The sequence below is a fragment of the Coenobita brevimanus genome, chromosome 63, assembly GCF_032717465.1.
Source record: "Coenobita brevimanus isolate Jiangsu-jjx chromosome 63, ASM3271746v2, whole genome shotgun sequence".
NCBI lineage: Eukaryota > Metazoa > Arthropoda > Malacostraca > Decapoda > Coenobitidae > Coenobita > Coenobita brevimanus.
In genome coordinates this window covers 41087457-41149956 of record NC_137016.1, presented here as the reverse complement: position 1 = coordinate 41149956, position 62500 = coordinate 41087457, and the positions used below count along the sequence as shown (strand labels likewise).

General features: G+C 41.5%; 2 protein-coding genes and 1 long non-coding RNA gene across 3 annotated transcripts; 1 reads left to right on the top strand and 2 right to left on the bottom strand.

Moving 5' to 3' along the window:
- Positions 1-14622: 14622 nt before the first annotated feature.
- Tace (ADAM 17-like protease Tace) lies at positions 14623-37826 on the bottom strand. Its single transcript, XM_080275874.1, has 13 exons — positions 37756-37826; positions 34542-34695; positions 34213-34313; positions 33556-33677; positions 32774-32903; positions 32089-32291; positions 24997-25191; positions 22897-23035; positions 22245-22480; positions 20660-20813; positions 16708-16995; positions 15665-15780; positions 14623-15102 (listed from the first exon to the last, which is right to left on the bottom strand). The coding sequence occupies exons 1-13, from the start codon at positions 37820-37822 to the stop codon at positions 14623-14625; spliced, it is 2385 nt and encodes a 794-aa protein (XP_080132000.1). The 5' UTR covers positions 37823-37826.
- Positions 22854-32220, top strand: LOC145404352 (uncharacterized). Its single transcript, XR_013898172.1, has 3 exons — positions 22854-23056; positions 26421-26503; positions 32114-32220. It is a non-coding gene; the product is annotated as an uncharacterized LOC145404352 (long non-coding RNA).
- Positions 37827-44076: 6250 nt separating the features above from the next.
- On the bottom strand, positions 44077-57195 carry LOC145404445 (A disintegrin and metalloproteinase with thrombospondin motifs 5-like). The gene is made up of 12 exons (XM_080275963.1): positions 57103-57195; positions 54106-54196; positions 52390-52552; positions 51921-52032; positions 51550-51727; positions 50688-50908; positions 49303-49464; positions 47726-47913; positions 47269-47409; positions 46413-46572; positions 46050-46145; positions 44077-44928 (listed from the first exon to the last, which is right to left on the bottom strand). The coding sequence occupies exons 1-12, from the start codon at positions 57193-57195 to the stop codon at positions 44077-44079; spliced, it is 2457 nt and encodes an 818-aa protein (XP_080132089.1).
- Positions 57196-62500: the final 5305 nt, after the last annotated feature.

The window sequence follows — 62500 nt, the reverse complement described above, 5'->3', positions numbered from 1 at the left end:
CTTATAAATTCCAACTTCAACTCGCTCACTTTTTTTTTTTTTCCCTCTCCCACCCTTTCACGTCATATTTTTTTCTCCTTTATTTCACTCTTAACAAGGATCAAATTTTAACTTTCGTTCGTTTTTTTTTTCTCTCACCCTTACTTTACACGACAAATTTCTCTCTCTCCTTACTCCACCAGTTAACTTTAAACTTGATTAACTCCCCCCTCCCATCTCTCTCTCTCCAGTTCCCGCCAAACTTACGACAGCAATTACACTCCACGAATAGCCTTTGGAGGCCGAATTTACAATGAACCTAAACATCTTCCACTCTGCGACTTATCTTTCAGTGTATAACTACCTCCAGACGATTTTCTTCAGCTTAGGGGTGACTTTTGGAACTGAAGGGATTAGATTTAGCCTTCATTACCCGCCTAAAAAGCCTAAATCCTTTCCCTAAGCTCAATAAAAAGCACCAATGTAGTAGTAATAATAATAACAGGTCGTATGGCGTCAGTTTATTTCTGCCATTAACTGTGAATGGCTAAGGAAAAAGTCAATTTTCACTTGGCACGATAACAATTTTGAATAACAATAAGGTACCTTATCCTACGCGGAAATCGGACTTCACTTTCACTTCTGTGACTGATAGCCTACTTAGGAGATTTCATCCAATGTGAAAGTATTAGCACTATGGGACACCTGGTTGATGAAAGTTAAAATCCCATATGAACTTTTTCAACATCAGACCCTCAAAAATAATACCCGTTTCCCTGTCTTTGGAACGGGACTTTAAACCGTATGATAGTCAAACGTTATCAGATTGACTGACTATAAGCTGCCTCCTTCATATGACGACTCTCCTATGCACAAATTTGCGTCAAAATGATCACGAGTTACTTATTCTAAAGATTTATTCAGAAATCGAGGCATGATGTCACACATTTGAAACGCCCGCCAACCTGGAGCCAGCCGGCGGCCGCCATATTAGGTCCAAACAATGCCTTTTGGAGCTGAAACTCTCATACTTCTTCCATTTTGCCAGTTCCCTCCGCATATGGATGTACTCTAAGTGACGCGAGAGATTCTATAACCTCCTATGAGTGAGTTTTGAAGTTGTATGCATCCGTATGTCAAATAGAAATCTGTTAAATAAGGATGTAAGGGCTACTGTGTTGTTGCAGTCTTGAAAATGCTCACTGTTGGTGTGCTGCTGCTTCAGTTTTGTTATATTACCACAGCAGGTTGGTGGAGAGTTACTGGTAAACATTAAGGGATAGTAAGAGATCTGTGACGATCCGTAAAAATTTGTGGAATATACCCTCTCTCTTTCTTTTTTGAGAGAGAGAGAGAGAGAGAGAGAAACCTAGTGTAACCAACTACATCTTAAACCACACCTTCCAATACACTTCTCTTGCAATGAACCGTATTATCACGTGGATGGGAGATCTCACGGCACTTATGTAAACCTTAATTTGGTATATTGCCTCCATTTCTCAGTACTCCAAGAGGCATGATTCAGTTACACAAGTGCCGGATATTTATACTTCACCTATACTGCACTGGACTACGCCTGTTATGGGAATCACACCACAGCTAATGTAACACGTAAGCAAATACACTGGTGCCACAAAATACAAACAGCATAACAGAGTGCTGGCTTACAAAATAAACGCCATAACTCACGTGCTACAGAACCAATGACAAATGTTCTTATTCACCATTTGCGACCTTCAGCGACACCAAATTTATGCAATGACAACAATGAAATAATTACCATAATATAAATTGCTAAAGAGCATCAACTGACACAACCGAAAAGGAATGGTCTATAAATACCCTCAACCATCAGCTACAAAATTATGGTTTGAAAATAAAGGCCATATACACCACTGGAAATATATATATATATATATATATATATATATATATATATATATATATATATATATAAACTGGATGAAAATGAAACTCGCATAGTCGAATGTTCGTTGACAAACACCATTATACCTTCCCTTGTCATTTACTTTGAATATTACCCCTTAATCTTATCTTCCAAGTTATCTCTATCTTCTGAATTCCAGCAAAGGTTAAACTGATGATTACTTAAGACTATACTAAGGTGAAATATAAAGTAAATCGCAAAGGTGCAGGAATTGCAATCTCCTAACCGACATGGCTGAACCTAAACACGGTACGTACGGAGGTGACGCCAAGAATCGCGTATGGCAAGTTTCAACAAACTACGACTCTCGCTTCTCAATTTCCCTCCATTGTCATTATTACATGAAATCTTAGTAACAGAGAAACATCTGAGAGGGCTGCGACTGATGATTTGATAGGTATAAAGCTACAGTAATTAAGTAAACAAACGGAGAGAAAATTTGGTTACCTGCATTGAGTATGCTCTTCATTTACTCTCACCCTTGCCTTATTTCTGGCCATCCTGTTCTCTGAAATTTTGAGATTATATTTTTCACCTTCCATGTCTGCAACTTTACGTGATGAGCGTAGTAGGGGTAGAAATTTGAGCACGCGGAAGCACTTCGTCGTCACTAGCAAGGTATAAACACCGGAGGTGCAGGTGAAAACAAATGAAATGCGCAACGCACCGCGTTTTCTTTCAGACGATAGAATTATCAGCCATTCAGCCAGTAGTTCGCTTTCCACTTGCAGTCGTATTTAATCATTATCACATATGGGATGTAACACCAGTCTATAATCTGCACTTATATCATCAGTGCTGTACACGGATAATCTAGCTATCAATTACAGACGCTCCCAAACAAATGGCCGATGATTACGCGGGTATTTTGAAATGCTGTAATGCTTGTATTTCCGTACAATTTGCAGTCCAACAATTTGTAAGTAGTGTAGATACTTCCTGTTTCTCTGGTATGGGAAAGTACAGTATTATTCAAGTGACAATGATTCATTTTTTTTTTTTTTTCATGTAGCCTCCTGCTTCTTCATCATTTTCATATCGCACAATGGACGCCATTATGTAACTACAGATTTGTAGATACTGTACTGCGTCTAAACACACATACACACACTGTGATGACTCATGGTCTTTGTCTCAACTATCCTGGAAATATTATAGGTGCCAATACTGTACCTGCCGTCGACTTTAGAATTTCACGAATGTTACTTACCTGTCATAATTTTTGTCAATTCAGGGCAGAAAATCCAGAAACTCCCACATTTTCAGTATTATTTATCACATATCACATCAGTTTTACTTTTGTCTGTGAACTTTACATCCCAGCATATTAAAGAAACTATACTGTATATATCTTCACTTGTACTGATATATTTACTGTTCATCTCTTACTGCCCGATTATGCAAACATCCCTTGACTCCTGCACTTTCCAATCTCTCTAAAGGAGGAGGATGGACTGCAGGAGGGCAACATAACCCTGCTGTCCACTGGGTTCACATTCCAGAACAGGCTGCGGCAACAACTATACAGTACTACTCAAACATCCCACGCAGCCCCAAGAGCAATTATTTCCATATTTTACCAAGGAACTGGCAAGAGACAATATAAAAATGACAACAAATAATAATGTACAGTAAGCTCTCTTTCCTCGTTATCCTTATCACTATTAGGATGTATAGAAACTGTAGGAATGTGACCTGAAATTCATTGGTAGGTTTCCTGTAAAATGCTCTTTGTGACACGTACAGAAAATGGAATGGGGTATTGGTGCTTACATTGGAAGGTCTGTGAGATCTGGAAAGTCAGGCAGTGTAATCAGTGATTTACCAAAAGCAGTACCATCTGAATCTGGGTATAATAATTTTTAGTTCATTCTTGCTGCTATCAGACCTTTTCATTCAGCGTAGAAAGGTTCATGGTACTGAAGAAATTAATGAAACATCTCCAGTCAGATAAATCTATCTTAAGCTGAATAAAATACTATAGACATGGCAAATAATATAAACTGAAAAAATTACCTCCCAGAGCTCAGCAAGTCAGTAATCAATTTTCGTAACAAGAACATGGTATTCCTCAGTGAATATTAAAGACAGTGGCCTTGAGAGAAAAATCAGAATGAATGAATGATATACAGTACTTCACTTCAACTCTAATACTAAATGATCAAGGGGGTAATTAAAAGTTAAACAGGCTTGTGCAACTGATCACTAACATAAACTCATTCACTAAGTGCAATTCTTACCCATTAGTGATATAATATAAGGTGGTGGCACGTCACAAAAACCATCACTAATAACCTTCACTATTTCTGTATCCTTCACATTTTATTTTTCCTACTTCCAGATCATTTTATTCTGCTTAGGAAAGATTTCAAATTGAACATGTTCTATACCTCCATTAACCCCTTCAGTGATGGAGAGGGGGATGCCTTTAAGTGGTAGCACTGATATAACTGGGCGGCTCTACTGCCCAGTTATTCAAATGTCCCTCAATTCCTCCCTATTCACCCAAAGGAGGATGGTGGGCTGCAAGATGAGGCCAACTTAGTCTGTGGTCCACTGGGTTTATGCTTCAAATAAACTTAAGGCAAGAACAACAACAATTAACTCTTTCATTACCAGATACCTCCTTTAAGCTGTATGAAATCATCTTTGATGGCCAGAAAATCTAAAAAGTTGTCCTCTACCAACATGGATAATCCTGCATATTATTTCTGATACAGTGATCAGTACTGCCTTAAATGATTTCCAGAGCTCAAATTACTGGTTATCTGCAAACAATGAACACCATAAAATTTAATAATCAAATAATACAGTACAGCCAATCCTTGTTGTAAACCATGGATATGTTCCTAACTATCACAAATATTCTTTTTTTTAAATATTATAATACGAGGGAAATCAGCATTATACACAGCAATTAAATTTTAAATGAACCACCATCATCATCATACCTCCTTTCCCACACCAAGGTTGGGTAAAGTAAAGTCCAGAGAGTCAGAAAAAAAAAAAAAAATCTATATATATACAATGAGATACGATCAAAAGTTGGCCCAACTAAATGAGCCACAACTAAAAAATAAATAAATACAAAATAATACAACTACCATAACAATACGATAGGAAAAACTCCGTGTGTGTGTGTGTGTGTGTGTGTAAGAATCCGATACGCACCCATATAAAAAAGAAACAAACTATCCTACTATAATACTGTGATACAAGTGGTCATGGTTACACAAGGAGACTTCAGCTATGCAAAACTGTACAGCACTGTATGGGGTGCTGAAGGAGTAATTACGATACCCTGAAATAATATTCTAGGAAATACATCATCATCATCATTCTCAACCTCTTTTCCCATCCTATGATGGAATCAGGTAGAGCCTAAAGAGAGGAAAAAAAATAAAGAGCGAATAAAATGAGGGGAAATAAAATAAATGAAAGATAAATACAAATATATGAGTGAAAATAAATAAGACAAAATAAATGAGAGAGAGAGAGAGAGACTAACCAAAGTCTGGAACAACCCCGAATGAATGTCAGTGAAATAGCATAAGCATGAATTTATCTAAAGTACCCATTCACTAGATATGGATAAACAGGTTTCAACAAATAAATAAATGAATAAATAAATATGTTCAGTACAGTATCATTATTTCACAGAATAAATGCCACAGTAAATGTCCAATACCTTATAAATCACCAAAACAATCAGGTTTTGGTATTGTGCTTAGTTCACATCTGATGGAGTAAAACTTATCAGCATAGTGGAAAAATTAATCATTATCTAAAAATTACCCTCCTCCTCCTCCTCATCATCATCATCATCACCACCACTGTCATCATCGTCGTTGTCATCATCATCCTCATTGTCATCGTCAGTCTTCACTGTCATCCAATTCTGATTTGCCCACCCCATCATGATGCAAACTTCCAGTCACTATTAATCAATCTCTCACTCTCTTCCACCAGACTCCAAACAGTGTGACAATTGAGAAGCTTTACACACATCACCTTATTATAATTCACAAGACTAAATGGAACTGCAGTATAGCTATATAATTAGTACTTATAATCGTAGCTGCCTGTCATTTCTCTTCCAATCACATCACCATAAGAGAGACAACACAAAAGGCTATATTGAGGAAGCTTACTGCCATCTTGTTTCACATTACACCTTATTATTCACTTGTATATTAATTAGTGCTTGTTAATATAATAATGCAGTTTTAGACAAATATCTCCCTGCTTTTAGAGCCCTTTTAACTTTAACCTGGCCCATTTTTGTCCTCGGGCAGCTTATTTCATGTAGCTTAGTTACAGAATAAGACAATACTATGATTCTACATCCTTTACATAGTACTTCTTCGAGACCAGCACCATATTCTAGTGTTTATTTTTATGACTCGGTATTTACGATAGAGAGATGGATATTTCAGTTGAAGCTGCGAGAGAAAGAGAATGACAATTTAGGCCAAGTTATAGTAATGAAGAGATGGCAATTTCAGGACAAGTTAAAGCAAAAAAGGTACACTGTAGTGGCAAAGGCTCTGTCCCTAATTGCACCACTGTCTTTCCTGGTGTCAATCAGTGGGATCAAATGCTTAATCAGTGGGATTGAATGATTAACTGCTGTAAGCAAGCTGCACTTTAATCCACTACAGTATCATTACCCTCATCTAACAACGATCCTCATCTCCTTTCAGCTCACTTGATGGTCAAGTGTAACGGTTGTCAGACTGAAGGGAAAACATGCCTACTAACCAAGGAGATTCATTCCTACTTCACAACAAAGCCTCATCGAAATTCACCCAACCACGTCTTTGAATATAACTCGAGACTGGCCCAGTTCCCTCAGATGAAATTAAACTGATTATAGGCCAAGGTGGCTAAGTATTAAAAATATAGGGTAGTTATAGTTCATACTGATAACATACAGAGGAACAGTAACATGTAAACGATATGATACGGAAGAGGTGTCACAAAGGCCTGTATTGTCAGTTAAGGAAGCTCCCTAACACATCATCCTTAATGATTTATTTCCCAAACCAGCCATTAACATCCTCATTTTTGCTTCTTATACCTTTTCAATATCGACATGGATTGCATGAATAGCACACAAGAAAATAGTATTGGGGTAGAATCAGAAATAATATGGTGAGGAAATGGTGTTAGTAAGCTTCCTAACTGCACCAGAATACCGGCCAATCTCCCAACCTCACAAAACTACAGTCAAGGACCTCGTGTATCTCTCTCCTCCATCACCAGCTCCATCAATATGTCTACATAACCATAACAATGACCACACTCAGTAAGACTATTGTGCACCTTCAATATCAGTACAGTACTGTAAGATAAGCTAAATATTAACCAAATGAACATAAACACTGCTTGGTACCCCACACATCTTTCTCTTCCCTCCCAGCTGCCCTGACTCACCTACATAACCTCAACACTAACTACATTTGATAAGACTACTGTGTACCTTTCAATATCAGTACTACATAAAAAGTTCATTATCAGTACCTAAGTGAGCTTAAAACTTACCAAAACAACCTTAGTTGTATTAAATGCTTGACATACAGATACAGGTCAACCCCATCAACTCAATGATGTACTTTTTGTTTTCTACCTGTACTTGATACTTTCAGAGTGTTTAGTCAAGGAAAAACTTTTCAAACTGGAGGTGTTTGATTCAGCCTCCATTAATCCCTTCACTATTAGAGGTTCTTTTCCTACTTAAATAAAACTTTCTGTTGGTAGTTAAGTCAAACGAAAAGTTCATCATTAAGCTGAAGGAAATAGATCATTGTAATGAGGAAATTATATATACAGTAGTACAAATCCATACGTGTATTCAGAGTTCCCCGTAAATTCACAAAGGAAGCACACTCTGTCATGGTATTTTAGTGGCATGGTAAGATTATTATACCTTAAGAAATATATACTGAGTTGTTACTTTGGTTTCCTGTCATATTTCCTTGTTACACCAAGAATCTTTCTAGCTACAAGAAACTGAGTTAGGAAAAAGTATGCGTCTCTATCAAAGTGAGATCTACAAGCTATGAGGCAGTGCATGTTAAGCAACTTTGGTGCTGTATATGTTCTGTGTAAAGTCCGTTCCCCCATTTCAGAGTGAATACTCATATTTGGTTATCTTTACAAAGTCAGTGTTCACTTATCATTTACATTAAAGCAAGGATTCACTCTTAAATGACAGCAAAAACTGAGGTACGGACTTACATTTTATAGCTCATCCACCTTAACTTGTCTGAGATTTTCATTCCTTTAGAGTTTAGAGCTAATTTTCCATTGTCCATTATTCTCACAGCACTTCTTCAAGACCTCCACCATATTCAGCATTAATATCTTGTACTCAGCATTAGAGATACACAGAACTTAAAGTGGCCGGAGCATAGTATTTCCTGCAACATCATTTTTATATAAACTATCTACAGAAAGACCAAAGGTTTATCACAATCTGTAACTAAAAGGGACAAAATCCAAATTGCGGTCAAATTAAACATCACACTGAGAAATATCACACAAAGTAAATACAAAGGATAAAATGAAACAGCATGCTAAATAATCCCAAAACAGCCATCACCTTTGCTACAAGTGAAATGCAACTATGAGTGATGTGTAACCTATTCCTCAATCCACCACCACTGTTACTACTGAATCAACAAGCAGTTTCAAGTGCAGCTGCAGATGTAGATACTGTTTCACTTCATGGTAATAAATGGACTGTGAACACAACTTTCAAAACCCAGCACTGTGATCTATGGAGCATAATAGGCTTTTTAGAATACTGCATTAAGTTTTGCAATGGTTCAACTAAAACACTGACATATTTATTGTTTCTTTTCTTGCAACTGTTCAACTATACTGACGAACATATTACCGTATTTTTCTTGTGTGTTCAACTACACTGAGTGATATATATATATATATTTTAAGAATTGTTCAACTACACTGAGGGAAAAATTGTTTCTCTTCCCCACAACTTTACTTTAATCCACATAACTGGTTCGTCTATCCCAGCCCCACCTTTACCCCGAGACACCTAACCTTCTTTATCGTAATGCCATCACTAACTCGAAGCTCTAATTACACTGTTATCTGACAAATGGAGGGCTGGGATGGCTGATATAGCTTTTGTGGATGCCTGTGAAACCAGATTACTCAATGATATTGCTTTTCAAAATAATTATGTGTGAGAAACTGTCAAATTCTTATGAGCAAATTGATAGGTACCCAGAATTACCAACAGGTGGAGAGTTTGTATAATTTTCCCCTTTCCCTGAATTCTATGGTACAAAAAAATTCTCAGCAACAGTAAGTAAAGAGTAAAATTTTGTGCACAGTCATCCCTTTTAAATAATATAAAATCTTGTTATTACTAGCAAATGGGGACAAAAAATTTCTAGACAAATAATAATACGGGAACCACATACGTGTATATATTTTCAATAGACTGCCCAGAAGGAAGTGCAAATATGAATCAAGCAGAGAACAAGGTATGACAATCATTATACATGCTTTTTTTATTATTTCAAAGTGTAGGAAAGATTCAAAATTACAAATAATATGAGAGCAACAAATTATCAGTGACTCCAAAGAGGAAGTGGTGGTATGTCCCTCACTGAGTTGTACATCTTTAAACTTTGGTCCATATATTTAATTAGATAATGAATTTAAATGTTAGTCAATGAATCACTCAAATGTGTAAAGCAATAATAAATTACAGTAGAGCAAGACAATAAAATTAACTGGGTAATGGTAAACGAGTCCAATAATGTTAAAATTTATGGCAAATGGAGGTTCATCATAAGGAGGCACATTGTACACTAATCTGCAAATAGATCATTTAAGTTTTATAGAAGATCTACAGCCATACTCAACTAAATACTAATGAAACAAGTGGTGGTGGTGTAGAGGCACAGAGAGCATGCAGGGCTACACAACTACATGGCAATGAAAGGTAGGTGGAAGTGAATGCAGGTTAGGTGGAGGTGGAGGAAGAGGCCAGGAGGTGTGTGGAGGCCTCATCTACCACATCAGCAAACGTGAAACCTCTGCCCTGTGTCTCAGGCTTAGGTCTGGGTCTAGGGAAGCCATGACCCTCGACTCGGCTCTGCCAGCGCTCAATAAACTTTCTATACGCTTCATATTCCCTGCAGACAAAGAAATCATATTAAAGAAAAAAAAATATTATAACAAAACCAAATTGTGCTTTTCCTTTTCCCTGCAAATAAATGATTGCATTTAACACAAACACAAAAAGTATAATTTGAGTAAAAAAAAAAAAGGGGGGGGGGGGGGGATTCATGTAGGTGCTACCGTAGCAACAAAAAATATTTTTGTGTGCCAGGATACTGTACATTCATCATCATCATCATCTAAGACAGCAAAACATTTAGCCATATGAATAAAAAACCAATAATGAAAGAAAATGTACTTGAATGGATTTTTTGTGTGTTAAAAGCAGATTAAGAAGTTTTCTCCTCAACTAATACTGAGAATGGTAATTTTATCACAATGTCATACTTGTACATAACCACAAAAAAGAGAGAGAGAGAGAGAGAGAATATATAATACTATAGTAAGAGAGAGAGAGAGACAGAGAGAGAATATATAATACTACAGTAGTTTTTACCAGTGCACTAGGAATCATGCATCTAATTTGTTTGCTCAGCTTACAAGACTCTGAGAGCTTCAGTACACCAAATGGCAAGCAAGTCAAACAAGCTCATGCAATACCAACACTCACCACACAATTTGCTATACTGTATGTTACACCAGGATTTAAGTGTTAGCTCTAAAGTGGCAGTACATCAGAGGTTTTACAGCCCTAACTTATGCTGCCTTGAACCTATGAGACACCAAGTATCCCTTTTCTATTATCCTCATCATCATCACCATGCCAAACCAAACAAACAGGTACCCTTTTTGCATCATCATCATTACTGAACCTCACCTAACAGACACCAAGTACTCTTTTATAATCTAACTACAGTATCATCATCATCATCATTATTACTGAACCTCACCTAACAGACAAGTACTCTTCTTCTATCATATAGCTATTATTATCACTATGACCTTTTTCCCGCCTAAGGTTCAGGTGAGGTTGGTTCCAAAAACAAGAAAAGATATCATATTAAAGTGAGAGAAGTAACCTACATACACAGGCTTAAAATACTAACACTAATGGCAATGTAGGAACACTGTCTTCATCATTCGTAGCCTTCCTCTCAATAATAAACTAAGGGTACAATCCAAAAATCACAAAATGAAGACACATGAGAAGGAGAAATATCAACCATCACAGTGACCAGTGATGTGGGTCATAATTCCAATCCTTCATCATCATCATAATCCCTCTTCAGTCTAATCCATCATCATCATCATCATCCCTCTTTAGTCCAATCCTTCATCTTCATCATCATCATCATCATCATCCTTCTTCAGTCCAATCCTTCGTCCTTATAATCATCATCCTTCTTAACCATTCTCCAATCCAATCCTTCACCATCAGCATCATCATTATCATCCTTCTTCGCCATTCATGCTTTCAATATTCTTGTGTTCATCCCACAGGCACAAGCCATCCTACACAATGTCCTTCATTTGATGAGGCGACTCTTGCAACTCCTTGGAGATGTTGTAACACTTTTTCCTGACTGATTAATACCTAACATTACACATCAATATCCTCTTGTAAGGTACTGGAAATAAATGGAAGAGAATGTTGGTGTAATGTGCTATACTGGGAAGAGGTGCTAAGGAAAGAAGTGCTATGATGCCTATTATATCACTTAGCACACAGGCCTTTGTCATACACATCTCCATATGTACTGACACATCAGGTATCCACTTTATCTTCCTTCAACATAGCGTAGTATAAAAAATAAATAAATAAATAAGATAATGAGGAAGAAATGAACAAAATATAAAGCTTCCATTTGTACCATACACAAGGGAAACACTATTCACTACCTCTAAGTTAATCCACTCAGGCACCATCACAGGCAAAAGTTTGTCACTTCCCTGATGCTGTGGTGATGGGAAGTATGACATGAAATATTTTTGTGACAGTATTAAAAAACAACAAAAGGGTATGAGAAGGAAGGATACTCACTGATATTCAGGGAGGAATGAGAAATGGAAGGCATGACACAATGATGGCAGGAAACGGTCGGCGAATGAGAAAGAGAGACACTTTCTGACATTGAAAAGAACGATAAATAGAGAAGACGAAACAAGGATAGCTGGGGATTGCTGATGTACACTTGCTCATAATAGTAATGCTTAATCATTTCTTTAATCTGTGCTACAGGTTAGTGCCACACCAGCCTAACCCAACCTAACCAGTACAGAGAAAGGCCAAAAGCAGAATATAGGATCCAGATTATTTCAATATTCTGCCCAACAGGGAGCATTCAAAAATATTTCTCAAGACGTCCTGGTGGACAAAATGTTGAAATAAACTGGATCCTGTACTCTGCTTTTGGCCTTTCTCTGTGTACTGAATACTGTTGCAGTCTTCACTGCTTCTTACCAACCCAACTTAATTTAATCTAACCTAACTTATCCTAACCTTTACTAAGTTCATCCTTGTAAGTTGCCAAACACTCAGGACCTGAATGTTACCTGGCAAGAATAAATGACAACATGACTTGGTAACACCAAACACAACCTTGTCTTTGTGACTAGAAATTAAATAATTACTATATGAGTAACATTGGTACAGCAATGTACACAGTAAATGCTACAGGTACTTTATGTCTTTCTCAGTAAAACAAATGGAATGTCTGGAAATAGCTATCAAGAGTAGGACGTGACCAAAAACAGCCAACATTACTGTGTACTGGTACTACTATGACTGCAGTATAGTATACTGAGTCAACTATACAGCAAAGGAGAACTATAGTAAATGTAAATGACTACTAGTTTTACCCAGTTAATCATTTCAGTTAAAGATCCTTTAATATTTTCTTCTTTCTACTCTGAGATGGTTTTATTCAACTTAAGAAAGACCTTTCATATTGAAGGGGTTAAAGAATGCCATTTTTCACCTCCTTCACTATGAGGTGGGTTTTCTGAAGGTGAAAGAATCATCCAACAGTTGCAAGAATGAAATAAAAAGCTACACAATGGGAATGAGGTGGTTATATGGGCAATGACGGTCCAAACTAAAGACTTGAATACTCCTCCTTTAAGCTGCCTACCTCAATTCAAAACCTGCAGTTCCATACAAACATGACTAGCACAGACAACACAATGCTAGCTGTCACTGGTGAGATGAGTTGCTTCACATAATTCTATTGATTTTATGCTTTATACCAGATACAGGTCAACAAATATACATACGGTAAAGTGATTACAGTTCGTCCACCTTAACTTGGCAACGGTTTCTGTCTTTTCTCAGCTTATTTCAGGTAGCTCATAGGAGAAATGCTACAGCTCTACATTCGTTCCGTAAATTTGTGACTAGCACCAAATTCTAGTATATTAATCTTTTGAAACAGCTCAGCATGAGGGAAAGCAATTTTAGGCCAAGTTTAGGGTGGACTGTTCAGATTAATAAAGTGACAAACCTATTACATTACTACCCCCAGGCAACATGGAACTTATTTACTAATTGATGAGATATGCTAAAAACACAGTCCTATATCCTACACATCAATAAAATCTACTTGGTAACATTTTACAAAACTTATTTCTACTGAGTGTACCTTTGCAGTACCATTATATCATACATCATACAAAAATACCCTTCGTATTAAGTGCCCGAGAACCTTTTCAATCTTTGGTGTAAATTTCATCAAGATCAGCATGAGATCAGCTAGTAACACATGAACACAGCAAGACAAAAGACAAACTCACTTTTAAATAGGACTAGGCTTGTATAAACTGAATGATGATACTTAGTTTCATATCTGTGGAAAAATACCAGCATTTTGTGATGTCCGAGGTATGGTAGCCTGGCCCTGGACCCCTACACTTCAAAATGGGTATTATGAGACCTAGCTGACGAGTTTTAAGTTACAAATCCAAGTTCACTCAAACAGATAATACCACCATTAATTATCAATTATTATGATTAAATTAGTCTGTGCTGTTATTTTCTAATGCAACGAACCATCTGCCCAAGACAAAAACCAACACAGCTGCACAAACTGAGTGTTAATATTAGGTACAATTAATTATTTGAGACCATACAAGCCTCACTCCACTCCCGTATTTAATATCTTATGGCCACATTATTAAAACTGGGTACACTAAAGATTAAGAAAGACCCTACAGTGTATATATATTTTTCAAGTCATTTATGGAACACCTGCCATTATTGCTGATCTGTCAGCATCTTACATTACACTGCAGTCTACAATGAACTAGACAAGTCAGACATTTTCTACCATCATCACGTGGTTTAGAAATTATAAAAAACTGGAGGCCTGTCTACATCTTTGCACTCAGTTTTAACCTCTTGAATCAGACTGATAAATCTTAGCTTATTCCTGCAGCCACCAGACAAGTAAACTCAAAGGACTCTCATACTCAACGGGTTAGGTTATACCTATCCCTCTCCATATGAAAAGTCTACCCTGTCTGGAGACAGCAAGAAGAAAATTAAGAGTACATCAGCAGACGACTGATATGGGCCAGTGGAAGCAGCAAGTCATGTCAGTCTACATAGCGCTAGTATAGTGCTGTGAGACGGGGGGACACTGGGGGGTATTGAGCGTCTGGGGATTCTCTGCTCCATCTGGGGATTCCCGGGGGTCATGAGCCCGATTTCCCTGCTCCCGTCCACGCACGGATGCATCCATCACCCTATTGTTGGACTCCATCACTCGGTTATTTGAGTCTGGGATGCGAGTGGGCTCATGCACCCGCCTCCGCTTGCTGTCAATAATGCGCACAGAGTCAGTGGGGTGCACAAGCTCATTGCTGTAATACCAACGGACATACTTGCGATACTCCTCCTTGCGGCGACGATCCACGTAGCTGAAAATGCACGAGGCTGGCACCCAGATGATGACGGAGATGATGATGACAGTGCCCACAATGTTATCACGCAGGAACATCAGCACTGTGTTGATGTTGATGTCTTCAATGATGTCCCAGAAGCGCTCAACCACGTCCTGAACCGTCTTCTCACACTTGCCCTGAAAAAAATAGTAGTCAGTGTACCATATCATCATCATAATCTTTCTGATCTCTCTTTTCCCACCTAAGGATGGTGTGAGGCAGGCTTCAAAATGGAAACAAAAAGAAAGCACAACGGAGGAAGAGCTATCAACATCGTGTTTGGTGAAAAGGCACAAACACTCATTCTCACACCATTCAAGCCCTGATATTCCAGGCCTCCCCTTACATGTCTAACTATCTGCACTTATCATTTAGGTACTTTTCTTTATGAACGCCCTTCCCACTGCCTGGCAATACCACTGTAATATTCACATAGTCAAAGATGTAAGAGTTGTTTTGAATGTCACAACTTACTTTACCCAGACAAGCAGTGCTAAACTAAAGGAAACTGGTAAATCAGTTTTACAGGCAGCAATGAAATCTTAACAATCAATCTTTTTGTAATTCACTATGAAATTTACTGCAAAAAAGGACTTCCTGTGCAGTATAATATACTGAACCATGCTAACTGTAATGAAATTCAACGGACTGTGGCTGCATGGATTACACTTTGAACATAAACTAGAAGCAGCTCCTGACCTTGTTACAGAAGCCTTGGATGCACGGGGTTCCATCAGGGAGGATATCAACAGGTGTCACTGGGAAGCAGGTGTCGTTTAGAGTTTTACGGCAGCATCGCTTACACGCATCATCAACTGTAAGTACAAATACACTCAGTCCGCATTTTTTGGTATCTTGGGTGACGCAGGGGCAACTAAGTCTGATGGTGTGCATGTGGAGGTGGCAGCGGGAGTAGGAAATGAATAAATGTAATAAGGTACACATTAGTAACCCTGACTGAACTGTCCCCATAACACACATGAAATCACCCAGCAGAGTGGAAGGGGAGCTTTATATATGGGTCAGACTGTATATCATAAGACTGAAGGGGTTAAAGTCTAAGAAGTGTGCTGGCAAAATGCTACTTCAAGTAAGACAAATCTTCATGAGACATGCTTCTTGTTCATAAATGAGTGGTTGAAATATTAAAAGTTGCAAAATTCTGACTTCAGAACAACACAACTTTATGATGAATAACAAGTAACTCTCATCCATCCATCCATCATCAAATCCTACATTGCCCCATGAGAAGCGTAGGCGCCCGGGGCCAGGCAGTTGGTCCCAACATTTAAGATGAGAGTCAAGTGAAGAAAAGATATCAGTTCACCTATCGCTTAATAATGGAAAAAGTATATATTATATCTACATTGTTGCATATCCTTGAACCTTTTCATTTTGGCTAGTTCAATTGGGTAGTTTTTCAGGCTAATACCTGAAAATATTGTCCATCTGAAAGAAAATCTGGGAGTCTGTCGATTTTAAAACTGTTTTGAGTTACCAATTCTATGCTACTGGAACATCCAAGAACTGCATTTAGGCTAAAACCTGACAATTTTGTACATCTAAGAGAAACCCTAGCAATTAAATAATTACAGTAATAATTATCAAGACTGTACCAGTATCAAACAACGATAAATATTTGTTCTTCTTTGCCTGTCTTTGGTACACGGTACATGCTCTTACAACTGAATATTAGGTACACAAAAACCTGTCAGTACTGTGTTTTAAGCAATAGCTCTTACTTGTGTCACACATGCAACTCTGCATTTCTTGCGTCTCACAGTATGGGAGGCAGTTTCCGTTGAGGCACTGTCCCTTCTCAATACACGGTGTTCCATCGTCCATGGGTTTGGCCTTGGGACACTCGGCCTTCGTCCCGAGACACCTGGATTCATTCTCACACGTGGCTGGCTGTTTCTCCCGACACTTGATCCCGTGACTCATGTATTGGCAGTCTTGGCAGCAGGGGGAATTACGGTCACTGCAACGGGCTTCGGCTCGCAACTTACAGTGTTTGTCACAACACCTGTCTGGGGGACGGACATGAAATTCTCAATTTATGCTAGTAGACGTTTTCAAAATATTCCAATGTTTTTCCAAAGGCTGGTACTTGAAAAAAACTGGCCGATTAGTTTTGTATGCAGTGATGGAACATTAATGGGCAATATTTTCCAAAGTTCTGTGGAATAATAGCAAAAAGAAAAAAAATGGTGCTATTTAATGAGAACTTCCCGTATTATAGTCAAACACAGGCTAACGTATGTATTTTCCTTAATTTTATCTATCTATCTACAGCCAGATGTCTTAATCCTGTAAGGGGTGGTCACAAACATATTGCCTCCATGGAATAACAAAACGACAAAAATTTGGGTCAAGGTGAAAGAACTAGGGCACATTTCTGGATAAGACTGGTTATTATCTTTTTGTATGTTATTTATACAGGTAGAGTAAAACCTAGATAAGTCGACCCTGCAGAAAGTAGAGTTTCCATTAAGTCGAACTCAGATTGTGGGAATTTCCCATAAATTTGTGGGAGAAGTGGCCTTTTGTGGGAACTTTTGAGGGAGGATATTTCAGCCATTACATTCGTGGGATTTTTTTATGGGAATTTTATCCCTATGTGGGAACTTTTGTGGATATTTTATCTTTTGTGAGAATTTTTTGGGAAAATAAGCCTGGCAATGTTGCCCTGACACTCGGGGCTGATAGCCAGCCGAAGGCAGACACACAGTCAATTTGCGTCTGACTGTCATCGAGTGAGGTCACGCCATTCTTGTGCTGTCGCCTGTTTGGACTGCTTCACTTTTGCAGTTTAGTTTAGTTTATTCAAGTGGTACATTTTAGTTTACATTTGAAGTGTTACATTTTAGTTTAACTGACTGTAAAGTGAAGTAAGTGCAGAACTGTACGTAATTAAATGACTGTTGTGCCCCTCCATCTCCATCTCCAACACAAGTTGCCTAACCTACAAAAGCTCTTTGCACAGACATCCACCAGTTAAAGAAATGAAATGCACTGAATTCTTTTCTACTGTTTATTTCTACTGCTTTATGCATGCTAATAGCCTACACTGCTGGTTTATGTTCAAAGATTCACATACGGTACAGTGCTCCCCCAACTCTATCTGCCTAACCTAACTTAACCTAGCCTAGGCTATGCAACCTCCTATGCTAGCCTAGTCTAAGACATACACCAAATTTTTTTTGTTTATTTTTGTTGCTTTATAAATGCTTCTTTCGTTTAGTGTTAATAAACAAGTAATCACACATAGTTATGACTTTTGTGGGGGTTAATCTAGGTTTTTTTGCAATTATTTCCAGTTGATCAGAAAATCTGGTAAGTCGAACTACCCTGGAGCCCCATGTAGTCTGACTCACGAAGGGTTTATGGTATAGTGATATCGAAACAATCTATGTAATACACAAGAGAACAGTAAGGTAATAGAAGCAAAATGAATCCCATAGCAAGATGTGTTAGCAAGCCACCTTACCCAACAAGTATACAGTCTCAAATCTCCAGTTCCACCTGAAGTTCTTTTTCCTTAACTTGGCCAAGATTTTCACCCTTTGGCAGCTTATTTTACACAGCTCAGTGGCAGAATAGGACAATACTAAAGCTCAACATTCTTGCCACAGCACTTCTTCCTGACTAGCATCATGTTCTAGCATTAATCTGTTGTTAACACTCAGCATTCAAAGGTGAGAAATGGAAATTTCTGGCCAATTTAACTCATACAATCCCGCTGTCGGCATGGTGCCGACGGTACAAAACGTCTCGAGTAATCCCAGCGACGTATGGTGCCGACAACAAAATTTGAGCGCTGTAGCGTGTCTCTAACTGCTTCAGTCTAGCGAATATTTTGCTAAGGAGTAACTTAATGTATTGGCAACATTGTGCATATGCACTTGTAGCACTGAGTTTGGTTCTGCATGGCTGGGTGACATCAGTGTGCCACTGCCCGTCACAGCGTTAGAATGTCGTGGAAGTCACGCCATTTTTCCACCTCATTGGGCTGGAGGAGACGGTTGAAACTGTCACAAGGACCCTCTGTCCCTTCATTTAGTGATTCTATAGAAGAGGAAGACTTGGACGACTCTTCTGGGGAGGAATATGAGCCAGTGGAGAAGGATATTGAGAATAGGGATTCCCCCATTCTCCTCCCCCATTCTCTCTCATCCCACCCAGCTGGGTGGGAAAACGTAGCTCACGGCTTGGGAAACAGGGCTAGAAACACGATGGATGGTCATCCTGCACTTATTTCTCCTATAAGGAGTACTTTTTTTGCTTTTCCTTGACCTATATGTCCTTTTGGACTGTTTTATGTAATAAAATTTTGTTCCGTTTTTGGTCCAGGATTGGATGGGTATAAAATTGCAAAATTGCCTGGGATGGTACAGGTTAAAGTGAAAAGAGTATAAAAAGCACTTCTTCCTAACTAGCATCATATTCCAGTATTACAATGATCTCTCCAATATCCGATGTAATACAGCCAAAGGCATATCCGGAAAGTGGGTTTGTCCGGATACTGTAAAAGTGCCTCCTGGACAGGTACTTATGGACCCTAACCCAGCCTAACTCAGAAAACCACCTACATAACTCCCTACAGGACAAGCACAGCACCTATTTAAGACCTTATTCACACAAATAAGGGACAGAAAGCATGAAATAAATGAAAAGGAACCAAAGAATGAGGAATTAGAAGTATGGAAAATATTTAGCAGTGTACAGGGTACTTACAACATGTCCGTGGCTGTTAAGAAGAATAACCCGCCTCTTCTAAGGCTCTGGCAGTGGTGAAAATGCTCTTGAAGCACGTAAAGTAATCCAATATTGTGCTGCACTTAATCCTTTGCACTGTGAATTATAACTGTTTAACACTGCACATTCTGTTCTTACTTGCGCCATGCCAGTTGCAACTGCCAGTTTGCACTCTGCACATAATCCTTTGGACTCTGATTTCTGTTGTCTTAACACTGCACAACACAGTAAATTCCCATGTGGTCTGGTGGCGAGGTATTGCAGTTTATTCACAAAAACGAGCACGTGCGGCATCCACTGTGATGAGTGTCTAGTCAGGATGGTAGTTAAGCGGTAACTGGGGAGGGGAGGAAGCAAGGGGCCATGCGTAAACACAGCTGCTCAGCGCTGCGCGCAAAGTTCAAAGTACGGTTGAAAATAATCTCTCTCTCTCTCTCTCTCTCTCTCTCTCTCTCTTTTTTTTTTTTTTTTTTTTTTTTTTTTTTTTTTTTTTTTGGGGTGGGGTGGGGGTTGTGTTTCAATAGGCCTGAGCCTAAAATGTCCAGGCACTGGGGAGTCGGGTTATTGGGCGTCCGGATATTAAAGAGATTACTGTATTTTAATTTCACAACTCAACATTCAAGATGGAGAGTTAGCAATTTTAGGCCAAGTTAAAGTAACAAGGAGAGTATATGTGACTGAGGTGGAGGGGAGAAGAGGGATGGGGAGACCAAGGATAAGATGGAGGGATGGAGTGGAGAGGTATATAAGAGAGGTGTGTGTGAGCTGGGGGGGAGGGCAGCACAATGGCAGGGGACGGGGAGACATGGAAGCGATTTGCTTGTGGCCACCCCTTACCGGATTATGGAGTCTAGCTATAGATAGACAGATAGACAGACAGACAGATAGAGTAAAATGGGTATAGTATATGGCCCCTAATGCAAAAAGAATACACACCTATGTCATCCTGTCCCACCAGCCCTGCGTCACATTCCTCCTGGCCTTCCACTCGCTGGTTGCCACAGTACGACTCTTCTGGCTCTGTGAAGCACCGTGATGATTTGGCGACCAACACTGCACGAATGGCTCGCAGACTGCATGGGGAGAACCTCTGGGGGAGGGGGAATCATCATCATCATCATCATCCTTCCTCTTTTTCTCATCCATAAATGAGGTGAGGTTAGATCCAGTTAAAAAATAAAATGAAATAAAAAAAAATAAACGGGGAACTAATCAACAGCATCCATAAATGAAATGGGCCACACACTCATTCATTCACCATCCAAGACCCCAGAATCTTGACACTACCTGACAGGCAAAATACACACCAGACACTGCTCTACCTTCAAATTTCCTTTCCTCTCTCCTCACACACAAACTGTTCATAAATTATACACACACACACACACACACACACACACACACACAAAAGCATAATATGTAAGTACTACTCACTTATCTACCTTCAAACTTTTCTTCTTATTCTTAAAACAAAACAGCTAATCTGAAATGTAACATCTCCATCTTCCTTTCCAAATACCAAAATCCTGTCAAGAGATTTTCAGAGAAAACATCTGTCTCCACACTTACCCTTCACTCCCATAAACTCCACTGAATAAGCAAAGAAAGTTTATAATGATACCCTGTTATTAGCCTGTACCCTCTTACATTACTAAAAAAATATTCTTTAAGCTCTGAGTGTAACATTTCTATCCTTTAACTATCAAATTTTTTTAATAACGTGAAAAACACTCCATAAATATAATACGAGCTGTAATTCCGAAATCTAAAATCTTCCTACTGTATATCCTAAACTGAACACTGCACAATGATTTACACTCAAAAAATAAAACTTCAGTAACCTTAATCATGGACTCCAAAATCTTAGAAACAGTCCACAATTTGACAGTTATTCAGAAGAGACAAATTACTCTTAATGTGAAGAATCGTTTTTACTTTATTCTTGCACTAAAGTTGTGTCTAAAGTTGCTTGTATATGTCTGAACTGATATTTGAAAAAAATTAACAACATGTGATACACTCTGCTTACTCAAATTTTAACTTGAAACTTCAAATACATCTAAAGTTTGAATAAATTTAAACAAGCTGCCCAAACCTGGCTGCTTCATAATTCTCCTGTTAATTTACGGGGTGCCATGTTAACCCAAGAGATCTACGGAGACCTAAGTGCGAAACACAATAGGTTGCACACACACAAACCTTATCATGGATGTCTTAATTAAAAACAGAGTAAATAAGCAAAAGGCAGGAGACCCCTAACTCGTGCTAGGGCTGCACTCAAGGCAGTTGGGGTTGTGCCTTGAGCCCTAGTTGTTGCCAAACTCACATAGTCAACAAACTGGTCACAGCAACATCACAATGCTACTTAACTTCCTTATCTGTCTGTCTGTCTCTCCATTTAATTCAATCAACACATGCAAACCTTATTAATGAAACATCCATGCACGTACACAATTTATTAATGATACAGCCCCCCATACTAAGCATATTACTAAAACACCCAAAGACAATACACACAAACCTTATTATTGATGTCATAGCCTGAGACAGAATAGGTGTACATAAGATAGGATCCTCCCTGACTGGCACTGGGGCTACACTCAGGGCGGTCAGGGTCGTGTTCAGAGCCCCAGTTGTGGCCAAATTCATGGGCAGTCACCAGGTCCGCCTCTCGTGTGATCACCCGCTGTCCATAGTGGTTCCGTGATGAGCTCAGTCCGGAGTTCAGGTAGAGTGTATGGCCATTCTTGAAGTATTCTTTGTTAAAGACATATTATATTGGTAAAGGCAATTTCCAGTCCCATATTAGCCCCACTGAGAGGTAAGGGTGTGAGGCTGGGCTACAAGTTGTATACATTTAAAGGTACTGTACTGTAGATAACCAGCCCAATTTTCATTACAGTATATTCACATTGGTTACAAATACCATTCTTTATCTACGATCATCTTTCAGATACAGTCATGTAAATACTTATATGTCTAAGTTATCTCTACCTAAGAGCAGTGTGCCTCATTCACCACAACACTTTGTCTTCATATAGCATGCACCTTAAATAAATACAGTAATATTTAGGAAGCTCTCTCATCTAGACTAGACAAATGTAATGATGTACAATATTTTCAGCAGGTAATATCATGAAAAGAGGAAGAACAGATTAGCATGCAACACGAACCTGGAGTACAGATGCCACCAACAGAGTTTCTGCGAGGGGAGCCCACATAAGCCAGCCCCAAGATTCCACCTTCAAATTTAATGTCTGTGAAGAGGTGAGCTAGACAGTAGTCCTTGTGGGAGTACTCTCTGCTAAACACCTTCATGAAAAGCCAGACAAAGTAAGTGTCAGTGTCTAAGGAGTTGCTGTTGTCATGTACTTTATCTATGCAAAAAAAAAAATAATAAGGTATATATATACCCTGTATATATATATCAGCCACTCCCACCTTAACCCATGTGGGATGCTTGGGGAACCTAGGCTTGCTTACTTTAGCTCAGAGACAGTATGCAAGCCCAGGTATATGACTACCCTTGCCCATGTTGAACAGAAGGTCCAAGCAGTCCAGCCTAAAATTTAGCAGCTGAGTTTCCAGCAGGGGAGGACCTAGCATTTAACGGGTTAGCAGCACAGGATTTAGCATCCAAACTCATAATTATAATCATATGATGCCTGGTGGTTTCATGGATAACTAAGATGCTCCAACCGGACTGAGCTGGTGTAGGTTTATATCCAAGGAGTGGTTGGAGTTTATTGCTTAGGTAATGCCACTCAGGGATGCATGAGGCTGGTCACTCTCATCTTAAATGTCAGGAACAACTTGCCTAGCTCCGGGCTCCTACACTCCTCATAGGGCAACACAGGATTAGATGATGTTATGTATGTATGTACATTGCCAGGCAACCACAATTATAATCAATGCAATTAATGACAGAATCAAATGTCTGATATGATACAAGAAGCAACCACGGTCACTGATGTTGGTAATGTAGTAAGTGAAATGATCTGCCTCAAAGAAAATGTAAGTTTGATCCCAGTAAGGGGAAGGTAACAGTCTGATCATCTGAATTCCATCACAGCAAATTTTACTGATCTTCCAGAGGACTCACCAACATACAGCACAAGAAAATCCATCTAATGCCACTGCACCAATAATGGATGAGAGTCTTAACATCATCATCACCTAATCCAGTGTTGACCCTTGAGAAGCGCAGAAGCCCGGGGCAAGACAAGGTGGTCCTGACATTTAAGATGAGAGTGACCAGCCTTAACCACCCAAGTGGCATTATGTCAGCAATAAACCCCAACCATCCCTTGGATATGAGCCGACACAGGCTCAATCCGAATGGATGCCTTAACTACCCACTAAACTACCAAGCGCCATAGTTTGGTTAATACTGTTACTACCCAGAAGAGTAAATGGTTTCCTGGTGTACAGGAAACCATTTGGCTTGTCACTCAGTGTGGAGTCACCCATAAACAGAAGTAAGAGGTAAGAATGAAGGAAAAAACGACTTAAGAGGAAGGAAGGAAAGAAGGAAGGAAGACATGAAAGGGCAGCTGTCGGAGAGCAGCACTACAATGAGTGAGTGGATGGTGAGCATCCCCAGCTACTGCCATACATCCTAACTATATATTAAAAAAAGAATGGTGGGTATTAGTGAAGAAGTGGTGAGGAGAGACAGTGTATGCTGTATGGCAAGCATGAGGACTGCTGGGATTTAGGGAATAAGATGTCAAGTTTAGGCCCAGAAGGAAAAAAAAAGGTGAAGCAGGAACCTGTCGAAGCACACATACCCAAGCCTCCATCAATGTGTCTTTCTCTCTAAACACTGACAGAATCCATCACCTCTCCATAATGGGTGGATGAGATGGACAGGTATAGGACATTTATATTACACTATGTTAGTGTCCAATGCTATGCCCCAGCAAAAGCTGATGCCATTTCTGTTACCTCTGGATATCATCACTAACCACCACACCTTCACCACCTATCCACTTGTATCTATTGCCGGATGCATTAATCCTGTAAGGGGTGGTCACAAACAAGCTGCCTCTGCTTCACCCTGCCCTCTGCCATTTGTCTGCCCACCCTCCAACTCACACACACCCCTCTCATATATCTCTTCATTCCATCCAGCCATCTAATTCTTGGTCTCTCCCTCCACCTCATTCACACACACCTTTCCAGTTAGTCTCTTCTTCTCCGCACCTTCATGCTGTCAGTTTTATTAATATGGACCTCAGAGAACTTTCCCTGTACTGCAAAGCACCACTAACCTCCAGAAGGTTACGTACATCCCACGAATTTCTTTCCATGTTGTAGTGAACCTGGTTGGTGGAGATTGGGGTCCAGTCCTGGTGCACGAGAATCTTCTTGATGACAAACCCCATGCCGGAAAATCCTCCATTGTCTGTAGCGTCCCTCCACACGGTGTTCTCGTATATCTTGTCAACCCGGTCAATGAGGCTAATCTGGAATTCACAGTGTGCAGTAGTTAACAGATATTAGTATACTGTATTTATTTTATTTATTTATTTTTTTTTGCTGAGGGCATATGGCTACCATTATATAAAACATCCAATCATTTTTTTACCTCATCAGGAGTGTAGGGATCCAGGGAATGGCTACTCAGTCCTGATGTTTAAGGCAAGGATGGCCAGCCTCACTTGTCCCTGAGTGGCATTATGTAACCAATGAATGCCAACCATCCCTTATCAGTCTCATCAAGCTGGAGGGCTTTAACCCATTAGAACACGAAGTGTTAACTGGTGATGTGGTTACCACCCAGTATCATTTCATTTTGTTTCGTTTTTAAATGCTCCAACATGCTTGCATGCGTCGGCCTTGGTCACCTAATGGCAGCTCTCCATGCTGCACAATCCACTGTAGCCTCCCTGTTCAGTCCCTTAACCCTGAGGTCACACTTAATGACCTCGTCCCATGTCTCTCTCAGTCTACCCCTCACATCCCCACCCCCAATATTAACATTTCTCACCTTCCTCACCAAATTATCATCCCCCATCTTCTCCACATGTCCAAACCATCTCAATCTACCTCTCCTCATCACAACACCAATACACTCCAGTCCCATCCTAGCTCTCAACTCTTCCTTCGTAAACCCAGCCCCCCCAGACCTTGCACACAGGGACGCACTACACATCCACCTAATCATTGTCATTTCTGTACGTCTGAGCCAGTGAATATCTTCCACCTTTACTGCCCAGGTCTCACTACCATACAGCATTACACTCCTAACACATGCTGCATACAAAGACCCCTTAGCACATAGGGAGAGTCCTCGCAATGTCAGAAGAGGCAAGAGCTCCCTGAACTTCTTCCAACCACTTATCCTAGCCACAGAGCTAGCTCCACCCCCACCTCCAGCACACAACACGTCTCCCGAATAACAAAACTCTTCCACACGCTCAAGAGACTCACCAGCAAGTTCACTCCTTTCACGCCCGACAATCTCCACCTGCTCTCAAGGACACCCCGTACACATAAAATCAGCATTATCTTGCAGTCTACCTCTGATACCACTACATTTCTTGTGCACCCATTTATCACAAACACCACACAAGATGGAATTACTTCCCAAGCCCTTGTGGCAAACTGCACATGGCCACTCTCCCTCATCTTTGACAGTACCGCCACCAACCCTAGATATCAGTGTGCTAAAAAAATTTTTCCTGGATTACAGGAAATTGCTTGGCTTGTCACTCAAAAGCAGGACTGTACTGAATCATGGAAGTGGATGGTGCGTGTCCTGACCTACCACTAAAAGTAAGTCTATAGCTCAGTAAATAAAGCCCGATTTAATGGACTAATTCAGCCAACCCCCATTCCACTATCTCGAACTTTCTACTAAATCGAGTTCCATAACCAAAGCTTAATATAAGGCAAACTTTTCCGGTACTTGAAGGTACTTTCCGCTAAATCCTTGAAGGCAACTGTCATGCTGAGTTCCAGACGATGTGCACCAAAACCTTGCAAACTATGCTAACTCTCAATGGCACACACAGCACTTGTAGTACTGTAGTAGTATACTCTATTCCATATAAAGTGGCGGAAGAAGTACACTCAAGTCCTAGTCGAACACAGGTGCCCGTACAAAGGAATTAAAGTGACCTCACCTGACTCTTTCTCCAGCCCTACCCTTCTCCTTCCTCTCCTGAGAGAGAGAGAGAGAGAGAGAGAGAGAGAGAGAGAGAGATTTGAACTGTTTATTGTCTAATATTCAAATATAGCAATCATATTTAATTTTCTGACCTATTATTAATTAATCCTACATCCAATCCAAACATGAATTTGTGTAATTTGAAGGCATTATTACGAGTTCTATCCTGATTGGCAAACCTAAGAAAATCACCAATTCATCGCGAAATGGCGAACCCTTATAAGTATTAAAATATCAGTCATATGATTTGCTGAAAATAGCTTCTATCAAGATAGAGTTTTATATAAAAAAATGGTGAAATATTCATTACCCTCTCTCTCTCTCTCCCTTCTAATGTGTGTGTGTGTGTGTGTGTGTGTGTGTGTGTGTGTGATGAATAGGAAAAGGGAATGTTTCTCTCTCCCTTCCCTCCCTCTCTGTTCTTTCCTCCTTCCCTCCCTCCCTTCTCTCTCTCTCTCTCTCTCTCTCTTGTATAATATGAAACAATGCATGTATATGGCTTATATTTACAGCTCTTATTTACAATAAGTATACACAAGACACCTCACACAACACTTGTTTATTCATCTTCTTCGCTGCTGGACTCGTTCAATATATTGATAACAAAATTTTCTACCATGTGGTTTACAGCAATGTCATTTCTCATAAATTCTTTTTTTTTTTTTTTTTTTTTTTTTGGTATGTGCCACACATTTCTGCCAGTTTTCTGCTGTTATTTTTTCTATCGCATTTCTCGTCAGCTCTTCGATCACTCGTAATTTTCGAGAATTTGAGTTTCTCTTCCTCACATCATCCTTGACCTGAGCCCAAATCAGCTCTATGGGGTTGAGCTGGCAATGATAGGGAGGAAGCCGCAGCACCTGGTGACCAGTTGCATATAAGAACATACTGCAAGAAGAGAGGATAACTGCAGTAGACCTTTTGGTCCATCTGTGAGAATAACACAAGGATAGCACAGAAGAAGGCTCTCCACAGATAATAAAGACACACACACATGCACCTACACCTACACGCACGCGTGCACACACACACACACACACACACACACACACACACACACACACACACACACACTCTCTCTCTCTCTCTCAGGAGAATAGGGAGAAGGGAGGGGCTTAAGGAAAGAGGGGGATAATCCTTCAAAGGTCACCTGCGTTCTACGTTTGACCAAGACTTGGGAAGGAAAATACAGGTTTCTTTCCGCCAGTTTATGTGGAACAGACTATAGTTGTTCCCTAGGCAGTCTGGCCAGGCAGTCCCAAGGGAAGGCCACGGCTGAGACCGGGCTTTCCCACAGAGCTATCAAGGAATGTACGTTGTGTTGTTGGCATGGGTGATTGTGTGCAATGCAGCATCTTGGACAGGCATCAGCAAAGGAGTCATCCAGCCTCTTGTGGTATCTCAAGAGGGCTGGATGATGCCCACATCTCAGTCTGGCCAGGCGGACCCTGTCCTTACGGGGAGATAGGATTCAAAAGGGTTGATATGAGGAGGACGCGCATGCAGCTGTGTGTTGTCTTTGAGTGACTGAATGGAGAGGCGAGTGATTTGAGTATGGATATGCTTCTGGAAGCTGGTCTGAGGCAGGCGAGGGGGGAGGGATGACAGTATTTGTGTATGATATCGTGTGTTGAATGCTGTTATGATGATCCTTGGTGCCACACACAACAGTCTGAACCAATAATTAATACCCTCACTTAAATGCATTATTTTGTACATATTAACAATGATACATACAGTACTGACTTACTGTAGTAATAAAATATCAACACAAAGAATAAGGTGAGGATAGTATGAGAATAAAGAATAATGAATAAGATGAGGATTCCAGTAAGATGGTGGTTATGGGAACGAAATTTCCTTAATGGAATTACTAGTATTAACAGTGTCTCTTAAAATGGCAAAGAAATACCCAAAAAAATGCTTCTGCTTTTTCAGGCTTCTGTTATATCAAGTTCCGTTACATCGGGCTTCTACTTATTCTTTTGTTATGCAACTGCAGCTTACAGCAGAATGTTTTATTGATAAACAATGCAGAGAACTCTGCTTGTTAAAATGACTGATACAGATCAAAACTTGAATTATCTTCAGCCATCATCCAATCCTACATGAGAAGCGTAGGAGCCCGGGGCTAGGCAAGTTGGTCCTGACATTTAAGATGAGAGTGACGAGCCTCACCCATCCCTGAGTGGCATTACGTGAGCAATACACCCCAACCAACCCTTGGAGAGTGGTCAAAACCCTAGGTTCTGATCACCTCCCAATCATCATCACTACCAAAACCAGAATCATCCCAGCGGCCACAGACACACATACACTAATTATAAGAGAGCCAACTGGGAGGCCTTTGCAACTGAAACAGAACAACATCTCAAAACACTAAACAGCACATCCATCACAAACATCAACAGTGCTGTGCACATTTTCAATACACTTATACAAAATGCAGACAAAAGACACATCCGTGGAGGCAACAGAGACACCACCCCAACTTCACACCAGAAATTCAAGTCCTCATCAGACAACGGGACACACTGTGACATTCCTCAACATCCCATACACAAGATACCGTACAACAAATACAAGAACTCAACACTCAAATAAACAATAAAATATCAGAACAGCAAACACTAAACTGGAATAATTATCTCCAAACACTTGACCACAAAACAAACACCAGTAAACTCTACAAAACACTAAACAGCATCGCATTCTCCAACAGCAACACTACACACTCACATGCCACCATCACAACAACAAACACCATACCTTCAAACAAACACTCTCATCAATCACTCTTCCACAAGTCAGCCATCTAAACCCCCATCCCAAAGACCGACATATCATCCGATGTAAGAGACAGTTCCCCGGAGACCAGATGAAGCACATCATTAGCAACCTTAAGCACTCACCTGCCTGTGGACCAGACAACATAAGCAACATTCACCTTAAACACCTTGGATCACAAGGCATACAAGCACTCACCAACATATCAAACTACAGCTACTCACACAACACAGGCTAATACCCAACATCTGGAAGCATGGCGTTATCATCACTATCCCTAAACCCAACTAAGACCCCACGTTGCCTTCCTCACACCACCCCATCACACTCCTCTGCACCCCCCCTAAGTCACTGAACGACTGGTACTACAACCAGTCACACCTCACATTCCCCTAGCCCAATCACAACATGGCTTTAGGCCACTACACTCCACAAACACCCTCCTTACAGACCTTACACAGAGAGTTTTCAATGGCATGAATTAAGCTAGGCCTCCACACAGAACACTCCTAGTCACACTAAACATCAGCAAAGCTTTTGATGCCATCCCCCACCACAACCTCACAAACAAAATGATTCAACACAAACATGCACAATAACACAAAAAGATGGTTGGGAAACTACTTAGCAGGCAGATGTGCATACGTAACAATTGCCAGTCAGTCTTCTAACATCAGAAACTTCACAAATGGCATCCCCCAAGGATCTGTTTTGTCCCCTACACTCTTTAACCTGTACATGCACGACATACCTACACCCCACACACCACAGATACACATAGCTTCCTATGCAGATGATATAACACTTACATGTACACACCAAAACACAAACACAGCTGCACACATCCTCCAACCTTACCTCAACACACTACACGAATAGTTCACCACAAACAGGCTCAAAATAGCCCCAGCCAAATCTACAGTGACCCTTCTCACACTCTGGACAGCAGAACACAGTCACATCCAACACCTCACCATAAACAACACTCCCCTACCAAACACACACATCCCCAAAATCCTAGGTGTAACATACAATACATCAATGTCATTTAAACAACACATCACAAACATTAAAAATAAAATAACACCAAGACTCAATGCCTTGAGGTCACTTGCCCATACAACATTCAGACACAACAAAGATACCACCATCACAGTATACAAACAATACATACGTTCAGTGATGAATTATGCAAGCCCTGCCTGGGATCCTAACCTCACCAAAAATCACTACAATACTCTACAGACCATACAGAACAAGGCCCTAAAAATAATCACAGGCTGCACAGCTACTACAGCCACACACCACCTACATCAAGAAACCAAAGTCTTCAAAGTCAAGGATCACCTAGACATGAGAGGCACCCAGATTCTTGCTGCAGCCTCCACAAACCCACAACATCCACTACATTACATGGCAACACATCCACCCACACCAAGGAACATCAAAACAACACCCAGCACATGTTATCATACACAAATACTGTCATCTCTCCCCCCTCGTCCACCTCAGACCAGCTTCCAGAAGCATATCCACACTCAAATCACTCGCTGCTCCATTCAGTCACTTAAAGACAACACACAGCTGCATGCATGGCCTCCTGACATCCACCCTTCTGAATCCTATCTCCCTTGTGAGGACAGGGTCCACCTGGCCAGGCTAAGATGTGGGCACAATCCAACCCTCTTAAGCTACGAGAAGAGGCTGGATGACTCCATCACTGATGCCTGTCCAGGATGTAACACAACACCCCATACTACAAAGCATATTATGGAAGACTGCATTGCACACAATCACCTATGCCAACAACACAACATACTACTCTTTGAAAGCTCTGCGGGCAAGCCAGGTCTCTGCCATGGCCTTCCTAAGGGACTGTTCGGCCAGACCGCCTAGAGAACAACTACAGTACTACTATTACTACTACTACAACTACTACCCCTTGGATATAAACCTTCACCGACTCAATCCGATTGGAGTGCCGTAATTACCCACTAAACCACCAGGCGCCATAATTTGGTTATATGGTTGCCAACCAGTGTAGTAAATGGTTTCCTGGTGTACAGGAAACCATTTGGCTTGTCACTCAGTATAGAGTCACCCACAGGCAGAAGGAAGAGGAAAGAATGAAAGAAAGACAAATAAAAGAGGGAGTGTAAAGTCACCCGTTGGCAGAAGCACGAGGAAAGTATGAAGTAAAGAACGACAGAAGAGGAAGGAAAGAAAGAAGGAAGGAGGGAAGGAAAGGACAGACACCCGAGGGCAGCACTGCATCGAGTGATTGGACGGTTAGCACTCCCACCTACCACTAAATTATTATCTTACTGATAAATTATTCTGTATTATCTGTAACAATAAGCTTAGTAATGAAACATACTGTATACAAGAGGCACCCATCACCTACCAAATAATTAACTGTTGTCTTGTAGTTGGAGCCACCCATCTCCTTGAAGAAGCGGTAGTCAGCCACCAGCAAGAGAGGACAGCGAGTTCTGTCCCCGTTGAAGTTGTACGCCTCGGCCTGCTGACGCTTCACACGACGCTTGGCACCATCCGACTGTCCATCTGGGGGCTCATATCCTTCCACCCACTCATCATCATCATCATCTATCCCTGAAAATTGTGTAAGGTTAATTTTACCGCTACAGATCATTCTCCTTAATCTGACCTAGAGTTCTGTCTTTTTGCAGCTTATTTCAAGTAGATCAGTGGCAGAATAAGGTAATGCTATGGCTTTAAATCCTTTCCACAGGGCTTCTTTGTGACCAGCATCACATTCTAGTGATATTCTAATAATTATAGCTAAGCATTCATGATGCAAAGTTGGCAATTTTTGGGCAAGTCAAGGTGAAAGGACTACAGCAAACATTACCATCATCTCAAGCTCTTTTCCCACCTAAGGATGGGATAAGGTAGGTTCTGGAAGCAAGGAAAGATAAACACATAATAAAAGGTGAACTAATCAACAGTATGTGCAGTGAAATAGGTCACACACTCATTTACTCACCTTTCAAGCCCCTGGAACCCTGACCACCTGACAGGCATAACCATCCACACAACAGCCTTAAATATAATAAAATCACACAAACCTGTTGTATCATTTCCCTCTTTAACATAATCACACATGGGCCGTTTATCCTCCCAGCTGTACTTGACATCCGAGCCACGGTAGACAATCATGGAGTCATCACCCGTGTCTGGGGCATGACGCCACGATGGCTGTTTGGGACAAATCAGTGTATACGTTACGTTCAATATTACTGGAAGGGTTGGAGGAAGGGCAGTGTGATGGCAGGGGACTGGGTAGCACTGAGTTAGTTCGCATGTGGTCAATACCTCCAGGATGAAGGGGTCTGGTTATAGAGAAGTAAATAAAAGAGGCTTACAAAAAGGCTGAATTATGAGTTGTATTCACTTGATGCTTTCTTACTAGTTGTCAATGACCCTCCCTAGTACAGTAACAGATGATGTAGCAGTGGGATGCCTTCATGAGATGATGCTGATATGACTGAGTGGCTCCACCGCATGGTCATACAAATATCCCACAGTTCCCTCCCCATCCCCCAAAAGGAAGATGATGGACTGGAGGAGAAGAGTAACCTCAGCCTGCAGTCCATTGGGTTCACATTTAAAGGAACTGGGGCTTGCAATTGCTACTATGCCTACTACTACAATTACTACTGCTACTACTATTACTACTACTACTACTATTACTACTACTACTACTATTACTACTATTGCTCCTGTTACATCTCCTACTACTACTACTAGTTAGGATCAAAAAGTTTTGTCTAATATTTCACCTCCAACCTCTTGCAACTCTTACCCTGTCAGAAACAAATCTCTTACTGTACTAAACTACTGCAATGACCTCAACATGGTAGGTGTCCTCTGGGGTGTGGATGGTGGCTGTCATGATGCCGTCCTCCAGGTGGGCTGAAACCTCAGATATGGTCTCACCAAACACACGCCCCTCATAGAAATTCTCGTGGTCTGGAGAGAAGCAACTGAGTTAAATTTCCTTAGGTCCTCTCAACATACTTAGCAGTATGACCGTTAAAGAAGTTACTACAGTCTTTACACTGGCAGGTACCGTAACTGTAACATTATATTCCAGCACATCATCTAACCAAACACACAACCCTCGTAGAAATTCTCATGGTCTGGAGACTGGCAGAGTTACATCACGATTCTCTATATGCATACTTTTTCTTAATGGTTTCATTATTAACTCAAAATTTTTGACAAGCTTCTCCAGTCAACAGTAGGCTACCTTAACTTTCCCTTAAAAAAATAACAATATACTCAATGCATAAGATCTAACATCACAGTTTACATAGCACAATGAGGTAACTGCAAGCGAGTAAACAACTGGTATTTCAACTTAACCACCACCACCACCACCATCATCATCATCATCATCATCATCATCATCATCATCATCATCATCATCATTATCATCATATCATCATCATCATCATCATCATCATCATCCCCCCCAAATACAGTAAATCTTGCAGACACTCACCAACATGGATGATCTGCTCATTGCCAGCACCATCTACTGCATACGCTTTAAACTGAGGATGAAGTAGTCCCTTACGAGGATTCAAAATCAGTCGAAAATCCCTGAAAACGAAGAACCACTGTTGGCCATATACTGGATTCGTTAAAATGGAGTACATTATATACGGAGTACACAGCCACTATGCTCCTGCTGGGGCATATTCCTTTGGCTCTAGATGGCAGGTAGATATAGACAGATAGATAAATAAATACAGAGTGATAGACACAGACAGATAGATAAACACTCCAAACAAAAATACAGTAGAGTACCATGAAGTCAAAATATCCCACCTTCCAAGTGCACTAAATTGCACTTCTTTGATTTTGTTAAAGCGATGATTGCTCTCTTTAGTCCCTCTCTTAACAATATGATGCTTGAAGGCGGATGAGTCAATGAATTCATAGTACCGCAGGTTTGGGTGGGTTGGTCGGGGCTTGAAGAAACCTGAAACGAAGAAATGCAATTACTCAAAACTAATAGGGTTAAAAAAATAAAAAAATGAAAAATATACTATACAAAATTAAGTAATAGATGTGTCAAGGTCTACAATATTTACCCATTCTACAAAAATAATAAAAAATATAATAATAATAATAATCTATCTATCTATCTATTGCCAGACGCCTCAATCCCGTTTGGGGTGGCCACAAACAAATCGCCTCCAAGTCGCCCTGTCCCCCACCATTTCACTCCCCTGCTCCCAACTCACACCCCCCTCTCTCATATACCTCTCCACCCCATCTCTCCATCTCATCCTCGGCCACCCCCTCCCTCTTTCCCCCTCCACCTCACTCACATACACTCTCTTCGTCAGTCTTTCACCCTCCATCCTCTCCACATGGCCAAACCACCTCAGTGTGTTCCTCATAACGCTTCCTATCACATCCACATCAACACCACAACGCTCCTTTATATCCTCATTCGTCAGCCTGTCTCTCCATGTGACTCCACAGGCTCCTCTTAAATAACTCATTTCCACGGCTCTCACTCTTGACTTGTGTCCTTCCAACAACGTCCAAGCTTCACTTCCGTACGTTAGAGTTGGTATCACAATACTGTCATGTAGTAACTTTTTCACTTCCATGCTCACTTCCCTGTTTCTTATCACTGCTTTCAAAGAACCAGCAACCTTTCTTCCCTGCTGTACCCTTTCAAGCACTTCACCCTCCAAACCTCCATCCTTACTCATCACACTACCCAAGTACTTAAACGTACTCACATTTTCCAATTCCACACCATCCAACCTCGCTGTACATTCACTGACTTCACCTCTCTCAAAGACCATCACTTTACTCTTCCCTACATTCTCCTTTAGATTCCGTTTCTTTCACACTCTCTCAAACTCATCCACCAAGCCTTGCAGCTCCCCTTCGTCTTCACTCAACAACACGGTATCATCTGCAAACAACAGTACAGGGAGTTTCCAAACACTATCCTCTCTCACCAGGGCCACTCCAACATCCACTACCCTACCTTGTACTGTACCTCTTTTATTACCCCATCCATGTACAGATTGAACAACCATGGAGACATGACACATCCCTGTTTCAACCCAACTTTCAAAGAGAAATATTCACTTAGTTCACCATCCACACGCACTGCAGCCTTCGCACCATCGTACATACTCTTCACAGCATTCAACAACTTCCTATCTATTCCACATATTCTTAACACTTTCCACAATCCTTGTCTATCCACCCTGTCATATGCTTTCTCCAAATCCATGAAAGCTGCATACAACTTCTTTCCCTTCTCTAGAAACTTTTCCACTAAAGATCTAAGAATGAATATCTGATCTATACAACCTCTTCCCTTCCTAAAGCCTCCCTGTTCTTCTCCAACTAATTTCTCTGTTCTTTCTCTAACTCTGTCAATAAGTATCCTACCATACACTTTTCCTATTATACTAAGAAGACAAATGCCCCTATGATTACCACACACTTCTTTTTCCCCTTTTCCTTTGTACAAGGGAATAATTATACCTGACTTCCAATCCTCCGGGACTCTACCTTCCTCCCATAATAAGAATAATAGTAATAATAACACGAATGACAACTGGAAATCATGGAACTGTGAACAAGTACCTGAGAGACTGGCAGAGAAATGAAGGTGTTGTGTGATGTGTATGGGGAGACTGAGGCGATCCGGACATGTGGTGGGAATGGAAGATGAAAATAGGACGAAAAGATCTACGAGTGTGAATGTGGAGAGCTGATCACATACTGGCACACCCTTAAAGACTTGCAATAAGGCTGTACAAAGTAACCTCAGAGCTAGGGGACTGAAAAGAGATGCTGTCAGAGATCAAGCTGCCACCACGTGAATAATGCTGAGAAATCTATCTATCTATCTATTGCCAGACACCATAATCCCGTACGGGGTGGCCATTTGACTATGAGTTATTTGTTTTACAGGGAGGAGCACTAACCCTCTACCAACCCACTTGACACGTTGGGAGCACGTATGGTTCGGTAATATGGTTACCACCCAGCGTTGTAAATGGTTCTTGGCTTACAGGAAACGAAAAGGTACATATTTATCAGAAACCATAACTGGAATTCTAATATTTTGATGTGTTTTCCATTTTATCTCACCACTTACCTACACTCTTCTTCTGTGACTTGCAAATTAACTCCCCCCTCCCAAAGGTCATTATTACTCCCGTGGGGCATTAACAGCAGAAATGTCACAGAATAAAAAGGTTAACCAATAATGAGATACAAGTCACCTTTAACCCAACCATTTTGAAAAGTGTCCAATGAGCTGAATACACCTGCAAAGTGGATAATATTTAGCAAAAACCACAACTAGACTTGGCTATTTTGAAGTGTTTTGGTTTACATCTCATCATTGCTAAATTTCTCTTGCGTAACACTTCTATCTCAAATGGCCTCTGGGGGTTATAATGACCCTCCAGGGGGAGATTAAGGACCCTGAGGGGATGAATTTAACTTGTGTGTGAAGTGTCATAGAAGAGAAGTATCAACAAACATATCTAAATAAACAACACTTAAAAATACCACAATAAATGAAGTGTCAAACAAGTATCAACAAATGGTGAGATCTAGAGAGAAAACACTTATAAAATACCAAAATCCCAGTAGTGACTTCTGCTAAATAATAACCATGATAACAATAATACTGTAATCTTTCCATCATTTCCTATTCTTTCTGTATTTAATCACTCCATAATTTTAAGAGTGATTTAGAAACTGGTTTGTTGTCACAGCCTCAAACACTGGATTTGGCTTAAAGTTACACGTTATATATTGCTGGCAAGGAACTAATTTTAGGTTTCTGCTTTCTTTTTCATTGCCTCCTGTTGTTCCTCTGATAATTAAATGAAACCGCCAAAGCAGAGGCAAAATCCTTTTGCTTTCTGTCGACCACCAAGCAATGAATCATCGGTCATTGAACGACAATTGCATGGATCTGTAAACACATCATATTTTACGCTAAGTACACTATCCTAGCCAACATTGTATGCAGTACACGTAGCCTTACCTCCAGTGATGTCAATAGCCTCAGATAATGATAAATAGCACACTAAAACGAGGCTAAAAAGCCCCATTTTGTAAGAGCTGTCAATCCCCCACTAGCCTTTAACCAACCTCTAGGTATGAACTGGAAACTATTTCCCTTGTGCCAGCATGGTAGCTCTCTTCCGCCATCTTTGTACGCTCCTAAACAAAAATATTCCTTAACTAAATAATAATGCTCTAATTCCCCACCCCTCCCACTGTTCAGTATTGTCTGCATTATGTAAATGGTTATATAATCTTTAGAAAGACCTTCACAGAGCGATTAAGATGGGTTATCCTACTAAGATGGAGGAAATTAGCTTCAATGTCCTTTCATGTTCTGTCATGTTCGATAAAGATCTTTGTTTATATCCGCTGTTACATTAGAGATGCGCGAGAAAAGTGGGAAAACATGAAATATTTGCATAAACACTTATTTGAGCATGATATTTTGGTTGTAAACATGCAGCCTGACCTAGAAATTATTTTTTCTTCTGCGGAAGGAATATTCAAGCTAATGGAGATGCTGATTGCAATGACCCCATCTCTGTTATCTTACAGTATTACTATTACCCATTTCGCAGTGACAGATTTTCCAAAGGTAATAAAATCGCCTGGTGGTAATAAAAAATAATGCAAAATTATAAAAGGGCATAAAAATTGCAGAATTTTAGGTCAGGATTCACTTCCTGCTGCTTCTGATGATGATGATCAGTGTTTTGAGCCTCTTCACCATAATGATGATGTTTAAATCATTGTATTCTATCCCCCCTTCCCCTCCAAATAAAAATCAACCCATTACTGCCGAGGGTCAAGTAATTTCAACGGAAGTGCAACCTAAGCGTGCCGCCCTCCGTCTACCATCGCCAAGGTTGAAGGTCCAACTTTTGGGTTCCCCCTTTGAAAATGTGCAAATCCATTCACGACTGAGGACAATGGATCCTAGGTTAAATAAAATCGTTTGATGGTCAAAATCAATTGTAAGCACAGGAGACGGTATAACTGATGACTGATTGATCTTATTGTTGTGAAGTGATACAATAAAAGAAGGTGATGGATCTTGCCACACATCTCCTTCAACATACATATTGATATACAGTCAATGGTTATAATAACCAGAGGAGATGGAATAATAAAAGAGGATACGGTACGAAATCTTCAAATCCAACCAAAACATCCCATGGCCGTGTATCGCACAGATGGCCACGGCGGATATGTATCATGTTACTCTGACCTCTGATGCTTTCCTGTCTTGCTCTCATCTTTACTTCTCAGCGTCCCATTTTTCTCCTTCCCTAAATATTAAAGAAACTTCTCTCTTTTACCTTTTACCATCACGCATCATCTTTATCCTGTATATCAGCTATTCTCACCTTTCATAACTGCTTGATCTCTCTCTCTCTCTCTCTCTCTGTAATGATACTGCTGGCGTGTTTAATGCTTTTCTTGTTTGCTCTCATTCTTACTTATCTTGACTTTTATTGCTCTCTCATTACTTTCTTCCTGCCATGCTTACTTCCTTTCATTCTCCCATCTCACCACCCCATTTCTGATGATGATGATAATGATGGTGATAATGATGATGAATGGTAAAACTATAATATTATAAACCAGTACCATATTACCCACTTCCGGGCGTAGGGGGCCGGGGCTAGGTCCACTGCATTTAAAGGTAGATAACCAGCCTAGTAATTACTCGAAAACTAAATAAATAAAAAGAAAAGAAAAAAGTTACCTCGGAGTCAACGCTTTCAACTCAGCTCTTCCAATATCCTTATCTACTACTTATACTACTACTACTACTATTTATACTACTAATACTACTGCTACTACTACTACTACTACTTCCCAACATCATCAACCTTCTCGATCTTGTGACGCCTTTTTGTATCGTATTTTATTCCCAAGCGGTTTAATTTATAACTGAATTAGTAAATAAAACGCTATACCAAACAAACGCTAAGTTAAAGCTACACCAAACATACGCTAAATTAAAGCCATGCAAAAGCTAAATAAAGGTCCATTGCAACCTAGTCAAATATCAACATGCAACGTCTTTATTGACTATTAAATTTGGTAATAAAGTCTTGCAGCTATAATAAAAATCAGTAAAATAAAATCTATAAAAATATAAATGAAACAAAAATCAAGAAGGTTTTTAATACAAGAGGACATTTATAATTAACTTTATTATATGTGGATAGTGTGTGTGTGTGTGTGTGTGTGTGTGTGTGTGTGTGTGTGTGTGTGTGTGTTCAAGTACTATTTTTTATTAATGTGTTATTAGTAGAAAATGTGGTTGGAAATGACGGACTCTCTCTCTCAGCAAAGGACATCATAAAATTGCATAAATTAAAAGATTTTTGTTCTCTCTCTCTCTCTCTCACACACACACACACACACACACACACACACACACACACACAGGATGGGTGACGAACAACTATGCGTTATAAAAATCTCATTACCCTGTTTCTCTCTCTCTCTCTCTCTCTCTCTCCTCGAAACAGCTCCTATAGGCCAAATATTTTAGGACTGACGACTCTTACACTATTCACTTTTACTTGGCCTAAAATTGCCCTATCTCCATCTTGAATGCTGAGTTTCCTACAACAGATTAACATTACGATGCTAGTCACGAAGAAGTGCTATGGAGAAGTTTGTAGAGCCGCATCATTGTCATTTTCCGCGACCGAGCTCCGTGAAATCACACACACACACACACACACACACACAAGCAGAGAGAGAGAGAGAGAGAGAGAGAGAGAGAGAGAGAGAGAGATGCATGGCGTTTTAAATAAATATATAGATCTTTCACTTTAACTTGGCCCAGATTTTCGTCCGTTTGCTCTACATCCATTCCATAGCACTTCTTCGTGACTAGGAACATATTCAAGTGATAATTTATTGTCACAAAGGTAGAATAAGACAATAATTGGACTACTTTCCATATCAATTCTTCGTGACTGGCATCATTAATCTTGTTTCGTTTTAGCACTTTCATCGTGACTAGCATCATATTCTAATGTCATTTTAGCACTTCTTCGTGACTAGAATCATGTTCTAGTGCTACAACCTAGAATGCAAGATGGAGAGATGGTATTTTGAGGCCAAGGTTAAAATTAAAAGAGTAGAGTTCGTATTCTCGTCGGTTACGCTCCCTAACACCCCTTCCTTAGCGATTTATATTTGGATATGGCTGGTTAATATCCTTTTGTACGTTATTAATGCAGAGTATGGTGACAGTGGACAGATTTATGTAACACAGAAGAGGACAGTAAGGTCTAATAAGGATAATGAATCGCTTAGGAAAAGGTGTTTGGGAGCTTCATTAACAGACGGGAATACGTAGCAGACTGCCTGACATTACTCATCACAACACACCTACAGAAGAGGACAGTACGGTGTAACAAAAGAAATCGCTTAAGAAAAGGTGTTAGGGCGCTTCCACAACCGATGAGAATAAGTAACAGACTGCAACCCATTACTCCTCATCAAAGCACACCTGAAATGCGTCTATAACCGTTCTCAAAAACTTCCCCACCATCGTCTGGTTCCCGAATCTGCAAAGGAGCGAATCATCTAAACCACGGTATCTGAATTAACTAATTGTAAATATAATCAAGTATTCTTATTTACATTCTTTTACAATAATGAAAATTTGCACAAAAATGAAAAAAAAAAGTTTAAATTTAGATTACTAATGCATACAACAACCCTTACTACTCTACTCCCACCAAAAAGTCTTTAAATTTATGTACAACAAGGCAAAACTATAGGAATAAACACAGTACTATTTTTTTTTTTAATCAACTTTCCCGCCCAAAATACTCACAGCGGGTCGAAGAATGAGGAGATATCGGTGCATTCGGAGGCGCTGAGGTGGTCTTCGGCTCCGCTTCCATCCCCCACCCTCTCCTCCTGCCCGCCCCGCCCACCACCGCCCACGCCCGCGCCCACACCCTGGCTCCACCCATCGCCGCCCTGCCCTCTGCCCACGGTCATGCACACGCCCGCTCTACACGCCTGCAAGAAATGTTGGTGCGCCGTGGAATGTGTTGTTAGGGCCGAGATGTGGTATGATTCCGAAAGTGTTGTGTCCTGTCTATATTGTGTGTGTGTGTGTGTGTGTGTGTGTGTGTGTGTGTGTGTGTGTGTGTGTGTAAGAAAACCTACGCAGGCGGGACCAGGCAGAGAGGCAGGACGAGCGAGATGGGATAGGCTAGAGGTGAGGCAGGGCAGACGAGGCAGATGAGTGAGGCAGGGCGAGGCAGAAAAAGCACTATGAAGTCTGAAACAAAGCTGCCTGGGGTTTGAGTTAGGCAAGAGGGGTGAGGGCGAAGCATACAGAGAATACGGAAGACACAGGGATGAAGCATGGAGTCATTTGTTTACATCTCAGCCAGCGTAGTGATATGGGAGATATTTAGAGTACGTGGGGCTTCCTTTCTCCTCTGATTCATGTCCCAGTTGAGATTAAATAACCTAAACTCTAACTCTCCCCACCCCTTGTTGATGTTGGACAGTGGGTGAGGGTAAAGAATTATAATTAATTTTTTAGCCTAACGAACTCCTTGCAAAAAATAACTGCCCTTCTGAAGACTACTATCCTCCTTTCTGGGATAAAAGAAGTTGGGGGGCGTCTATAAAACCGGGTAGCGGAGTCGCCTGGATATATTAATGCCACCACGTGAAGGAGCCCCACCCCTATACTGAAATCAGCATCCGGGTGAGGCGGAAACCAGAGTGACCGTAACGCATCATTGTGGTGCCAACGCCCACCCACTTCCTTCCGTTAACAGCCAAACTTTCAATACCCGCGCCAGCACACACGGACGTTGGTAATACTGCATGAAATATGTTCAATTTTCTCTTGTGCTGACATCCTTGACACGACGCCCATTGTTTTATCAGAATTATTAACTGTAAAATATTGCCACACTCAGAATTATACTCAGAATTACTACATAAATTACGACGCTTAACCAGGAAGGAAGGAAGGCTGAGGGATAGTAATTAATGCATACCTTTATTCATCATAGTATATACAACAGAGGACTACAATGCGTACAACAATGTGTGGTTACGTCACGAGCAATGGCGACGGGAAATTCCACCATACATCTCTACCCGCCATTTTTTGTTATATACACACTGCCACCAGGGACAAAAGTGCTGTGGAAATATTATAATGCCACAAATAATAGCCAGTCTCTCCCCTCAGCGGCCAGCGTTGACGGGAGGAGACAACACTAGAAGAAAAAAAATATATAGGCACGTTATTGCGAAATTTAGTCACGCGTTATAGAGAGAATTAAAAGCCATCATCAATTTGGACGCAAATTTCAGTTCGAGGAGTATCATCAAAACTTAATATATATTGTATTAACCTTCCCAACCATAAGAGTTACATTAAGTTGGTGTCCTTTTTATTAGCTACGTTACGCTACTTCACGGCAGTTTAAAATGTATGTTTATTTACAAGATGGCGAATTTACCACGACTCACGATCAATCAAAATACTTGTGAAGCAACCATGCCATCTTGAGTTTAGATGCTCGCAAGAACGGGTTTTGCACTTGATATTCAAAATTTAAATTAGTAAAGACAAACATTATTCCTCGTAATAACGTCCTTTAGTTGCAAATCACAACAGTACTGCACATAACTCATCTGACAACTTCGCCTTATATAGAATGCTTGTGCTGACTGTAAGTAGCGTCCATACCAAATACGTGCTGGTGCGGGCGCGTGTGCATCGCTGTCATGCATAGTAATTCTCACAGACACCCGCCTGCGTCTAGTATGGCCAGTTGTATCTGTTACAGTGATGCAAAACTCCCGCTCGCACCCGCGCCCACGCCAGCATGCATTCGGTGTGGACGCGCTAAGGAAACGTTACTCCCTGACTCACCATACTAAACTATTTAAACATTTACTCTTGGCGTATACAAATCAATGGCAGGGACTGTGTAGGTAGATGAGTATGATATTGATAATCGTGTAAAGAACGGTCACAAACATACTCCTATACTTAAAAGGTGAAGGGAAAGACAGGTCCGTTATTTTTTACAGTAAGTTCTGAGGCACATGACGGAGAGAAAATGGATTAAAAACTGAGAATTAAAAAAATGGACAACTCACAATTCTGACGATGTCTGAGGTATGGGCAGTGACGATGATGGTCTCTCAACATCAAAATAACACCTACTCGTAAAAAAGAAATATAATAAAATAAAAATAAATTATATTCTTCCTTAAAAACAGCCTATAAATCTGTAATATTTAAATAAATCTGTTCATATTATCCTCTGCCGGATCTGACGCAGCGAAGAGGTATTTTCACCCACCACCCTTTTCCCGCCACGTATTTCACCTTTTTCGGCTGACAGGTGGGATCGGCCGGTACGTTTGAGCCGAAGTATCCACCCTTCTTCGGCGGCTCTATAGACGAAGTTGATGGATATGTCGTCGTTTTCGTGTATTTTGGAATTTTAGTGACGTATTTTTTATTATTTTTCTTATTTACTTTGACTTGGTTTTTGGATTTCTTGGATTGTTTGGCTGATTTTGAGTTGCCAGCTTTCGTCTTCGCCTTACTGTTCTTCCTCTTCTTGTTATTTTTCTTCTTGCGTTTCACAATCTTGCACTTGGATGTCTTTTTGTTGCAGTTAATTTTTTGGTTGCTTTTGTTTTTCCCGCCTCTCATCATGCGCTTCGTTTTCTTTATCCTTATGATCTTAATCTTCCACCCCTTCCCCGGGACATACTGCATCCGCTCCTTTATAACTATGTGTGTAGGGGTTTCGACCCTCCTGTACTTCTTGGGTTTCTTTTTGTTGTTTTTATGCTTCGTTTTCAGCGTAACCCTTGCTTTTACCGTCTTCGCGTTCACGGATTGCGCCGTTTTCGACTTTTTATCGTTTTTCTTTTTCCTTTTCGCCTTTTTCTTCAGTTTGGCCTTCTTTTTGCCCAAATTCAGCTTGCTCGTTTTCTTCTTTTTCTCCTTCTTTTTCTTTAGGCTCGATTTCTTTCGACTTCCCACCTTCTCCGCTACCTTTTTCCCTCCCTTTTTCTTCTTTTTCGGCACTTTCCGCTTCTTCTTCCTTCCAATGCGCCTTGAGTTCTTGGCCATGCACCTGCTTCCCTTGCAAGCCTGGAAGAGAGTCGCCATTAGCCCTAAACTGGTTCATGCCCACGTATCCTACACTTCACGCTTGATTCCTTGCTGCCTCCTTGCGTGTCCGCTGTTAGATTTCAGTGTGTTTTGAATATCTGACAACGGTGCCTATACCGTAAGTAAAACCCCGTTAAAAATAAAGAAAAAAGAAAAGTGTGAAAAGGGAAAAGTAAAAACTGTAAAATGTAAATGACAAATTAAACTCGGAAAGCAGTAATGTTTCCCATACACCATTCCTCTTCCCCGTTTTCTGTTCTATGGTCAATCTAATGGAAAAATGTGCATCCAGTGACGAAAATTAAGGCCCAATTCTATACTACACAGGCGGCTCCGTAGCACCTGTTGCTCTTTTTTTTATTTTCCATATTTTACCCTAATATTTTCATTGTGTATTATTTGTATAGTTGCTTCGTATCATACAAGACGAACTGCGGTGTAACGTGCAGCATAAATCGCGAAGGAAGATGCGTTGTGAAATCTTGGTGCCATCTAGAAATACCACCCTTGGCCTACAAGTGATTCTAACTACATTAAACCTCTGCTCTCTACAAACAGACGAGGTGTACCTGTATCTATTGGCAGCTGTTGTTATAGGTGTGTGTTTGTTCTATGTATGTGTATATAACAAGAAAACTACTACTACTACTAACAACAAAACAACAATAATAATAATAATAATAAAAATAATAATAATACGTAATATACTACAACAAAGATAATGACAAAACTACATCGTTCCTACAGTTATTACAGCTACTGCCATTACTACTTTTCAAAGTGTGCTGCTACACACTAATGTACTTTTCAGACTTAATAATTATGTAATTAATGGCGCGCGCGCACACACACACACACACACACACACACACTTCACAAACTTGCAGAACGCCCCCCCTTCTCTCTACCTACCTACCTACCCTTCTCTCTCTCTCTCTACTTACCTTCCTACCTACCTACCTACGCACCTACCTACCTACCGTTCTCTCTCTCTTTCTCTCTCTACCTACCTACGTATCCATGCAGCCATCCATCTCTCTATTACATTACGGACTATCTTAATATGGACCCCTCCCATCTGTACGCTCTATGTCACCCACCTTTCCTCCTTTGCCACAGGGGGTACCATCTAGTGCTGCTGCCAGGGGTGTCCTTAGCAGCCTGCCCTTCCTGCACCAGATCTCCCGACACACGTTCTGATGGGCAGGCAGGGCAGGCAGGGTAGGCAGGGCAGGGCGTGAGGTAGGAAGGGTATGTAGATTAAAACATTAGATCAGGAAGATGTCTTGCATCGTTAATATCATATAGGCATTAACGTACACACACACACACACACACACACACATTTTTATTTGTATGTATTTTTATATCAACAAAGACAAATACAGACAAACAGACAGACAGACAGAGATAGACTGATAGACAAACAGGCAGAGAGACAGACAGACAACACAGCCACTCACATCAAAAGGTTTCTGTGAGTTAGTGAAGTGCGTCCATCCTTCGCCGTACATATAGTGGCACTGTTGGTCGGCACCGAACCGCTCTCCCGGGGCACTGCCTTGCTGTTCACTAGGGTCAGATACCAGGCTATGTGTGCTGCCCTTAGTTAGACACCCGCCTCTGAAAGGTAAGGTAGAGTTAGGTAAGGTAAGGTAAAGTGGGGTGGGGTGGGGTGGGATGGTATGCGGTGGGGTGGGTTGGACAACAACAACCGAAATAAAGATGCAACAGCGCGGCGAAGTGACAGAGGTTCATGAGAGTTACTATGGGAGTTAGTGAGACGAATAGTCTTTGACTCCACACTGTTTAGGATAGCTGTAAACTAGGAGTCTCCCTAACGTGGAAGTTATACTCCATACAGTGTGTTATGCGGTACAATGAACACTCAGTGAATATTTGTAGACATGAAGTGATTATTAAATGAAGTTAAGAAATTACTAAATGACACTTACACAATGACAGAAATCTTATGACTTTGATGTTATTAGAAGGAATTAAAACAGCCCATCGATTGTTTTGAATTAATTTTATAAGCAAACCTCTTTTACGAATTCAAATTCAAACCACCAGGCTATCCTAAAGCAAGAATGCGTTTATCTACTTATTTACTTATGTTTATTTATTTCACTGCGCCTGCACCACTTAATCTACATTCAGTGCACCACCGTACCGTTGTTTAGGGAACCTCTGGGGAAGCCTAGTGGAGCAGGTACGTACATCTATATCCAAAAATAAATCGCTACGGAAGAGGCGTTAGGGGGCTTCCTTAACTGACAAGACTGCCGGGGATCACCTCATTTTTCACAGCCTTCTCACCGTTGTTTTAGGAAGCGTTTGAGGGATCGCGTGGAGCAGGTAGACCAGGTGGTGGCCCCGGAAGTCATTACAGGTGACATAATGAACTCGTCCTCACTGCAGCTCCTGGCACTACCCACACCATCATGCACCATATTCAGGCTGGAGGGGGGACAGATTTATTACGTATTTTATTGCATTTTTATTATTTTATTTCAATTATTTTTATGATTTCTTTATTAACTCATTTTATTCATGTTTTTCATTATTTTATTATGCTTGTTGATTTAGTATTATTTTTTAGTTAGTGTCATTTTTATCATTTACACTATTTTATTTATTTACATCACTAAGGGCAAATAGGCGACTACTGATTAATACTTTTTAACCCCCTCCCCCAAAAAAAATAAAAATCTCCGTCCCTATAATTTTAAAGAAAGATAAATTAGAGCACATAGAGCAAGTAGAGCTATCTCACTTGTGCCCCATCTCGTGTGCTATGATGTACGCTGCAGCAAAGGATGTAGCCTCGTTCATAGTACAGGAGTAGCGTGGAGAGCACATCCCACCCACGTACGCGAGGCCCACAGTAGCGTTCCGGCTGGGTTGCGTGTTCCATAAGTCGCGGCCAGACAGGAGCAGTGCGTGGTCCCAGCTGCCAGGCCCCTACGGAACAGTGGTGTGACTTGGAGAACTGTTACTGATGATGGTGGTTACTTTGTGTACTATTTTTGGTGTTGTTACTTAAAAGGCTGACTCAGGAACGGAACTGCTACTTAAAGAACTGTTACTGATGGTGGAGGTTACTTTGGGCACTATTTTTGGTGGTGTTACTTAAAAGGCTGACTCAGGAACGGCACTGATACTTAAATTAGTTACTTTTCCTAGTATAACTAAATAGGAGCGGTGGTGTTACTTAGGGAACTGTTACTGATGGTGGTGGTTACTTGGGGTACTATTTTTGGTGGTGTTACTTAAAAGGCTGACTCAGGAACGGAACTGCTACTTAAAGAACTTGTTTTCTTGGTTATTTAACAGGAATGAACCGCTACTTTTAGGGTACTTTTTGGTGGTGTTACTTAAAAGGCTGACTCAGGAACGGAACTGCTACTTAAATAACTGTTACTTTTCCTGGTGTAACCAAATAGGAACGGACCTGTTACTTAAGGGAGTTGTATTTTCCCTGGTGTTACTTAAAATTCTGGCCTAAGAACGGAAATGTTACTTATAGCACTGTTTTGATGTTGTTACTTAAATCCTATGCTGAAGGGAACTGTTACTTATTGTTGCAAGGGTACGGAAGACTTTTACCATTTTCCAGTGCTACTTAGCGTGATGTTACTTATACGTGTTACTGTTACTTGTACATACACGTATCTCTTAGACTTAGGGCACAGTCTTCTACGGAACTGCTACTTATGGGAGTTAATTAGGACTTACAGGTGTTCCGTGTTACCTGAAGATGCTACTGAGGTACATATTCTCTCCCCCGTCGCCTCCTTCCCCTTGCCCCTCCCCAGCAAATCTACCTTCTTCACCAGTACCTACCTCCCTGTCTACCTACCTACCTACCATTCAACCAATTTATCTGTCAGTCTACCTACCTATCTATTTGCCAACCTACCTACCTACCTTCCTATCACCCATCAAGTCAGGCTGTCTACCAGTTTATTCATCTACTTGTCTGCCTACCTACCTACCCACCTAGCTACCAATCAACCACTCTACCTCCCTAACTACCCACCTACCTACCTACCAATCAACCACTCTACCTACCCATCTATCAGCCAACCAGTCAATCTATCTACCAGTCTACCAATTTACCTACCACCCAACCAACCCAACTACGTCTACTTACCTACCTATCATCCCACCTACGGCCAGGTAACTTCCTAATTAGTACCGGTACTCACAGGTGTGTTACGTGAACCTACCAACTTACCTGCCTACCATTCAACTAGTCAATCTACCAGTCTACCACTCGACCTATCACCCAACCATTCTACCTACCTATCATCCCACCTACGGCCAGGTAACTTCCTAATTAGTACTCACAGGTGTGTTACGTGAGGCCTGGTACCTGCAGAAGTTCCTGAGGTACTTATAAATGTCCCCCCTCGCCTCCTTCACCTTGCCCCGCCCCAGCACCTCCACCTTCTTCACCACCATGCCCAGTTTGGCGTCCCGGAGGCTGGCGTGGCTGTATACTCGCTCCACCTGGAAATACAGAGGCATGGAGGCTGTATACTCGCTCCACCTGGAAATATATAGGCATGGAGGCTGTATACTCGCTCCACCTGGAAATACAGAGGTATGGAGGCTGTATACTCGCTCCACCTGGAAATATATAGGCATGGAGGCTGTATACTCGCTCCACCTGGAAATATATAGGCATGGAGGCTGTATACTCGCTCCATGGAGGCTGTATACTCGCTCCACCTGGAAATATATAGGCATGGAGGCTGTATACTCGCTCCATGGAGGCTGTATACTCGCTCCACCTGGAAATATACAGGCATGGAGACTGTATACTCGCTCCACCTGGAAATATACAGGCATGGAGACTGTATACTCGCTCCACCTGGAAATATACGGGCATGGAGACTGTATACTCGCTCCACCTGGGAATATATAGGCATGGAGACTGTATACTCGCTCCATGGAGGCTGTATACTCGCTCTACCTGGAAATATACAGGCATGGAGACTGTATACTCGCTCCATGGAGGCTGTATACTCGCTCCACCTGGAAATATACAGGCATGGAGGCTGTATACTGGCTCCATGGAGACTGTATACTCGCTCCATGGAGGCTGTATACTCGCTCCACCTGGAAATATACAGGCATGGAGACTGTATACTCGCTCCACCTGGAAATATACAGGCATGGAGACTGTATACTCGCTCCACCTGGGAATATACAGGCATGGAGACTGTATACTCGCTCCACCTGGAAATATACAGGCATGGAGACTGTATACTCGCTCCACCTGGAAATATACAGGCATGGAGACTGTATACTCGCTCCACCTGGAAATACAGAGGCATGGAGACTATACTCGCTCCACCTGGAAATATACAGGCATGGAGACTGTATATTCGCTACACCTGGAAATACAGAGGCATGGAGACTGTATACTCGCTCCAACTGGAAATATACAGGCATGGACACTGTATACTCGCTCCACCTGGAAATATACATGAAAAATGGTACATGGAAAAAATGGCTGTCTTTCTTCTTCTGAGTTCTCTTTTAATCTATCTCCCCGTCTGCTTCTATCTCTCGCTGTCCGTCTGTGTGTCTGTCTGTTTGTCTCTGTCTGTGTGTCTGTATCTCCGTCCGTCTGTCTGTCTGTTTCTATCTCTGTCTATCTGTCTGCCTGTCTCTAACTCTCTTTATCTGTCTGTCTGTCTGTCTCTCAACGCACACGCCCAACTCACCGCATTTATCATCGTCAACACTATCTTGAGCGTCTTCTTATCCTGATCACCGCCCGGGTACCGCTCACCGACGTACTTATACAGCGACTGGTCCACAAAGATGGCCAGTTCCACAGCGTAGGGACCTTCTTTGGCTCGTCTCTTCCTTCGTCCTGCCCTCATTGCTTCGTTGTTCGTCCTGGGATAGTCTAAGGGGCCTTCTGGTATGGCGGGGGGCAGGGCTGGAGAAGAGGTCGATAAATAAATGAGGTTGGATTTGAAGTGGTTTGTGGGTGTGATGGTGGTGGTGAGGATACTGATGATAATGACCATCCTCATCATTATCATCGAGAGAGAGAGAGAGAGAGAGAGAGAGAGAGAGAGAGAGAGAGAGAGAGAGACAGACAGACAGACAGACAGAGGGCCGAATCCATTACTCTGAAAAACGTAGGGAATATTAAAATAATGTTCACTTATTTTACTTATTTTAGTCATGGGAGAACAAGAGCAAAGGCAAGAGAATGCGTCAAAAGATATTAATTGCCAATATATCGGAAAATAACGTTGGTCTTTTATTGTATGTAATCACTGGTCTGCCAAATATGAAAGGGACCCACACACACCCCCATGCACTCCCCCAAATCCCTGCCTGCTGGTGGTGGTGGTGGTGGTGGTCGTGATTATATTGGTTATGATCTCCAGTACTATATTCATGACTAATAATAATAATAATAAGAGTAATAATAATATATTCTCCTCCTCCTCCGCGTCCTACTTCTATACTGCTTCCATTATTTTTATTATTATTATTATTATTACCATCACACTAATCATCACCACCACCACCACACCACTACCACCACCACCGAGCTTGCTGTCTCACCTGCTTCCGGGGCCAGGTGTGTAGTGAGGGAAAACACGACTACAAGAGGAGACATGGAGGCTCTTCTCTCCCTCCTCCACACTCCTCCACCTCCTTTCCCTGCCTCCATCCCTCTCTCCACCTCTCCCTCCACCTCCTCCACCTGGTAACTCTTGCCTCCATACTGCACCACCCCCACCTGTGAATTGTTATTTTTATCATTATTATTGTTATTATTATTATTATTATTATTATTATCATTATTACTACTACTACTACTACTACTACCACTACTATTATTATTATTATTATTATTATTATTATTATTCCTATTACTACTACTACTACTACCACTACTACTACTACTATTACACACACACACACACACTCACCAGGCCTTCACAAGTAGACACAACCGCCCACGCCTCCGAACTCCCTCCCGAGTAGATGCAGTCACGGGGGACGTCCACTCCACTTTCCACCCGACTACCGACTCCGTGAAAACTGGAGGGGGGGGGGGAGAAAAAAGGTGGATTGAGAAATGTGGAGTGGTAAATAAATGAAGGCAAATAAAATAATAATAATAATAATAATAATAATAATAATGAATAATAATAATAATAATAATAATAATAATAATAATAATAAACAATAATAATAATAATAATAATAATAATTATAAGACGAAGAAGAACTAATAATAACAACAATAATACTAACAATAATAATAATAAATAATAATAATAATAATAATAACACTAATAATAATAATAATAATAATAATAATAATAATAATATAGCAATAATAATGTCAACGAAAACGAATATAAGAAAACGGTGTGGAATGCAGGAGTGACTCACGTAAGTTTCAGTCCCTCAGCGGCTATGTCGGACCTGCGCAGTTTGAGGTCGACCTTGACCCCCTCGAGTGGTAGCTGGAGGGAGAGGGAGTCGCCGCCCCCCTCCCCCTCCACCGCCCCCCTCTTCCACCTCCCTGACACCCATCGCAACAGCCGGTACTCCGCTACGGGCGTGGGGGAGGGGGGTAAGAAGGATTAAGTTTGGTCAAGCAAAAGTAAATATTGCAGATTATGTTGAAAAATAATAAGAAAGATTAATCCATATCATAGTACAGGGAATAATAATAATAATAATAATAACGAGCCATATTAAGCACTCGTCACTATACTACACCATACTGCACCATACCCGCACTGTAGGCTGCACAATACCACACCACAAAACTCTAAGCACCATACCACCACACCATAACACCACACAACGTCACTGTAAATCTTTAGGCACCATAACACCACACCACAATATTTCAGGCACCATACCACTACACCATAATACCAGCACAGCACCATACTACTGACACTACACCACAACACCATCAAAATTACAACTATACGGCTGCTACTTCACCATACAAGAGCACTATAACGGTGAGTATGGTGACACTGGGTATGGTGTGGTGAAGAGGGTGTGAACAAAGATACGGTGAGATAAGTTACTGTGGTGGTGGGTATGGTGAGGGTGTAGGCGTGGGTGTGGGTGTAGTGAGGGTGTAGGCGTGGGCGTGGGTGTAGTGAGGGTGTAGGTGGGTATAGTGAGGGTGCACTGTAGGCGTGGGTGTGGGTGTAGTGAGGGTGTAGGCGTGTGTGGGTGTAGGCGGGTGTAGTGAGGGTGTAGGTGGGTGTAGTGAGAGTGTAGGTGGGTGTAGTGAAGGTGTAGGCGTGGATGGGGGTGTGGTGAGGGTGTAGGCGTGGGTGTGGGTGTAGTGAGGGTGTGGGTGTAGGTGGGTGTAGTGAGGGTGTAGATGGGTGTAGGCGGGTGTAGTGAGGATGAAGGTGGGTGTAGTGAGGGTGTAGGCGGATGTAGGTGAGTGTGGTGAGGGTGTAGGTGGGTGTAGTGAGGGTGTAGGCGTGGGTGTAGTGAGGGTGTATGCGGGTGAAGTGAGGGTGTAGGTGGGTGTAGTGAGGGTGTAAGTGGGTGTAGTGAGGGTGTAGGCGTGGGTGGTGATGTAGTGAGGGCGTGGGTGTGGGTGTAGTGTGTGTAGGCGTGGGTGGGGTGTAGTGAGGGTGTGGGCGTGGGTGTGGATGTAGTGAGGGTGTAGGCGTGGGTGGGGTGTAGTGAGGGTGTGGGCATGGGTGGGGGTGTAGTGAGGGTGTAGGCGGGTGTAGTGAGGGTGTAGGTGGGTGTAGGCGGATGCAATGAGGGTGTAGGTGGGTGTAGTGAGGGTGTAGGCGTCGGTGTAGTGAGGGTGTAGGCGGGTGTAGTGAGGGTGTAGATGGGTGTAGAGAGGGTGTATGTAGATGTAGTGAGGGTGTAGGTGTGTGCAGTGAGGGTGTAGGAGGGTGTAGTGAGGGTGTAGGCGGGTGTAGTGAGGATGAAGGTGGGTGTAGTGAGGGTGTAGGTGGGTGTAGTGAGGGTGTAGGCGGGTGTAGTGAGGGTGTAGGCGGGTGTAGTGAGGGTGTAGTGAGGATGAAGGTGGGTGTAGTGAGGGTGTAGGTGGGTGTAGTGAGGGTGTAGGAGGGTGTAGTGAGGGTGTAGGCGGGTGTAGTGAGGGTGTACACAGGCCAAGACTCTCACTATTACTGGTCTCCGGCAGTAGGGAGGCGGCCACAGCAGGAGGAAGGGTCGCGTGTGTATCTTCCAGCCGAACCTGGTGGTGTACACGGGTTATACACACGTACACATACATACGTAAACATACACACACGAACACATACACCTTACACACATACACATACATCTTACACACACGTACACTGGAATACACACATACACATACCTCACCCTCATACACAAACATACACAGAGAAACATACACATACACACACCTTATAAACACACACACACACACACACACACACTGGTTAAGTTAGGCAGCACTAATGATCTACATATTTTATATAGCACTTCTTCGTGATTAGCACCAGAATGTAGTGTTGGTGTCTTGTTATAGCTTATTATTGAAGTGTGGCTAAAATATAGTTGTGTGTGTGTGTGTGTGTGTGTGTGTGTGTGTGTGTGTGTGTGTGTGTGTGTGTGTGTGTGTGTGTGTGTGTGTTTTCCTAACCTAAGACAGGGAGCGTGAGTCATGCCCTCAGTGTAAAGCAGACGCAGTGGAATTGTAAGCAAACTTTTGTCGCTCACTGTATGTATGTAGTTAATTATATGTCTGTCTATATGTATGTATGTACAGGCATGTATGTATGTATGTATGTATAAATGACTGTCGATCTGTATGTATGTATGGGTGTATGTATTTATGTACGTATAAAAGACTGTTTATCCCTCTGTATGTATGTATGTATGGCCACAGATGATTCTGATATGATGCGCCAGGGAGGAATGTCAAGCCAACTTTTGTGCACGACTGTTCAAAATTTAACAACCTTTTCCCCCCAAATCAATTTCACATTCATTCAGTACACTAACTTTCGCATCTACCTGTATGAAACTTAAAAACGGACCTAACTCTACCTTTAAAACCCCTAAATCTACTCCACCAACTTCTCTCCCCCTCTGTACTCAATATCCTTTCCCAAAACTACTCCATATTCAACACCATCACCCTAACGACCCTGCTGACGAGGCAATTGGAGGCTGTGGTGACGTGGAACAATACTGGCGTCCTCTTCCTTCCGGCATGGGGGACACAAAGCAGCCTTGACACCCTCCCGCGCGATGATGGCCGAGCGGGAAATATTTTGGCGGGAAACGTTGGAGCGGATTCGTCCTCGTGAAACTCGTATTTTGAAGCTGGCTAGTCAAAAATTCTGGTTTAAATTACGGTTAATATTTAAGTGACAGTATAACAAGTGACTCTGAGAAAACTGTGTTCAAAATAAGGGAAGTAATAAAAAATGGGAGGTGGAACGTGAGCGCCGAAAAGGTGACAATACGTATCAGGAATAATTTTCGGCCGCGATCATTTTCGGCTGTTTTGATTACCTATACCCCTTTCACTCTAACTTGACTTTAAATTGTCATCTGTCCATAGTGAATACTCCGCTGCAACAATATATTAACGATGGGATTTGGTGCAAGTCATATATAAATGCAATGGAAAGGAGGAGGAGGAGGAGGAGGAGGAGGAGAAAAAGAGGAATAAGAGATGCAAAAGTTTATAGCAAAAATATATAACCTCGACCCCTGGCTTAACCCAATAAATGTACACAACTACTCCATCAATACAGCTGTTCAGTACAATAAATTAACTACCCCAACACTCCACCAATTGCAATATTCAACAAAGACGGCAATATCCGACACCTGCCACATCAATATACGACACACCTCTCATGATGACTGGGTACAATCGGAAATGGTTCACCTCTTCTGCTTCTCACCCTTTTATCGTGGCTAATAATAATAATAATAATAAATAATAATAATAATAATAATAATAATAATAATAATAACAATAACAATAATCACCCCGCACTAGGGCGGGAAAGGAGGTCCAGATGATGATGATAATGATGATTACTATTATTATTATTATTATCATCATCATCATCAATCTATCTATCTATAGCCCGACGCCCTAATCCCGCAAAGGGTGGCCGCAGACTAAACGCCTCCAAGTCGCTCTGTCACCCACCATTTGCCTACCTTCCCCCCAACTCACTCTCCCCTCCCTCATATACCACTCAACTCCATCCCTCCACCCTGATCCAGCCGGGACTTGATCTCACGTCCTCTCGAACAGCCGACCATCTTCCTAACCAGCACACCCCCACAGAAAGTAAAGGGTTAATGCAAGATCCGGTAGGCAGTATTTCACCTCTCCTCGCCTCATTCAATGCTAATGTGTCTCTTTCAGTGTGTGTGTGTGTGTGTGTGTGTGTGTGTGTGTGTGTAGAAAAAGCAGTGGTTGAATATTATGCAGCTTTATGAAGAGTGGAATGATAGTAGTAGTAGGAGTAGTAGTAGTAGTCGCAGTAATAGTAGTAGTAGCAGTAGTATACTGGTAGTAGTAGTAGTAGTAGTAAAAAAAAAGCGTCAGCTCATTAAAAAAAAAAGGAAAAATAGTGAAAAACGAAGAAAAAGGGTAGTTTGGGAGCCTCCTACTACCCCGCGTCACGTCCCCTAATTACAGGTGTTTTCAGGTGACAAAGTGAAAGGTGGAAGAGAGAGAGAAAAGTGAGGCATTACGCAAACATGTCCCGGTTTGCGTAGGGCGTCAGGTGAAAGTGAGAGAGAGAGAGAGAGAGAGAGAGAGAGAGAGAGAGAGAGAGAGAGAGAGAGAGAGAGAGACAGACAGACAGACAGACAGAGACTATATAATTACCATCTAGAATTTTTAAACTATCTTAAAATCCAAAAGCTCTACCCAAATAAATAAATAAAAAAACAAGCAAATAAAGTGTGTTTTACTAGTTCCAAACTCCATGTGTGTAAAGGAATTATTGATCAGGATACTCTAGTTGCGTTCAATTGTTCTCTCTCTCTCTCTCTCTCTCTCTCTCTCTCTCTCTCTCACACACACACACACACACACACACACACACACACACACACACAAATTTCAGAATCCCTTCACCGTATACCGAACCTCACCTGAATGGCAGAAGACAGGTGAAGCATTATTAACATCACCGTCACCCACCGCCACAAGCCCGCACCTACGCCCACGCCCTCACCCACGCCCATCTCACAAGGGAGGCTGGTTCAGTACTGCCGTTGCCTTGGTTACTCCCACCCCGCCACCCCCGCCATCATGAGAGGGTTGCCAGATGTCGCTTTGTTTACATCACCCCTGAAAACGAAAAACAATGTCAAAAACTACCATTATAAATAAAGATATATGGAGTATTTTTATTCCTACTCGTTCTTTAATAAATCTCACCTCAGGGGAAGACAGTTTTGTGGATCTTGGAAAGTAATAATAGTTAAAAAAAAGTGAAGAATTATTGTGAAAATGATGTTAGTGTAGCGCCCCTTCACTGGCAACTGTGTGTCACCGCTGGCCATGAATAAGAAAACGGTGTATGGGCCATTGTTTTGTGTGTGTGTGTGTGTGTGTGTGTGTGTGTTAGAGAGAGAGAGAGGCGGAAGTGTGGCCTAATGAGGGACGTCACAAGGTATTCGTCAGGGACCAATCCTAGGGGCAGGTCAAGTCGGGTGGGGGTTGAGTGCCTTATCCCCTTCGCCACGAGTGATTTCCCTTTAGATGAATAAATCGCCTGGCGATAATCAGAACACACTCCTTGGTAATTTTATTTATTTATATAGTTATGAATTATCATCATTTAACTTTTCAAATCAAATCTATGTGGTGTGTCTGGGGTTTGTGACCCAAACTGCATGGCAACACAACTTGCCATTTACGTATATAGGGCAACCAAACATTTCCGTAAGGCATCAGCTCGGCCCCGGAAGAGTACACGTATATCTAAATAAGGCCACTGTCCTTAGAAGGCTGCGTCTGAATGTAACTATGGCTGACCGTGTGAACGACGGGAAATATAGTTTGAAATGTGTGAAGGAGGATATGACCCGACGGATGTTGCTGGGAGACTAGACAAAGCTGCACATTATACTTATATCACCACACTTCCTGCTGCTTATTATAGTACGTCAGCAGGATACAGTTAGAGAGAACCAGGATATAGTTATAGAGTACCAGGATAGAGAATGAACGACAAGGATATAGAATGGTGTACAGTATAGGGCCAAATTTTACCCACTGTTCCACTTCGTCTGTTGCACACTTAGGGCAGGTCCGTCACTTTCCTGCCTGACGCATCATAGGAAAACACACACACACACACACACACACACACACACACACACACACACACACACACACACACACACACACACCAAGCCCCTCCCAACTCAGAATTCTTAGCCAGCAAAGTGCGAAGCAGAAGAGGTGAAATATTAGATCAACTTTTCTACCAAGATAAACACATTAATTCAAACCTCACCATGATCCCTAACCTCTTTCAGCTTAATGGTGGTCTGGTGTAGTTAGAATGGAGGTTTGACTAGTAACCAAGGAGACTCATTCCTACCCCATACCTAGAACTCATCAAATTTCATGAGTGATGATGAAAATGGGAAAAAAAAGTGTTGGGAGTGAGTGAGAAATTTTTGAGTTACCCCTGAGAGAGAGAGAGAGAGAGAGAGAGAGAGAGAGAGAGAGAGAGAGAGAGAGAGAGAATGTTTAGGTACCGGTATGAATTTTTTTCGAGTGACGAACTTCCTATACGTGTGTGTGTGTGTGTGTGTGTGTGTGTGTGTGTGTGTGTGTGTAAGCTTTTTTTTATGCATGAGTCCTTCTGTGTGAGAGTTTCGGTGTGCGTGTGTCTGTGTGCACGTACATATGTGAATCCTTGAACTTGTGTGTGTCTTCATGTGCGTGTTTATGGAGCAGGTATCCTATTACATCACCTGTGCCAATGTGTGTGTGTGTGTGTGTGTGTGTGTGTGTGTGTGTGTGTGTGTGTGTGTGTGTTAGAGAGAGAGAGAGGCGGAAGTGTGGCCTAATGAGGGACGTCACAAGGTATTCGTCAGGGACCAATCCTAGGGGCAGGTCAAGTCGGGTGGGGGTTGAGTGCCTTATCCCCTTCGCCACGAGTGATTTCCCTTTAGATGAATAAATCGCCTGGCGATTATCAGAACACACTCCTTGGTAATTTTATTTATTTATATAGTTATGAATTATCATCATTTAACTTTTCAAATCAAATCTATGTGGTGTGTCTGGGGTTTGTGACCCAAACTGCATGGCAACACAACTTGCCATTTACGTATATAGGGCAACCAAACATTTCCGTAAGGCATCAGCTCGGCCCCGGAAGAGTACACGTATATCTAAATAAGGCCACTGTCCTTAGAAGGCTGCGTCTGAATGTAACTATGGCTGACCGTGTGAACGACGGGAAATATAGTTTGAAATGTGTGAAGGAGGATATGACCCGACGGATGTTGCTGGGAGACTAGACAAAGCTGCACATTATACTTATATCACCACACTTCCTGCTGCTTATTATAGTACGTCAGCAGGATACAGTTAGAGAGAACCAGGATATAGTTATAGAGTACCAGGATAGAGAATGAACGACAAGGATATAGAATGGTGTACAGTATAGGGCCAAATTTTACCCACTGTTCCACTTCGTCTGTTGCACACTTAGGGCAGGTCCGTCACTTTCCTGCCTGACGCATCATAGGAAAACACACACACACACACACACACACACACACACACACACACACACACACACACACACCAAGCCCCTCCCAACTCAGAATTCTTAGCCAGCAAAGTGCGAAGCAGAAGAGGTGAAATATTAGATCAACTTTTCTACCAAGATAAACACATTAATTCAAACCTCACCATGATCCCTAACCTCTTTCAGCTTAATGGTGGTCTGGTGTAGTTAGAATGGAGGTTTGACTAGTAACCAAGGAGACTCATTCCTACCCTATACCTAGAACTCATCAAATTTCATGAGTGATGATGAAAATGGGAAAAAAAAGTGTTGGGAGTGAGTGAGAAATTTTTGAGTTACCCCTGAGAGAGAGAGAGAGAGAGAGAGAGAGAGAGAGAGAGAGAGAGAGAGAGAGAGAGAGAGAGAGAGAGAATGTTTAGGTACCGGTATGAATTTTTTTCGAGTGACGAACTTCCTATACGTGTGTGTGTGTGTGTGTGTGTGTGTGTGTAAGCTTTTTTTTATGCATGAGTCCTTCTGTGTGAGAGTTTCGGTGTGCGTGTGTCTGTGTGCACGTACGTATGTGAATCCTTGAACTTGTGTGTGTCTTCATGTGCGTGTTTATGGAGCAGGTATCCTATTACATCACCTGTGCCAATGTGTGTGTGTGTGTGTGTGTGTGTGTGTGTGTGTGTGTGTGTGTGTGTGTGTGTGTGTGTGTGTGTGCAAAGTCTTCTCTGTGTACTATGCATGTATGTATGTACAGTATGTATGAATATAGACAGACAGACAGACGGGCAGACAGACAGACTGATAGATAGATAGACAGACAGATAAAGATGTAGACAGACAGACAGAAAGACAGATAGATTAATGGAATGATAAAGACAGATGTAAATGGACAGACACATAGATAAACATGTACTGCACACACACAGACACACACACACCCACACCCACACCCACACACACACACACACACACCCACACCCACACACACACCCACACCCACACCCACACCCACACACACACTTCCTAACAAACACACTAATCCAAACATCCTCAGGAGACACAGTTTAACGCCTTTCCCAAACTACTCACCGGAAGCAAAAAAATAAACAGGAATAAAAACGAACACCTCACCATCCTAACCCGAACTGAGCCTTCCCACAAGCAGCTGACGTAGTAGATGAACGGTAGATAAATAGGAAGTGAGGTGACGATAGTGGGGCGGGGAAACAGTAGGAAAATAAACTGAACAGGGTGAGGCAAATGGTATGGTGCATCTCTTTCACTTCGCACTTACAGCATGTCCGTCACTTTCCTCCCTCACGCATCAGATCAGAGAGAATTGCAGTACATCTATGGGCGGAGAAATATACCAAGCCTCTCTCAGCTTTGGAATATTAGCCAGCAGAGGTGAAATATTAGGCAGAGGAACATACCAAGCCCCTCTCTGCTTAGGAATATTAACCAGCAGAGGAGGTGAAATATTAGGCACAGAAACATACCAAGCCTCTCTCAACTTAGGAGTATTAGCTGACAGAGGAGGTGAAATAATAGGTTGAGAAACATACCAAGCCTCTCTCAGCTTAGCAATATTAGCCAGCAGAGGACGTGAAATATTAGGCAGACAAACATACCAAGCCTCACTGCTTAGGAATGTTAGCCAGCAGAGGAGGTGAAATATTAGGAAGAGAAACATACCAAACCTCTCTCAGCTTAGAAATATTAGCCAACAGAGGAGATGAGATATTAGGCAGAGGAACATACCAAGGCTCTCTCTGCTTAGGAATATTACCCAGCAGAGAAGGTGAAATATTAGGCAGAGAAACATACCAAGCCTCTCTCAACTTAGGAATATTAACCAACAGAGGAGGTGAAATATTAGGCAGAGAAACATACCAAGCCTCTCTCAGCTTAGGAATATTAGCCAGCAGAGGAGGTGAAATATTAGGCAGAGAAACATACCAAGCATCTCTCAGTTTAGGAATATCAGCCGGCAGAGGAAGTGAAATGTTAGGTAGAGAAACATACCAAGCCTCTCTCAACTTAGGAATATTAGCCAGCAGAGGTGAAATATTAGGCAGAGAAACATAACAAGCCTCTCTCAACTTATGAATATTAGCCAGCAGAGGTGAAATATTAGGCAGAGAAACATACCAAGCCTCTCTCAGTTTAGGAATATTAGCCAGCAGAGGTGAAATATTAGGCAGAGAAACATACCAAGCCTCTCTCAGTTTAGGAATATTAGCTGGCAAAGGAGAGTGTGAAACAGAGGAGGTGTAATATCAGGCTAACTTTTGTCTCTCTCTGTATGTAAAAAATATTTGCTTTGTTTTGCGACAGGCCGGTAGCTGCAACGACACCCGGATGTGGAATGTAGGTTATGTAACAGTGAAGGGGTGTGGTGAGGTGTGGTGTGGTGTGGTCAGGTGAGGTGAGGTGAGGTGAGGTGTGGTCAGGTGAGGTGTGGTGTGTGTAGTGTGGTGGTGAATAATGATGAACACAGATGACTGTGGTTGTGGTGATGGTGGTGGTAAATGGTGATTGCGGTGATGGTAATGATTATGATGGTGATGACTGCGGCGGTCACTGTGGTGCTGGTGGTGTCAAATGGCTAAATGATAATGACCAAGACGACGACGATGCCTGTTGATGATGATGATAATGGTGATGATGATGAAGATGATGATGATCACGACTGTAATAATCGTACTGAAACACACACACACACACACACACACACACAGGAGACACGGTTAAATCTCAACATCAACCACTCAACGGAAGCT

What these genes read in the sequence shown, in the direction of transcription:
- Tace (XM_080275874.1), bottom strand. Translation starts at nt 37,822, where the DNA reads ATGGGGCTTTTTAGCCTCGTTTTAGTGTGCTATTTATCATTATCTGAG. An exon ending in GGCTATTGACATCACTGGAG is followed by an intron (nt 34,696 to 37,755) that starts GTAAGGCTACGT and finishes TCTTCGTTTCAG; the next exon opens with GTTTCTTCAAGCCCCGACCA. An exon ending in AGGACACCTACCATGTTGAG is followed by an intron (nt 32,904 to 33,555) that starts GTCATTGCAGTA and finishes TGTCCCAAACAG; the next exon opens with CCATCGTGGCGTCATGCCCC.
- LOC145404445 (XM_080275963.1), bottom strand. Translation starts at nt 57,195, where the DNA reads ATGGGCGTGGGTGAGGGCGTGGGCGTAGGTGCGGGCTTGTGGCGGTGG. An exon ending in ACCTGTCTTCTGCCATTCAG is followed by an intron (nt 54,197 to 57,102) that starts GTGAGGTTCGGT and finishes GTACACCACCAG; the next exon opens with GTTCGGCTGGAAGATACACA. An exon ending in GCTGAGGGACTGAAACTTAC is followed by an intron (nt 52,033 to 52,389) that starts GTGAGTCACTCC and finishes CCCCCCCTCCAG; the next exon opens with TTTTCACGGAGTCGGTAGTC.